This window comes from Lytechinus pictus, chromosome 15, assembly GCF_037042905.1.
Source record: "Lytechinus pictus isolate F3 Inbred chromosome 15, Lp3.0, whole genome shotgun sequence".
NCBI lineage: Eukaryota > Metazoa > Echinodermata > Echinoidea > Temnopleuroida > Toxopneustidae > Lytechinus > Lytechinus pictus.
Genome location: NC_087259.1, coordinates 24,949,597 through 25,021,685, shown reverse-complemented (window position 1 = coordinate 25,021,685; position 72,089 = coordinate 24,949,597). Strand labels below are relative to the sequence as shown.

The window sequence follows — 72,089 nt, the reverse complement described above, 5'->3', positions numbered from 1 at the left end:
CAGTAGAGGGCGTACTTTCATGTAGCATATGCAGTTCGGCTGCTTCTTCTTTCACATTATAGTTTTTGTTTTGTTGTTTTGTTTTTGTGTATGTTTTATATATAAAATCCTTATTTGGATTGCTTTATACTTTATTTTCTAAGAATAAACATAGAGATTTTTTTTTTCTGTAGTCATACCGTCTTACAAACATGACATATGAAGATATTTTTTTTACAATGGTATAACCTTCTCTCTACATCTCTCTCTATTAAAATAATTATTTCATATATTGATTTTTATTATCTGTTTGGAATTTTTTTTAATTCTTATGTTTTAGAATAGATTACATCATACGGTAAATACGAGTGAAAGTAATTGCTTTCTGTTTGTATTTAGGGGTTAGGATAATTTTTGTTCGAAAAATTATGTCGCGATGTATATTATTTTCCTTTGTTATATTGCTGTATACTTTATTTTGTATAAGTACTTTATTTACTATGTATGAGAAATTGTAATATTATTATATGAATTAAGGTTAAAAGTATTTTTTTTTAATTCTATGAGGATGGGAAGACAATCTTCTTTGTTCCTTTGAGAATGTCCACCCTGATTACCTTAGGAGCATTTCATGAAACAGTTAGTGATTTCACTGACTATTTGTAAAAAGCTACTGAAATCCTTCCATACGATTGGCTCAGATAAAAATTGATCAGATGATCAACTATTTGCTGCATATACTCCCTAGATCACACATTTTATTTAAAATGTCAATATTCCTAAATTATTCTTATGATTTGAGTAATCCATATTTACAATTTTTTAAACCTTTGTCTAAATGGCTTAACTATGGGTGGCCAAATTATGATGTCATCTATTCAGACTGCTGTTATATTACTGGAATTTAGATTCCATGCTATAGTTTTCAAAACTATTCTAGGATTACTTAAACTACATGTATGTTAGATTTTCTTATAATGATATGATAACAATTCATCTTTATTGTAAAGGGATTTTTTCCTGAATTCATTGCTCACTGCAACTTCTTGAAGTGGGCTTAAGCTTTGTGAAACTTTCCCTGGGGGTGTTTCACAAATAGTTTTGTCTGACTTAAAGTTACAATTCATGTTATTCAACAGGAAATCTCATTTATATACAGTAGAGCATGTCTCATGCACTTGGTCTGAGTAATGCAGTGATACATTATATACTACAATGGAATGGATATTTAAGTGTAATTTTCAGTCATTCCTTAATATTTGTGAAACACTCCTCAGGTCTTACTCACTGGAAGAAGTTGTGAAATTGATGGTGTATGGCTACTCACTGATGGGGGACGAAGCGGGGGCAAGCTTTGATGAAGAGCGCCAGCTACAGAAACATATCAGTCAACTCATAACACAAGCACCAACTGATTCACAAGTTGTGAGGTTATTGGGTAAGCTACATCATTACTATGAAATAATATCTGAGATTAGAGTAAACCGCATGCTTCCTCTGCATATTATAGGGCACCAACTTTTGTCCCCAATCAGCTCACATCAAGATGATATCAAGACAATCACTTTCCTCTCCCAATTGTAATAATAAATATTTGATGTATGCCTGCCCCCCCCCCCCCCCCACCTCACCTTGGAAACTTTCTGTATACTGCCGTGGCTTTACTAGAAGTTCATAGTTCATAATGTCTTAAGTGACTATTTGATCAATTTCTGGAGAATACTTTCTTACATCAAATATGGGCTTGTTACAGTCTAGGCTATCTGGCTACTAATCCCTTCTTGCAGAGCTGCACAAATTCGGCATAATACTTAAACATTTAAGTTATGCCTTCTGTCTTTTTACCTATCCAGAGGGACTGGAGTATAATTTGAAACATAACAAGAACAAATTTAATTGAAGGCTTGACTTGAATGAATCTGCAGACATTAATTTCAGTTAAAAAAAAAAAAGAATTGTCTTAATGGTATTTTGGCATAAAATATTGGCCATTCTTATTGTGTTTGACAGTAAAAGATGAGAGATCTGAAGCAACAGCACAGAATGTAGCCAAGGAGATAATGTCGAGAGTCAAGTCCATAGCAAGATCTAGGAATTCACTACAAAGGTTCATGTAAGTATCATATAGTGAGATTTCTTTAGAAGCAATGTCATGACTTGAAAAACGCTGCAATTGTCACTGGGCAGCTGAGGAGGAGGGGTCATGTATGATTTATACACTTTTTATTTTGGGGGCATCATGGTCTAGTGGTTTTGACTCTCCTCTTTTAATTTAGAGGGTCAAAGGTTCAAATCTTAGCCATGGCGTGTTTTCCTTCAGCAAGAAATTTGCCTACACTGTGCTGCACTCAACTCAGGTGAGGTGAATGGGTACCCAACAAGATTAATTTCTTGAATGCACAATGCTGAAAATGGCAGTTCGAGCCAAAGCTAGCCTGATAATAACAGTGCGCCTCTGATAGATAGTATTATAATTATTATTGTTGTTGTTGCTGTTGTCATTGTTGTTGTTATGGTTGTGTGGGCTCATGGCTGTATGATTGATGTGGCTTGTGCTTTTTCTCCTAAACTGGAAACAGATCAAAGTTCAAATGCATTTCAAAGCAGCTTTGCATTTATCTCTCATCCAAGCACATTTCCGGCTGAAGTGATTTTTGAACCACAAAATGTGCCCTGAAACGCAATTTGAAACTTTACTTCTACCCAGAAAAGAGATGATAAACTCACCCCACGTCCTTGATAGCACCTTTCACAAAGCAGGTGATTTTCACTAATTTGCTTTCAGCCAATCAGATGCAAGGATTTTCAATAGCTTGTAACAATTGTCAGTGATAATCACAGACAAATAATTTCATGAAACGTTGTCCAATGTCATGTTAGATCTAAAATGATAACCCTGCAATTTGATTTCTTTAAAAAAAATTTCTACAGGGATATATTCGCTCATGGTACTGCTACGCATCCATCGAGCTACTCGCCTCTCGTCAAACAAATCATGAAGAGTGTGTTTGATTCATCCAAACCTGACCTGGTTGATATTGAATACAAGTCAAGTGGATTCAGAGACCTCCTCAAATCAGGATTTAGGTAAAATTTTGGTGTCTAGATTACTCCATGTTGATAATATTATTGGGATGGTTCTGAATTATGTTAATTTAAGCCCCTTTCACAATTGGTGGTGCGACTGCTTACAACCGTTGCGATTCTGCGCAACATATATTGTGACCAAGTGGTCGCACAAGCTATTGTGAAAGCCCTCTTAGATAAAGGATATTTATCGTGGTTTGATTTGAAAAAAAAAATATGCTCAGGCTGATTGATTATGCATTGTTTTGTATTATACTTCTGATATCAAATAGTATAATTTCCAAAGGATGCTCATGTAAGATCAGTAACGTGGATGAAATATTGGACGAAGGTGTCATGTTTGCTGGATTGATGATGCTGTAGCTCTATAATTATGTTTTATTTCCAACCCGTCACACAATGAAACTTAAAAACATGTCTCAAGGTGTCGTGTAATCATTTGATTATTGTCATGTTTGGAGGGGTCGCGCATATCTCATATTTTGTATTATCATGTCTTCTTCTCTTGTTTCAGGTGATTCATAAATGTTGGTAAACCCCACCCTAACATTCTTCAATCATCCTCCCATCATCATCTTTGTGGTGGGGGGGTCTTATTTTAATGTTTTTGTATTTATCATGTTCAAATCTCTGTCTTGTTTTCAGATTATTTATGAATGTTGGTAAGCCCCGCCCTAGCGACCATCCTCTCTTCATCGTCTTCATGGTGGGAGGGGTCACATGTTCCGAGGTCAAACAAATCAAAGAGACGGTAGCATCCTTATCACCAAACACTCAGGTAAGAAATGATTATGATCGATGTCAAATTTCAAATGCTTGTTTATGAAAGCTTATCAAGGGCTTCCATATACACTGGTTTCATCTTTAGTCCACAGTGCCAATGTCAAGTATGGTATGTAGGGCATTGATATTATTCTCGCTTGAATGAAATTGCTCCCCCAAAGAGATGATGAAGATTGATAAGTTGAAGATTAGAGAGTTTTTTTTTTTCATACTGTAAAATATGAAAATTTTAATAGTTTATATTTATCCATATATTGTGTTTATATTTACGTGGTCTACAAGCAGTTGGTCTTCTCAAAATGTCTAATACCATATATATATATATGCTAACCCCATTTTGACTACTATCAATTAGGTCTAGTTGTTGTTAAATTGACACTTGGATACCCACTTATGGGGTGTTGCAAGAAACTTGCGATCAATTGCAAGTCTATTTTTCCTCCCTAAATCAATCATATGTCTTTTTAGTTAATTGCGAATTAGTGATTGATTGCTAATCTGCTCCTTGAAATAAGAAGTTTAATCTGATCTGCTAAAGCTAATGTTGATCTGTCAGTTGTAAAACTGTGGCACAATATTTGCAATTGATCGCAAATATTTTCTTGCAACACCCCCTTAGGGGGGATCTAATTTCTATTCAGTTTAATGCTCAGTTTGTATTGTTTCCACTGCATCGACTAATTATTTTGCAATTAAAAATGTGATTAATTTGCAATTTGTCTCATCAAATGGACTAATTGGTGTTAAGCAAGTGGATGTTAGGCGCATAGCATAGCAGGGGATCAGTGAAAATAACTTAAAATAAGACAACATGGTCAATGGGCTAAATGGCAATTAGACAAAATGGTTAGTAGACATACTGGTTATAGACAAACTAGACTAAATCACAGTAAAGCAGGGTTATTTGGACCCATTTCACAGCTGAATTCCACCCCCCCCCCCGGCATTTTAGTTTTAAATCATGTGGAATGAGTCTAATCAGAAAGAAAACAAACTGGGTGTAGACCAAGTGGCAGTTATCCAAATGGTTGATTGTAGACATACTAGGATTTGACTATGAGGGATGAGACAGGACAGAAAGACAAACCGGGTGTAGACCAAATGAGAACTTTCCATCTATCATACTAAATACCTGTATTTTCATCTCATTTTCAGGTGGTCGTCGGGTCGACAAGAATATTACGAGAATCTGATGTTTTGGACCATGTGTTTGGACAGAAGCCACTTTCGTACTGAAACAGCCAAAGATGCGGTGGGTTTGGATCAACTTAGAATCATAAAATCATTGCACATATATGAGGCTGCTCCATTTGATTAAAGTCACTGGTACCTGTGAACCATATCATTCTGTCTGTTCAGGAGCCCGTTGCAGGAAGATATGTATTTGTAGAGCATTGTGGCCCTGTGGATAACTGAATGATGAATCCCATTGCAGTGAAAAATTGATCAGAAGATCTACATTGAGATGCTAGGAGAACTGCAACGTTTAAATGAGATTTCTAATCACTTTGATTTCTCTTTGAAAAAATAACATGGTGATAAATGCATGGTGGTGCTCAAACTGTTGTCGACCAATATCTCAGTATTCAACATTGAGTGACTTCACAAAATAGGATGAATTGTTCTATGAAATGGATGAATTCCAAAGCTTTTTTATTTTGAGTGCCATAAGGCATATGGATCATAATGAATCTCCAGTGCTAGTAGATGAATTAACATTGATGGGTCATACCGTCAAATCAAAGAGTTTTGATGAGACGGAGTAACATAAAACAGTGAAAAATATGTCAGGCATATTCTTCATTGAATTTTTCTTGCCGATTGTAGAAAAAAGATTCCTACCTGGCTACAAACCTAGTGGCCAGTTACAAAGAGAAATATGCTTTTGTAATTATAATAATTTTTTCTACCTCTGATTGGAGAATGTGAGCAGACGCAATGGGTATTTTTACAGGGCAAGCAAAAATAAATGTTGCATTATTCCTTGAATTATGATTTTAAGTTTGATGATTATGATTTTGAAAATTTTCCATGTTTTTGTTTATTTTATATGTAGAGCATTGAGTAATGATTCATTAGAAAGTGCGCATTAGAAATACTTATTATTATTAAGTTATTAGACTCATGACATGTGGCCGCAACTGTGACACATTAATATATTCCAACAATCTTATCTTCAATTATGTATGCTGGAGCTCTGTGTAAGTTTGTAAAAATGTTGAATTCAAATTCTTAGGGTCTTTCATTACAACAAATCTGACCCAGGTTACCATGTCCCCATTCATATATGTTAAAATTGTTTTATCTAGCAGTTTGGTTGCCGGTTTCAACCAAGACATACGGGACACGTTTCGTGTTTAACAATCCTTTTACAATAGTTAAACAAACAATTTATTATACCTCTGCCAACCAAAGTTTGAAGGTGGTATACAGGAATGCATGGTTGAATGGATGGGTGGTTGGGCAGGCGGGCAGTAGGACTATTGGTTGCAAAATGCAAATATTTAAAATCGAACTACTTCCTCAAGTTTTGCCCAATGCTCTTGAGATGCGACCACATATTGGTCTAGGAGTAAAAACTTGCAAGACACATTATTGAATGTGTCAAAAACTGTGTTGAAATGGTAATGGTATGTTATGGCAATTAGGCTGTCTTCTTGGGGTGGGGTACTTACTAGTATATGAAAGTAATCACCTTCAGGCTTCAGTGTTATTTCTACCCTAGCTTCCTTCTTTTTTTTCTTCAATCATGTAAGGAAATTATCCTTTTCTGTGGTCCAGATCATGTTCAGTGTATATGTGGGGGCATCGTGGTCTAGTGGTTACAAATCTCGTCTTTCAATGAGAGGGGCATGGGTTCGAATCTCAGCCACAGCGTGTTTTCCTTCAGCAAGAAATTTATCCACATTGTACTGCACTCAACCCAGGTGAGGTGAATGGGTACCCGGCAGGATTAATTCCTTGAATGCACCAAGCGCCTTTAGCAGCTGGAGCTACAGCCGGGGTAATATATAGTGCGCCATTGAATAGGAAACTAGATAAATCGGCACCTCACAAATGCTATATATTATTATTATGGGCCTTGAGTGATCAGTATTGATTTATGCCATTGCTAAGGGCATTGTATGACTAGGATTGGTAACAACATATTGTGAATAAGTTTACAGAAATAATATATTATCTGCATATGATGTGAATAAATGACAAAATGAATATACACTAATGCTACTTGATCTTTTCTGGGTATTACGTATGTATCTAGGTTGGTATGCACAGTCAGTTTAGAATGATATATTGGAGTTGATGCAAATTTTGTGCTCTTGTGAAGCCAAACAAACTTCACAAAGTGTTGTTTTTGTCTTGCTTGCATTGCACAAGAGAGACATAGTCACTGCCTTTCGGATGACATAGCAATGATGGTGGCCGTGTCAATGTAAAATTTAATCAAGCTTAGGATTTTGAACTGTCTTAACTTTGAAATTATGAGAACCTATTTCATGGAACTTAAAGGGGAATGAAACCTTTGAAACAAGTAGGCTTATGTCGACTATACTTAGTATAGGGTCCCTGTTATGACAGATTGCTGCTTGACAGGCTGGTTCGAAAAAACAAGGGAAAAAGGCAAAGTAAACACTTTAAAGGGGAATGAAAACTTAGGAACAAGTAGGCTTGTGTCGAAACAGAAAAATCAGAGAATAAGAACAAAGAAAGTTTGAGAAAAATCGGACAAATAATGAGAAAGTTATGAGCATTTGAATATTGCAATCACTAATGCTATGGAGATCCTCCTATTGGCAATGCGACAAGGATGTGTGATGTCACATGTGAACAACTTTCCCATTGATGGACTATAAAATACCCCAAAAATGTATCTTTGCTTTTTCTTACGGTGATACAAACTATCCATGATGCATTCTTTGAAAATCTGTATTACATGCCCTCCTGTAGAAAGAACACATGATCTACTGATAGTAGATGTGATAAAAGAGGCATTTTAACTGAAATATATACTAAAGTAATTGGGAGAGTTGTTCACAAGTGACATCACACATCTTTATCGCAATATTCAAATGCTCATAACTTTCTCATTATTTGTCCGATTTTTCTCAAACTTTCGTTGATCTGTTTCTTTGATTTTTCTGTTTTCACACAAGCTATCTTGTTCCAAAGGTTTCATTCTCCTTTAAGCATAAGGGTATTCATGTTTCACTGGCCATGGATTTTAGGTCACATAACTATATAAGGTCAAGATCATTTTGGGGTCAATGATTTTTAAGCCAAACATTAAAAATTATATTTTTAAAGGTAATCTTGAAAGTAGAAATTCCTTTTTCGTAAAACTTAGGTATAAAGTAATTTCAGGTCAAAAGGCCAAGGTCATTAAGGGTTGATAATCTTTGACCTTGCTGTAGTATTAACAGAACTAACTAACATTTGTTTTGTAGGGGAGCAATGCATCTAAAGATCATTATGTCTAATTAATACTTCTCCCATCCCCCCTTGACACATATTCTAACATTATTTTATCAGTGACCTGTTGCAAAAGATACAACAAATTTGTTATATTAAAGGAAAGCAAAATACATGGAGAGAATCAATCTTATCAGAAAGAATAACATGAGAGGTTCAATCTAAAACTTGTTTCATCAAAATCAGTAATAAAATAAGTGAGTTATGAGAGTTTGAAAAGTCTTGTATTTCAAATTGGGATCCTCAAATGAGCAAACATGCTTCAAAATGGCTGAGACAACTCTCCATTTGTTTTGTACACAAATTTTCAGATTTTCTCCTTTATTTTATGTATTTCACATTATCTCCTCCTGAACATGGCATATGTGGTGTGAAGTATATTTTCCCATGATATATGTTCTGCTCAGAAGGAGGCAAGATGCAATTTGAAAGATAATGGGGAAAATATTAAATTTGTGTCCAAAACAAATGGAGAGTTGTCCACAAAATCTGCTATTCTGAAGCATGTTGGCAAATTTGAAATACCCCTTATAAAGTACAAGACTTTTTAAACGTCCATAACTTGTTTATTTCACAACCGATTTTGATGAAACTTGTTGTTCCTCTCATTTTACCCTTTCTTATAAGTCTCCATGGGTTTTGGTTCATTTAAGTGTATCTCTTTATGTTACTCCCTGCAGATTGCACAAAATAATATAGTCCAAATGGTCATCAGTTTGAATAGATAAACTCATTAGGCAGGGACGGATCCATTATAAAAAAAAAGGGGGGGGCACAATTTCCCGATAAAATTTGACAAGCAAAAAGAGAGTCCTCAATTTCAAGGGGGGGGGCACACTTGGGTAAAAACGGCATATCTGCATTGAAAATTTTTATCATGGCTCTCAAAAGGGGGGGGGGGTAAGGACCAGATGTGCCTCCCTGGATCCGCCACTGCATTAGGCGAAGTGGCCATTAGACATTGATCAATAATGACAAGTGGGTAATTGTCCAAGTAATGACGAGATTAAAACAGCAATTAAACCAAATGTCCTATATTCAGAAGTCTGGTTTAATTTAAGCCATGCTCTGAAACTCTGAGTGAGTCTGCGTAAGAAACCAGAATTTGTTTACATGTACCATGGAGCTATAGCTCTATGCATGTACATTAGGATTTCCTATTGTGCTTTGATGGGGGAAAATACATTTTAGTTAGATCTATTAGTCCCGAAAAGGGATAACTAGATCGTCAAATGTGCTGAAATTTGAATCTCCACCTTGACTGGGCTTTTTCAGACCAAGATTTTACTGTGGGTTTACCCCCGCCCGCCCACTTGGTTGCCGATCACGCGATTTTGGATTGACATGTCGTAACGATCTTTCCGATTTTCGCCAAAAAAAATGGTCTTAAACGATGCTGCAAGAATTGAAGATAAAACGTCTTCAAGTGGGCAGTTAAAAAAAAATTGCCGCGGCGGGGTCACAAAATTTGTCAGCAATGAGTTTAGGTTTATTGTAACCGGACTTTTTCAAACCACAGACCCCATTTAATTTAGGCTCCATTTATTAAAATATCGGCTAATTTGCAAAAGTGGTGTCAGACAATCTCTACTTAAACAATTATTAATTTCTAATACTTTTCATGATTCATCTCTATCTTTTGTGCCTTCCATCACCCCCCCCCCTTCCCCCCCCCCCCTCTCTCTCTCTCTCTTTCTCTCTCTCTCCTCTTTCTCTCTTTTATCATTTTTTCTCTTTTATCATTTTTATCTTTTATCTTTCTTTTTTATCTTTTTATCCTCATATCATCCTGCTTATCTCGTCTCATTAGGCCTATCTCTCCTCTATTTTTTCCATTTAGTTCTGTCACCTCAATTTTTTCTCGGCTCAATCAAAATAATAGATATTATGTTACGGTATCAATATATTTACGAGTGTATTACTCAATGGATATGTGGCACATGCTTTGGTTTCTGGGTGTCGTAGTTCCAAAGCATGCAATATTTCAAAGACAAATTACGAAAATATCATTTGCCCGATGTGAGCATGATTAATAATTGATAATGGATTCATTACGGTAGGCAATGTCAATAGATGTTGGACCTCTAGGAAAAACAGAGTCATTATATCAATGGCTCTGAATAAAGTGATCAATCCGAATATATTTTTAAGTATTTATATATTTACTCTCAATATTTTGTACAATGTACTTTGTTGAGATTTTTAAACGGTAAATATAACGAAACCAAACCAGACCAAAAATAAAATCATCCCTTGTCATTACTGGTATTCAGTTGTTGACATTGTGTCTGTCTAAAGTATTGTCATTTCAAGATAAAAAGAAAATAAATAAATAAACGGAGGGTCGAAGAAACCTCCTGCTTGTATGAATGCATTCGATCATGAAGTGGAAATACTACTTAAATTACTTTTTACGGGAATATTGTATTATTTCAATAAGACAGCAGAGTGTAAAGTGCACAATTAGCTTTTTGATGACACGATAAATTTGCTATTACCTTAAAAATATCAAATTCTTCACAAATTTTCAGAGACAAAATTCCATTATCAATTTTTCACCAAGTTTTGTATGCATTCTACATTCATTTTGACCATTGTTTCTGCCTTCTTTTTCTGGATGATGGGTTTGCTTGGTTGCCTTGATTTTCTTTTCCACGGAGCAGTTATATTCAAATCGATTCTATTGAAATTCACATCGAGTAATTTTCATTTTGTGTTAATTATCTCCTCTTTTCCATGGTGTTCTCTGTGTCTCTCTTTTTTTTTCATCTTCTCTTTTTTTTTCTTTGCCTTCTGTCCCGTAATTTTTTTTTACCGTTATTCTTCAAAAATTCACCCTCTTTCCAACATTCCTCTTTTCTTCTCGTACGTCTTCTTCTTTTCTTCCTCTTTTTTTTCTTCTTCTTCCTCTTCCTCTACCTCTTCTTCTTCTTTTTTTTCTTCTTCTCCATCTCCATCTTCCTCTTCTTCTTCTTCTTCTACTTCTTCTCTTTCCCTGGGAATTTGAAATTCCTAGAGAAATTTATGATTGTTATAAGATTTCCGCCAGTGAATTCAATATCTTCGTGGATTTTGTGTCATTTTGAAGTGTATTGTATCTAGAAAAAATGTATTAATATTTTATCAGCCTGTGCAGCATGCATTATTCAAATTGAATCTGAAGATTTAAAACAAATAAAGATCATATCAATATTATTTCAAGCGATTGCGAACTACAGTCCGGTCTATTTACTTATGACACTGCAGGATCACCTGGGAAAAACGAGAAGTAGGAGGGAAAATAGAAGAAGAAAGAGGAGGAGGAAGAAGAAGAAAGAAAAATAAGTACGAAGAAAGAAGGAAAAAAAAGATGTACCCGGTCCCTGGTCTAATCCTTTCTTTTCACTACAAGGGTCCTTTCTAAATCGTTGAAAAAGTATAGGGATTATTCAAGGCCACTCTTATCAATACTCTCCTTGTCTCGGGCCTCCCCTGATATAATTAACTCATGTAAAAACTCCATTTGTCCCCTTGAGAAATAAAAGGGGCGTTCGGCCACCCAACCCACCTCACCCCCCCCCCCCCTCCTCCCCCGTGGCGTGACTGTAGATCACGATCAATGATCATGCACCATCAAGAGCAGTGAACCTGCTCGAGCAAAGGTAACACGTAATGTTTTATCTTCCCGACCAGACAAACTATCAGGAGCTAGGCCAATGGCGTAACATTTGGAAATATTAAGGGGCGTCTATACCCTCCTTAAGATTTTTAGGGGTAGGGGTGAGGAAAGTCCATCTTGATGGCAATTATGTGGCTTTTCGGTTATTCACAACAATACTAGCTACTTGAATAATTGTTAGCTTGAAAATAATTCGTGTCTGGATGCACTACACATACCCTTCCATTTGTTGACTATGCCGCTTTTTTAATGAATGAATGAAATTCCATTTCTTTCAATATAAAATAATATTTGAAAACATTTTCATCACTTGGACTGATTCATGTATCTGCGTCATCCCTGTTAAATAGCAAATACTTCGTTTTCACACCATTATTATATTTAAAACCAAGCACATTTTATCAATTTTTAATTAGTCGATCTGAAAAGTAAATCTATATTGCCAGGCATGATATCTTAATATTCGTTCATAATAATAGAAAAGTCATAAGATACACAAATCATCACCCCCTGCCCCTATATCTGCAGGTCAGACCTTTCATCAAGGTGATTAAAGTTTTTCAGACAATCTAAAGGGGTACTCTGGGCTGAAAATAATTACATCTTCATAAATAGAGTAAAATTCACAGAGCAAAATGCTGAAAATTTCATCAAAATCGGATAACAAAGTTATTAAATTTCAAATTTTAGCAATATTTTGTGAAAACAGTTATAAACACGTCATCATGAATATCCATGGACTTAATGTCATGTCTCCACTTTTTCATATGTTATTTTGATCAAAGTTTCAAATTTTGTTCCGTTTGATTTTTCCTTATCTGATATGTCATTTTCAGCCTGGGGTACCCCTTCCTGGCGCGGACCCAGCTGATGGATTACACACAATATCACAGTGGCGTACGGATGGGGGGGGGGGGGCTTGGAAAAAAAATCACGACCAAGAAAAAAAAGCGCTAGAGAATATGAAAGAAAAGGAAATAGAGCAAGGGCGTGGGCTGGTTTGGGAATGGGGAGGTGCACATCGTGGGGAGGTGGAACTAAAGTGGTATGGAGCGGGGTGCACATTTTCAGCTGTTGAAAGCAGAAGAAGGGGTACAAATTTCGTTTTGCTTGCCCGTGTCGGAACTCCTCTGCCTCAGCGGGAGGGTACCGGTGCACCCCCTCCCAGCCTACGCCCTTGTAGAGAAGAGTGAAATGTGATATTACTTTCTGAATATTAAGTTAAATCTATAACGAAATTTGATTTTTGTAATAAAATATCGACATTTTTGCTCGCTCGCTCGCGATACGCCATATGTAGCACCCGCAAACTTTTTGGCTCATTACGCCACTGCAATACCATATTTCGCCCAGGGGCCATTTTGTGTTTTAACAACACCCGGCTGGATCCGCGCCTAACCCCTTAAGGTCCTCGATCCAACTTACCATTTCGATTTTCCCAATGAACAATAAACACGCAATTTTCTTTTAAATGTGTGTTCATATTCAAAGTCACGCATCGTAAGCCCGGTGAATTAATATTTGACAACTGTGTAAATGTTTGAAGATTTCGAACCAACTATTGTTCGCAACCCTCGATACATGCAGTTTAGTTTGTGTTGATTTTCGAACTGAAGCAAGGCACCTACTGAGTATATAGCCAAGTTCGCGCATTCCCATCAGGCAGTGAAGGGTTTCAATCCAAATTCATGTAGTGAAGTTAGTAGAAAGATTGTGCCATATGTGAATATTTTGTCTATCTGTATACCGTATAGCCTACAGTGTTCGAGGTACACTTCACATATGGCCCTGACCATAATAACACTACCAATATAGGCCCACATTTGGATGTATTATAACTTTTTAAGAAATGGCGCGAAATTTTCTCCTGGTTGTCGTCTGCTTGCTCGCTGTTGGCGATCTCCGTATAAATAACATTGGGATGATGTCGGAGGCTCGTCAGTTCGGCTGGAAGGAATGGTGGAAGAACACGATTATTTATCAGATCTACCCAAGATCTTTCATGGACTCCGATGGCGATGGTGTTGGTGACCTTAAAGGTTCGTTTCAATATTCGTATACCTATCATTCTGTGCTGTTTTGTAAAACCTATCTGTGTTTCCGTCATACACTGTAAAAACAGAAGATTTTACGAAAACAAAGTTTAAAAAAAAGAAGATATACATATAAAATAACAGAATCATTCTTTAAATTGTTATAATAGGACATTTTCTGCAATTTATCAGAAAGAAGGGAATTAAACGTTCTAGTTACATGAAAATTGTAAGGTGAATTCATTCGCTAAATACCACGTTTTTGTAATTTTTACCCAATGTATGTAAGATTTCACAGTACAAAAAGATTACAGGTGTTCTCGAGACTAGTAAGATACACACATGCATAACCTAAAGTGAATGTGCATTAACATACATGTAACTCGTATTACTCTAATCATAATAAATGTATTCATTTATCAACGACTGGTGTCATTGTAACCACAACCATACCATCGTCATCATTACATCATCTTAGTTATCATGGTCGTCATCGTCGTCGTCATCATCTTTATAGTCGTCGGTTTCCATCATAAACAGACTATGAACTCAAATACTTAGTTGCACGTGTTACAGAAGAGCTACACGTATATAGTATCACCCTTTATGCTTGTAGATCTTTGATCCCACTAAAACTTTATCACCATAATTGTTTTATTCAACGTTATTACAAAGTATTCTTAGATTAACTTATTGCAGCACTGCAAGGATCGTAGACTGTTTGTCAAATGTTTCTCAAATTCGACTTTTTAGCAACAATGAGTTAGACTTTGTACATCGAGCCACGTTGTGACCCAGTGGCGGGCGGATCAGGGAGATATGGGGGTTTAACTCCCCCCCCCCCCCGGGCTGCCAAGTAAAAAAAAAAGTAATGACCTACATTTTGGAGCCATGCAACCCCAGATTACCTTCATTTTATACTGAACCTTTTTTTTTTGGTTGTCAAAGTTCTCGGTCAAATCCCCTCCTTGGAAAAAAAAAAAGCTAGATCCGCCCCTGTGACCGAATGTTTTTTTATCAGGGGGGTGTTTCATCAACATTTTTGTCCGACGAGTTGTCAGATCTGACAACTTTCCTTGACTTTGATTGACTAAGAAGCACTGTTACTACGGCAACTGTCGGATAAAATGGGACTTGTCGGAAAAACCGTCTGACAAGTCCTTTCATGAAACGCTCCCCAGAACTACAAATTCGTCTACTACTATTTTGTCTAATAATCATTGGTCGAATTACCATTCAGCCCATTAAGCATTTTTTTCTAAATTCCAGTTGGGCTATATCCATTTCGTCTAATATCCACTTGGTCAAACATCCTGTATCACGTAGTTCCGAATGTTTTATGAATCAAATTTTCTGTTGACAAAGTACAACATAATGAGACGAAGTGCGAATGGCATTGGACTTAATTTCATACTGAGTGAATATTAGTGTAGCGTATATATATACCAAAATACAATTAGACCAAAATGATAGTAGATAGTAGACAAAATGGTTTGGCCTATGTGATATCAGACAGACTGTATTAGAAGTAGACCACTTCCTGTAGACCAAGTGAAATTAAACCGATATAACTCACCTATGTCATGAAAAAAGTATATTGCAAATCTAGAATACTCGATTTATATGTTTACGAATTATGAGATTCGCTCGGAAAAAATACCAATTAATGTGAATGAAGTCTACTCATTTATACAAATTATACTATATTGTCTCCCCGTCCCCCCTCTCTCCTCCCCCTCTCTCCTCCCCCCTCTTTCCTCCCCCTCCGTCTCTCCACCTCTAAATGTAGGAATAACAAGCCGCCTCCAATATTTCGTCGACATCGATGTAGGAGCGATATGGATCAGTCCATTCTTCCGGTCCCCTTTCGCCGACTTCGGATATGATATATCTGATTTCAAGGACATCGATCCGGTCTTTGGAACCCTCGATGACTACGACGAATTGATTAAGGAAGCACATCGATTAGGTGAATTCCCTATCACTAAATCTTTCCCTATCTCTATCTCTATTTGCGATTACTTTTATTGTTTTATCGGAATTAATTAAATGTATTTTCTCACCTTTTCAATGTCTATTTTTCATTCCCTTTCTCCGATTGTCGTTTTCCTTTTTTCTTTGCGCTCTTGTCTATTTTACATTTTCTCACATGGAAACTATTACATTTATAAGCACTAATACTACAAGTTAAGTTAGTCTGAAATTTTGTGTTGTCTCTGTCTTTTATAATATTTATTCGTCGCATTCGTGAGGCCTTTGTACTTGTTGTACTAAATTGAACCATTTGGGGTTATCAAGCCGTCTATTTATTGACGCCCATCTCCTTATAAAAAAAGTGATCATTTTTCTTTTGTCCTGATTTTAACACATATTTGCCTTTACAGGAATCAAAGTGATCTTGGATTTCGTACCAAACCACTCGAGCGACCAGCATCCTTGGTTTTTAGAAAGTAGAAAGAGTCGGGACTACCAGAACCCATATCGGGACTATTACATTTGGAAAGACCCGAAAGCTGGTTGTAGTTCGGATGACCCTCGGGAATGTTTGCCTAACAATTGGGTAAGTCAACCTGGGGGCCGTTTCATAAAGCTGTTCGTATAAGTTAAGAGTGACTTTAAAGGAGAATGAAACCCTTGAAACCAGCTGAATCCATATCAAAGAGAAAAATCAAAGGAACACATTGTTGAAAGTTTGAGGAAGATTGAATGAATAATAAGAAAGTTATGAGCATTTGAATATTGAGATCACTAGTGCCATGTAGATCCTCCCATCGGCAATGCGACCAAGATCTGTGATATCACACACGTACAACTCCCTCATTACTTTAGTACTTATTTCACTTATATTCTCACTTTTATAGAGTCTATCACAAGGTGAGGTGTTCTCTTTATGAGATGACAAGTACAGAGGTTTCACAACATTATATCATTGATGAATCGTTTGTCATATGATTAGAATGAGCAAAAAGAAATGTTTTGGGGTATATTTTCAGTGTCCAAATGGGAGAGTTGTACGTGTGTGACATCACAGATCTTGGTCGCATTGCCAATGGGAGGATCTCCATAGCATTAGTGATCTCGACATTCAAATGCTCATAACTCTTTTATTGCTAGTCCTATTTTACTCAAACTTTTGTTGGTCTTATTTTTTTATTTTTCTGCTTTCACAAAAGCTAACTTGCTCCAAGAGTTTCATTCTCCTTTAATAACGAGTGGTGAACCTTTCTTACGCGCTAAACCACCGCCAAATGGCCAATGAACATTTTGGTATATACCATTTACCACAAATGATCACCAGTCGTTCTTAACTTACGAACAGCTTTATGAAACACCCACTAGGTATCCATTTCTACTGGCATAGTGGGATGGAGGTTCCCCCCCCCCCCCCAAAAAAAAAAAAAAAAAAAAAAAAGACAGAGAGAGAGAGAGGGAGAGAGAGAGAAAAGGAAAGAAAGAAAGAAAGAAAGAAAGAAAGAAAGAAAGAAAGAAAGAAAGAAAGAAAGAAAGAAAGAAAGAAAGAAAGAAAGAAAGAAAGAAAGAAAGAAAGAAAGAAAGAAAGAAAGAAAGAAAGAAAGAAAGAAAGAAAGAAAGAAAGAAAGAAAGAAAGAAAGAAAGAAAGAAAGAAAGAAAGAAAGAAAGAAAAAAAGAAAGAAAAGAAAGAAGGAAAAGGGGAAAAACTTTTTCATTCCATTTTTTCTATTCAGTTTCCTTAAACAAGTTTCAATAGGCCTACTTTATCATTAAAATTTTTTTTCTTAAACTTGGACCCGCTATATATATATTTATATTCTATTTCTCTCGATGTGTTCCTAATAGTAGTTAGTTTACACTCTTGATACTCACAAGTAAGAGAGAGTGTATTGGAAGTGATTATCGTATATATTTTCATATACATATAGCTCAATGTTCTGTGTTTTTCCCCAATGAATTTAGATCAGTGTTTTCGGAGGCTCAGTATGGGAGTGGGGTGAGGAAAGACAGCAATTTTACATGCATGCTTTCCTGAAAGAACAACCTGATCTAAACTACATTGACGGTGTGGTCAGAGATGAAATGAAGGTAATTTGGTATGATGTTTGATTTGGAAAAAAGGTGTTATTAAAGGAAAACGAAACCCTTAGAACAAATCAGCTTGAATACGGAATATCAAAGAATAAGATCAATGAAAAGCTTGATAAAAATTGGGAAAACAATAAGATAGTTATGAGAATTTGAATGTCGAGATCATGCTGTGGAGGTCCTTCCCATGCAAGATGTGTGATGCAACGCATTTTTAACTCTCCTTTCTGACTTTGATGGGCACAAAATACCACTGAACATCTTACTTTCATCATTCTATTCAATTCTTTATTTCATTTCCATTTAAAACATAATACAAAGTAATATAAAGTAATACAAATCAAGTACAATTTTACAGAAGGGCATTCTTACTTCGTAAAAAAAAAACAGAAAAAAAACAGTATAATATAGAGCATAAATGATAGTACATATCTTCGTCAATGTTCGTTCACGATATATTTCGTACAACCCGTATTATCTAAAGCATATTGCTCGTTTACTTATAACAGCAGATTACTTAGTGTTTTTGTCCTTTCATTGAAAAAAGAACGCCTATAGCTAATCTACCGATAAATTTGATAAATGAAACAGTACGTTCAAAGCGCCCCAGGTATTTCATAATGAGAATATCTCTAGATAAACTCTGCCCCTTTATAGCAGCATTAGCAGCAGTAAAAGAAGTAGCAGATATTATATAGCTCATTAGTGCCTCAAATCTAATTAAACCTGCATTATAATAGCACATTTATTTTGAATGTTAAAGGATGTAGTTCGTTTCTGGATGGAGAGAGGTGCAGACGGTCTCCGAGTGGATGCTGTAGCCCAACTCATTGAAGATCATTTTATGAGGGATGAACCTCCTGATCCAGCATATAAACCAACTGGCAAAGAAACCAGGGTAAGAATTAGCGTTGAAGTAATCGGTAATAAATACTCTCCCTGGCTATTTTCTCGACGTAATATACAGAGTAATGTATGACATTGGTTCTATATTCATTTAAAATCTTGCCTTACAGCGAAACTGAATTTTCACAAATTTATGAATCATGTAATTGACTGCCATGATAACACTGTTTCGTCACCCTGTCACATATCTGATTCACGCTCTTTAAGCCCATCATCCTAACAACAGTTGGTGAAACTTTTAATTGATTGTTTAAACTTTTTTAACAAGTTGTTGAAAACTTTTTAAACAGTTTAAAAGTTTAAACCAATTAGTGACGGGCTTAAATGTCGTGCTAACAACTGTAAACATCGTTTTTACGATGAGGAAGTGTACGATGGTAAAAACTTTTCAACAAAAACATATGCTTTACAAAATTATGCTAAGTTTTCAAACTGCTGCTTTAGGAAACGACTAGGCCTATGATAATTTTCAAAATACTTTATTAAATCTTAGTCTGCATAATGTTCAATAATGTGATGCAGTTTTCAAGAAAATCATGCCAAAATGTGTTATTTACATTTCCGCAGTCGAATTTCTCCTAGAAGATTTCTCTATGTGGTCACAAGAGGTAGACTCACCTATACTTTATTATTTCATTTTTATCATTCTAATGTTTTCTGCAACATGTAAAAAGATTATCATGTATCCAAATGGTATAGCTGTGTTAAACAACAGAAAATCGCATATTCTCAGCATTCTCGTTTTAGGCGTAGGCCCCCGCCTCCCTATAATGGACCTGCAATCACCAATGTTTTGCAGGGCCCATAGAAGTTAAACGTAACAGTTGATACAAATCGCTTTGTTCTTTATACAATTTTTGTGCCCTTAAATCATAGCTCCAAAAACAAAGTACTTTTAGAAAATAATAATATTAAGTAAACAATTTGAATGGATCTTTTTCTTAAATTCTCAATTTATAATCGTTTATTTTCCGGTATTTAGCCCCAGTGGTTTAGTCTCCTTCACAACTACACGTTCAATCACCCCGAGCACCACATTTCTATTAAATCCTGGAGATCTGATGTCATGGATAAATACAGCATTGAGCCTAATTACAGGTATATATGAAATCACCAACAGGACAGGTGTAGAGCGCTTATATGCTACACACTAAGAAATAAAGGTTCAAAATTGAACCCCGAAAGGTTGATGCAAAATCAGCACCCTATGGGTTCAAAAATTGAACCCCTGATTGGGGTTCAAAAATTGAACCCCTGGTTGGGGTTCATTTTTGCACCCTGCGGGTTCAAAACTGCACCCCTAGGGGTTCAATTTAAAATTTAGGGGTGCAGTTTTGAACCCCAATCAGGGGTTCAATTTTTGAACCCCTAGGGTTGCTGATTTTGCATCAACCTTTCGGGGTTCAATTTTGAACCTTTATTTCTTAGTGTGTACAGTCACACCGACGAAACTGAATCCAAACCGATCGATAGTATGTCATTGGTAATAACGTAATAGCTTTGATCGGTCTGGGGTCAGTTTAGACGGTGTGACTGTGACCGTTGATCAATTGGGAGTTTTAGCACTGCGGCGCAGAACGGAATAAAAAACATAGAAAATCTATTGTCAAATGTCCGTCATGACAATGAACAACCAAGAAGTCTTTGTCGAAAACTGGTGAATCAAATTAAAAGAGCAGTTTCGCCCCGGATGGGCAAACGACATTATTTGCATTTTTCGTCAGCTCCGATACTCTGGAAGAAACTGCTGTTTCGGTTCCTAGCTGTTCTTTATAATTTGACGGGTTTATTTTCAATATATCCACTGCGTTATTGAATCCGTTCTGTGTTGCGGTACCAAAGCTCCCTAATGTCTCCAAACAATAATACTTGTTGGTTAAAATAGTAATATACATCTATACATATCATTTCACTGTCGTCTTACAAAGAGTTACGATTGATCCGATCAACCTCAAGTATATGGAAATCCATCGAAGTCTTAATTTTTTCTTCAGGAAATTTGCACAATGTCTTTGTAAACAAAAATAAGTACACTGAATTCTCAAGAAAAAAATGAATATAGACCATACCTAGAACATATTTTAAATAAACATGTATTTCAGATGTTGACGTTGCTGGCTTTCCATAGTTGTGGTCAGTGGCGTACCTAGGATTTTCCACAGGGGGGGCAAAATTGGCCGCCCAAAAATTTGACAAGCAAAAAAAAAAAAAAAAGGGTCATCAATACAAAATAAAGATTTTCGTACCAGAAAAAAAATTGACAAAAAAAAAGGGTCATCAATACAAAATAAAGATTTTCGTAACAGAAAAAATTTGACAAGCAAAAAAAAAAAAAAAAAAAAAAAAAAAAAAAAAAAAAAAAAAAAAAAAAAAAAGGTCTTCAAAATCTCGTCAGGGGGGGGGGGGGGGGCAGAGTGCCCCCCTGCCCCCCCCGTAGGTACGCTAGTGGTTGTGGTTAATTGGTTCACTCGTAACTCTTTGTAAGACGGGACCCTGATGTTATCTCATGCCAATATTGGGATTCCTCCACGATTACACACCAATGATAGAAGTAACCAGTGAGATTATGCTGATTAACAATCTACCAACTGATTGTTAGAACTATACAGTGGCGTACTTAGGATTTTCCACAGGGGGGGGGGCAAATTCGTCCGCCAAACAATTTGACAAGCCAAAAAAAAGGGTCTTCAACCACAAATAAAGGATTTCGTACCAGAACAAAATTTGACAAGCAAAAAAAAAAAAGGTCTTCAAGACTCGTCAGGGGGGCAGGGATATGTCCCTTGCATGGGTTGTGACTCGTCAGGGGGGGGCAGTCTGCCCCCTCTGCCCCCCCCCCGTAGGTACGCTATTGGAACTATAGGTTGTATGTAAAACGTATCACTTTTTAATCACCTAACTGTTGACAAATTTGATGAAATTATTATTTTGGGCCATTTTCAATTGTTAGTCAGGCTATCGACATAATTATTAGGAAACACATTCATTTTATCCCTATGTTTGAAATACATATATCAAAATTATTAAGAACTAATACAAAGAGCAAGACAGGTCTGTTCGGTCGCACGTAAGGGGAATATATCAAAACAATCCGTAGGTCGCAGTTCGGCGTACTCAAAACAAACGGTTAAAGGAATTTGTGAGTTATGATTAATTTGAAAACAATCTTTTGTAATTAACACTATATATCTTTGTGTGATTTTTTTCAATAAGATTCATGATGACCGAAACTTACGATGACCCTGCTAACCTTCTCGACTATTACGGCACCGTGGACGAACCGGAGGCCGACTTCCCTTTCAACTTCCAGCTGATCAGTCTGAACGCAGACAACCTCTCAGGAACCAAGGTCTTTCAACTGGTAGATGACTGGATGAAGGTTACCACAGGGGACAAGTGGCCCAACTGGGTGGTATGTGTCCATGGCATTTTCATTTAAACTGGGGGGTCCATTGAGCAAGTGGAACAACTGGATGGTAGGTCCCATGGGATTTCTATTCAAACTGGGAAGTTCAGAGTAGACAAGCTAGTGCCGACAAGGGACAAGTGGCCAAACTGGGTCTTAGGTGTCCATGCAAACTGGGCAGTTCCCAGTGGACGATTAGGACGAAAGATAAGTGGCCCAACTGGGTAGTGTCTTTAAGTTTCAGATCTATGTGACACTCGACTTAAAAAAGTACCAACCCCGCACAGCGAGGGGAACATAGGTGAAATAAAGCCTTTGGGGGGGGGGGGGTGTTGCACGAACGGTGTCATTCTATGATATCCGCGTCCGTTTTGGGTTAATGTGATTACGTTATGTGAAGTTTTTTTTAAGCATTTGCAAAGGCATATCTACATTCTAACTCGACAAATCAATTAGTAACACATTTTCCTTAATGAATATTCTGAATATACCACCAGATCGGCAACCATGATAATTTCCGAGCTGGGCACAGACTGGGCAAACAGTTTGCCCGTGCTGCCAATGTACTGAACCTTCTTCTACCAGGTACACCAACCTCTTACTACGGTGAGGAGCTGGGCATGGAACACATCAGTGTCACCTTTGAAGAGACACAGGATCCTTGGGGCAAAAACAACCCGGTAAGACGCAAGATCCCGATGTAATTGGTTTTAATTTTTTGATGAATAAAAAAGAAAATCCGCTTGGACATTTTATGGCCAACCGCCGGGAACATGGGAAGCGTTTCATCGACATTTTGGTCTGACAAGTTGTCAGCTCTGACAAGTTTCCTTGAGTTTGGTTAGCTGAGAAGCACAACTCCTATGACAACCGTCGGATACGACGCATTAATATTTCCGACAGATAAAATCCCCGACAAGACGATCCTTTCATATAACGCGCCCCAGATTTCCAATCGTGAGTATACAAATTTAGCGGACGCCGTGTGCATGAAGGGAAGAGTGTATAAGACTGCTCCCCCCCCCCCCGGCCCCATTGAAGCGGAATGACGAAATCAGTAGAAGGGGTTGATCTTGAGAATGGGGGGGTCTCACGTCCCCGCGACTCTTTACACAGGTACGCCAATGGCGGACTTTTGTGGTGTAACTCCTCTATTTCTCAATGTTTCAGTACACAATTCTTGACAGGTATCCATTGACAGGATCGCATTTCTCAAGACGTTGTCGAGATCGAACCATCACTCTTCCTACTCATAAATGATAACAATGTTGAACTAAACCATTTTAGAAATTAGTATGGTTTCTTGCATGCAGAATGCAGGAGTAAAATGGTAAATAGAATAGCCGCTGTATCTTCTCCTTCGCTAAAATGTTCAGTTTTGGCAAGTATTTGTAGAACCCTAACAAAACACCAATGATCATTATTTACAGTGTTGCTGGGAGACCTACTCACGTGACCCTGAGCGTTCGCCTATGCAGTGGAATACGGAGAAAAATGCTGGTTTCAGTACTGCAAAGAAGACTTGGCTGCCGGTCCATCAAAATTACTTGACTGGAATGAACGTAGAGGTATTGGGCCGAAATACACTACTCAAAAAAAGTTAAGGACCACTTTTTAATGTGTGTATACAATTTTCAAACCGGGTGTTGTATTTCTAGAAATACCCGAATATGGCTGTCTTGAATCTCCTCAAACACCCTGTAACAATTTCACACATGGGTGGTTTCAGTTGTTGCATGATGTCTCTCGCATTATTGCATATCCTGAAAAGTGGGCCCATTGTGAAGTGGTACAAATGTGGATTCAAATGCATTTTCTGTCTTTAGTCTCTACAATCAACAAATTGCTGACAACAGCTGAATGCCAAGATACAGCTGTCCAGGATGCCATCAAACACAATGAAATCAATTTCACACATGCAGTTCTTTCATGTCTCTTGCATCATTGCAATGTGCCCGTACAAAAGTGGCTTCCAAAGCATTTTCTGTCTTTAGTCTCTACAATCAACAACTTGCTGACAATAGCAATGCCAAGATACAGCTGTCCAGAATGCCATCAAACACAATGACATCAATTTCACACATGCAGTTCTTTCATGATGTCTCTGGCATCATTGCAGTGGGCCATAAGACAAGTGTCTTCCAAAGCATTTTCCGTCTTTAGTCTGTACAATCAACAACTTGCCTACAACAGCAATGCCAAGACACCACCTAAGTGAAACAGATGTAGCCAGAGCCCTAGGGATGCTGGAAGCTGGCCTCAGTCAGCGAAGAGTAGCCAGAATGATGGGCGTGTCACACAGTGTCATTAGCAGAGCAAATCAAAGACACCGAGAGACAGGGCTATACTCCGAGAGACCCCGCAGTGGCCGACCAGTTTCAACAACCCCTAGAGATGATCGCTACTTGACGAATCTCAGCCTCCGCAACCGCTTTCACAGTGCACGCCGCCTCAACAATGACTTCGCTGCAGCAACTGGAGTGATTGTTTCCACTCAAACAATCCGTAACCGACTTCACAGAGCCAATATGCATGCCAGACGGCCAGCTCAGTGTGTCCCACTCACCCCTGCTCACAGAAGAATTCGTCTCAACTGGGCCCGGGAGCATGTCAGATGGACCAGACAGCAATGGCGTAGAGTTCTGTTCACAGATGAGAGCAGATTTTCCCTTGACCACAATGATGGACGTTCGAGAGTCTGGAGGCGACCAGGAGAGAGATTTGCAGACCCCTGTATTGCAGAACATGACCGTTATGGGGGAGGCAGCGTCATGGTGTGGGGAGGCATCACCTACGCCAACCGTACTCGTCTCTACGTGGTCCCAGGGGGAGCAATGACAGGAGTGAGGTACAGGGATGAGGTCCTTGAACCTATAGTGGTGCCATTTGCAGAAAATGTGGGACAAAACATCCTTTTTCATGGATGACAATGCCCGTGCCCACCGAGCTAGGGTGGTGACCGAGTTCCTTGAGGGCCAGGGGATTGAGCGTATGGAGTGGCCAGCGAGGTCCCCGGACTTAAACCCGATAGAGCACGTCTGGGACATGATGGGGAGGAGTCTCGAGCAGCTCGAAGCCCATCCACTTGGACTGCAGCAGCTGGGTGTGGCTCTGGAGGCTGCATGGGATGCACTGGACGTCAGAGACATCAATCGCCTCATCAGCTCCATGAGACAGCGCTGTGAAGCCGTTATTGCTGCAGGAGGTGGTCACACTCGTTACTGAACTGCCTGAAAGACACTCAGACATTCGTTTTTACCACTTCATGTCGGTAGCTGATACCCCTCGGGGCCCACTTTTCAGGATGTGCAGTGATGCGAGAGACATTGTGCAACAACTGAAACCACCCATGCGTGAAATTGATTACAGCGTGTTTAAGGACATTTAGGACAGTTGTACTGAGGTATTTCCAGAAATAAAACACCTTGTATAAAATCTTTATGTACGTTTTAAAAAGTGGTCCTTAACTTTTTTTGAGTAGTGTATTATTTGACTTAATTCTTAGTTGATAGGTTTGATGTTTTGTGTTTTCTTGGTTGTTGTTGTTTCGTAAATAATTTTGTGTTTTCCGTTTTGATTGATTGATTACTTGCTTGATTGATGGATGGATTCCTCTTTTGTTGCTTAGGTATAGGTGGGTAAAAAGTTGAATGTCGATATACTAGTAGTATGTATTTGCAAGGGCGTGTCCAGAGGGCGATGGGGTACGTGTCTGTGGTGCAACTTTTAGGGGGTGCAAAATGGAAAAAAAAATAAGAAGAGAAGGGAAAGGAAAGAAACAAAAGTATGAAATTCAATCTGATGAACTACTCAAATAACTAACTAAATAATTAAGCTCGACACTCCGCCGTTTGACGGCGGGGCTCATCTGAGTTAATGAACTACCAAAGAAGTCGATACCAAATATTGAGGCTGCGATTTCAGTAGGTCTACCCCTCCCTCACCCTCGTGTTAGATGTGACAACGGGCGAAATGTAACTGCACTTGCCCTTAGCGCCAATTGTCTGACTAGGATAGTGAGGTACAGTACTTTATTCATTGGTTGCATGATATTCTGTTATTGAACCGTATTTATCTCAAATTGCTTTTCAACAATAGTCGCAACTCAAGGACCCGAAATCGATGCTAAATCTCTACAAGTCCCTCACGAAAATCCGCAAGGTCCGCCCAGCCTTCCACACCAACACTCTCCAGTATTCCGTTGTCAACGAGAACATCTTCTCTTTCCTGCGGGCACCAGCCGCCGACGAATCGCAGTACCCGTCTTATCTGGTGGCCATAAACTTCGGCAAGAGCGGCCCCGTGATTGGTGATTACGCTGGAGCACTTCGGACCAATGGCGTGACGCTAGCGGCGAATGTGGGCGTGGTGGAAATAAGCTCGAACATGGATAGGAATGGAGAGAAAGTGATGCTGAACTCTATTGAGCTTCAGTCTGGTGAAGCACTGATTGTTCGTATTGGAGAAGACAGGGATGAATTATAAATACATGCCAGTTCTTATCAACTACTGTAAATGAAATTATAATGATAGCAAACTGAATGTGCCAAGTGCAAAAAGAAATAATATACATGTGTATATATTGGTTTTATGTAAATGAAGCATTGAGATTATATTCTGATTACGGATTCAGTTACATGTATATGAATTTTAACAGCGGACTGGGGCTGGTAAAGGTTTTAAGAAGAATGAAAACTTTGGGGGGATAGATTTCAATGAAAAGAGAGAATAGAGAAAATCAATATAGTGCCATCAAAATAAAGGTTGAAAGTATCAATTCATCGTCTGTGGCGACCTTAAAATTTGCAAATTTACTTCAAAGTGACAGGCTTAGTGTATGGTTTTTTTTACACAAATTCCTTATTTCCTCTATTATTAATCAAGGTGCAACTTGTCTCCTTCATAACTAAAAGATGTAGTGGACAATCTTTATAGAAAAGCATCTGATTTTATGTACACACCATCATTGCAAACTGTATCACTTGTTGGAACATTGCCAATTTGAGGGTCAGCATAGTATGACTGAAGATTTTTCATACTTCAATTTCTGTTCTCAAATGGTGATACTGAAAAAATTATCTTTTATTATCTTTTTTTTTACATATTTTTTTTTTTGGAGGGGAGAGAGTCGGGTTTTTCTCTCTCTTTTCATCAAAATCAATATTTTTCAAGTGCTATATTCTTATTTGAGGCACACATATGATTAGCGTAATTCTATTCTTGATTTACCATGGAGAAATCAGATGAAAAAAATATTAGGATAGTATACAGGTACTTCAAGATCAACTTTTTATCTAGCGCCATCTCGTGATCATAATGTACAAGGATATACACTGTAGTTTGATTCCATTTCAATTTCTGAAATATTTTTTTATTTTTAATTGATATATTGCACTAAACTATAGACCTATCTATGCAGGTGATCTTGAATATTAAACAATTAAGTTGTGCAATTTTCAGAAATCAATTTTGACTGTGAAATTTCTTCATTTCTTGTGTCCAGTCTTTGGGCCGTATGCATAAAAACAAGCAATTGCTTGTGCTAGCCTTTTGCTTGAAACGGTATACACACAAACAAGCAATTGCTTATAAGCAAAAGCTTTTGCTTACAAGCACAAACAATTGCTTACTACTCGTAAGCAAATGCTTACCAAACAAGCAATTGCTTAAAACCGTATGCATAAAACAAACCTTTTACTTGTCTTGATAAGCAATTGCTTGCGTTTTTTCAAGCACCTCCGGACCAGCTTGAGCTCTTGCTTACTCAGGGCATTCTCGTTTAAGGATTACATTTTCATACCGTTTCAAGCTCCATATTCCAGAGGTTATGTTGTGAATTCATATCTAATCAATTTCCTGTTATTTTAGACTTTTTACGGCAATTTTTGTCCATCGATCTACACAGAAACCCCCCTGATGCTCTGCGCTGTTTTTACTGCTGCCAGTTCGGGCACGAAGCGTCGTTGTCCTACTGTGCGATGTTCGCACAACCGTAACGATCCTTTGTCAAACACATAAGCAATTGCTTAGGCAGTGCAAGCAAAAGGTTTCAGCACAAGCAAAAGCTTGTGCATACGAATTTAAGCAATTGCTTGAACTTGCCCTTTTGCTTGACCAGCTCTTGCTTTTGCTTAAAGCATTTGCTTATAAGCAATTGCTTGTCTTTATGCATACGGCCCTTTGTCATAAATTTCGAAGATAATTTTTGATGACATTTTAGTGGATATGTTTCCATGGACGCTAGGACATTCCATTGTTTTTTTGCCGTGCATGTTCCTCTTTTTAAAGCATTAGGGAGGGGGAGGGAGGAAGCGGGGGCAGTGGCGTAACAGGCGGGGGGGGGGGGGCAGGGGGCCAGCTGCCTCCCCTGGCGGAGTTCACCGGGAAAATAAAATAAGAAACGGGAAAAAGAAAAAAAGGGGGAGAAAGAAAGGGAAAGGGAAAAAAAAGGAACGGGGGAAAAGGAAAGGGAAGGGAAAAGAAAACGAAGAAAAACATAAAAAGGGAAAACGGAAAGAAAACGGGAAAATAGAAGGAAAGAAGAACATGTGTGAAAGAACAATTCTCCCCGATATACAAATACAATAGTTTACAATGATTAGTAAGACAGGGAAATAAATTAAAGATGACCAAAAAAGGCAAACAAAAGCGGGAAATGGAGGTAGAATGGAATGAGCCAAAATCTAAATTGGAAAATATAGAAAAGGGACAAGATAAAACTACCGTGCTGCCGAGGATTGACGATAATTATCATCATAAACTTGCTAATTCTCCAAAGCTACCGGGGGCTCTGTCCAAGACCCCATGCATTGATTCCCCTTCATCTGTAACCTTTAAAGGGCTCTATAACGGCCCCTGTATGAACCCTTTCTGCATTGAACTTTGCGTTTAAGCACTGGCGTACCGGGGGGGGGGGGTGGTTCCACAGCCAAGGGGAAATAAAAGAAAATAAAGGAGGCAGCGAAATGAGATGAATGAAGAAATATATATATGACATGATATTTGCTATGATGTAAAAATCTATCACATAATTAGAATTTCATTTCAAAAGGCCATTTTTGTCTCGCCTGCATAGCAGAGCGAGACTATAGGCGCCGCTTTTCCGACGGCGGCGTCAACATCAAATCTTAACCTAAGGTTAAGTTTTTGAAATGACATCATAACTTAGAAAGTATATGGACCTAGTTCATGAAACTTGGACATAAGCTTAATCAAGTATTACTGAACATCCTGCCAGAGTTTCAAATCACATGACCAAGGTCAAAGGTCATTTAGGGTCAATGAACTTAGACCATGTTGGGAAAATTATTTTCAAAATCTTAACCGAAGGTTAAGTTTTTGAAATGACATCATAACTTAGACAGTATATGGACCTAGTTCATGAAACTTGGGCATAAGGTAAATCAAGTATTAGTGAACATCCTGCTCGAGATTCAGGTCAAGTGACCAAGGTCAAAGGTCATTTAGGGTCAATGAACTTTGGTCAAGTTGGGGGTATTTGTTGAATTACTATCATAACTTTGAAAGTTTATAAATCTAGTCCATGAAACTTGGCCATAAGGTTAATCAAGTATTAGTGAACATCCTGCCTGAGTTTCAGGTCACATGACCAAGGTCAAAGGTCATTTAGGGTCAATGAACTTTGGCCAAGTTGGGGGTATTTGTTGAATTGCCATCATAACTTTGAAAATTTATGGATTTAGTTCATGAAACTTGGACATTAGGTTAATCAAGTACCACTGAATATCCTGTGCGAGTTTCAGGTCACATGACCATGGTAAATGGTCATTTAAGGTCAATGAACTTTGGCCGTGTTGGGGGTATTTGTTGAATTACCATCCTAACTCTGAAAGTTTATGGATCTAGTTCATAAAACTTGGGATATAAGAGTAATCAAGCACCACTGAACATCCCCTGTGAGTTTCAGGTCACAAAACCAAGTCAAAGGTCAGTTAAGGTCAATAAACTTAGGCCATGTTGGGGTAATTGTTGAAGTGCCATCATAACTTTGAAAGTTTATGGATAGAGTGAATGAAATGTGGACATGGGTGTAGTTGACAGTCTTAAGTCTCCGTTCAAATGTCATTTATGGTCAATGAACGTGGTATTATGTCATTATATGAATGATGTTTTTGTTAATGATTATTTTATAGTAGTTTTCAAAGTTAGCACTGCTGCTATATTATATTGCGTAATGCAGGCGAGACTGCCAGAGGCGTTCCACTTGTTACTTTCTGGCTCGCTTCGCTGGCGACTGTTTACAAATTTTCCCACATTTGCTAAGGTGTACCCCCTCAAAATATGTGAATGATTATGGTACGCAACTGCATTGAATTTATGTGTTGTGTGAAAGCTATATAGATAAACATGAACTTTTGATTAAAATTAGTGGCCATCTGTAAGGTTTAAAATGGCTTTAATATCAAGAGGTTCCGGGGTTCCCCGGACCCCACCCACATAGCACTGTTGAACTGTTGTATGGATGAGTTTGGACCATGGCCCCAAAAAGCTCTACAACCAAACAAACAAAAAGTAGGAAAGACAGAAAAGCAAAGGAAAAGCGTATTATATATTTCTGAATATCAGGTCAAAATCTATTTTCATGTTAGATTATCATGAAAAGGTGATTTTTTTTCTCGCTCGCTTCGCTTCGGTACTTACATTAAGCTACTTCTTGCCACACGCGCCATACTGGCCCCCTCGAGCATATAGAGCTTCGCCCTGATGCGCACAATCGGCATTAAAAAAATCTTATTTACCGTGGCGTACAAAAAAAAAGAGAAGGGTGAAATATGATATCTTTTTTTAACATTATGTCAAAATCTATCACAAAATTGGATGTTTGTAATAAAAATGTCAAAAAATTTTGCTCGCTCGCTCGCATTTCCATTTTTTGCCCGATACACCATATCACCCCCTCAAAATTTTTGCCTCATGACGCGATTGCCTGTTCCATGATATGACCGGGAAATTTTTGGCTCTTGCCCCCCCCCCCCCCCCCCCTGGCCACCAACCCCTGTTACACTGCTGGGGGGGGTAGTGGTCACCGCTGACATTCTGTCTCAGAGTCTGGCTCTCTAAAACTACATCAACCAAGCATCTGAAACACTTAAGCAACGTCAGGAGCTCAAATATTCACTTAATCTTCTTCTCAGTACCACATTGGCTCCACCCATTTGATCTATCAACTTGGGTTAATTGCCAGGCACTGATCTGTATACAGATCAGTGTCTGCACTGCACTTTATCCAAATCAATTAACCCGATGCCCAGATAGCCGAATTTCCACTTCGTAAATTTTGCACTTTGCTGAATGAGGATTTTATTTGTAAACATTTCACCAAATCATTCACACTAAGTGGATACTAGATGAAATGGGTATAGTTAGCCTAACTGGAAATCACACAAAATGGACTTATGGCAATTACATTAAATGATTAGAAGACAAAAAAATTGTAGACAAATAACGATCCAACTATATTAGATGAGTCTCATGAGACCAAATGGAAAGTAGACAAAGTGGGTGAAGACCAAGTAGCAATTTCCTGCTCAATTTTTTTTCTCTCTCTCTCCCTCTTCCTGGGATCCGTTTCACAAATCTTGTCATGCTTAATAAATTGGCAATAACAGTTAAAAGCTACTGAAATTCTTCAAACTGATAGTAACTTTGTTATAACAAGTCCAAGTGTATATGAATCGGGACCAAGGTCTACAGCACTGCTAGATCAAATGCCAACTCTAATTGTCAAATTGCCGGGCTTGCAATACTTGATAAGCTTTTTCAATCTGTTTTCCCTCTGAAGCCAGCCTTCAAGGTCACATTGACGGCCTTGAACCTATGTCTTAATCCGAGTCAGGTGTCCATGAAGTAACCAGTGACCTGGGGCTCGTAACACACTGCTTAGTAGTCCACCTCCTGGACTGTTATTTGGTACGATACCACTACCAAACACATAACACACTACATCCCAGAACACGAATACACACACACCCCCTGAATAGTCACACGAAAGTGAATCAGTGAATCATTGGGTTAGGCCCATGGTTAAGCGAATCACTGGGTTAGGCCCATGGTTAGGCGAATCACTGGGGGTAAGTGAATCAGTGGAGGGCGGGTGTGTGTTGGTTATGTGTGCGCGCGGGGGTATCGGTACGGTCCGATAGGGTTTGCCTCTTTGGTTTGCCAAATCAATAAAAATCGTCCAGGACGTGGACTAACTGCTTAGCAATGATCGTACATTTTTCTACGATTGATTGCATTGAATACAATGTACAATCAATCATGAAAATCGAGCATACGATTAATCGTTAACCTTTGTGTTACGGGACCCTGGTGACTCGGAACTGTCTTTGATCCATCCTTACCATCTACCCCCTCCTCTTTCCTCTCTCGTCTTTTCTAAGTATCCTCTCTATCTTCTCTGTAGCATGCACTTGAGCCAGCGGTGACAAGACACTTGCTCTGGTGACAATTGCTCCGGGCTTTATTTCGTCTAAGATATAGGGTCAGGGTTAGGTTTGCAATAGGATTCATGTCAGGGTTAGGTTTAGGACAGAGTATGGTGTTAAATCCAGGGTTGAAGTTGGTCATTCCATTAGAGTGTTGAATTTAGAGCGGAGCAATTGTCGCCGGAGCAAATGTCATGGAACCGAGCCAGCACCCTTGTGCCAGAAAGACAAAGACGTCATCACTCGGATAATCTATACGGCTGAATACCAAAGTCCTAGTAAAAGTCCCCACCTTATTCAGTCATCCCTTCTGGAAAACATTTCATCACAGTATGAACAAATAGTCACAATGTAAAATACTCTAATTTAACAAAGCACCTGCGTTAAGTTCACACCATGTAACACTGTGTTCAATCCAGTAGGGAGATGAAAATTGTCCAATAAGTACGCAAAGAGACAAGAATAACAAACTACAATCAGTGAATAACCTGCATTGTTGGATGGAATCTAAGTGAAGTTTTAATTTTGAAACAATCAAGATTTGTGGGGGGTTAAATTGTCCAAAGTGAACTCTTCACATCTGTCTCCTTTCTAACCAAACATTACCCTTCTGACAAGATGTAGAGTAATGAACAAAATCATGTCGTTTTACAGAATTTTGTACACAATTTCTTCCCATTAAATAAGAAATATTATGTGCATGTGTGTTTTTGTCATTTTCACAGAAAAGCTGCAGTATTTTTAAATATGCAGAAGCGATAAAAACAAATTCAACGGGTAATCTAAAAAAAAAACAAAGTAGTAAATGTCGCAAGATGCTTACACTTTAGACAATTCAAAATTTTCCGGGCTAATCAACAAAAATTCATTTTCATTCCTATATTATCCGAACATAGGTTTTTCTTTTTTTCTGCTGATTGATTTATATATTTACAATCCTGTTCATTGTACAGCGCACAGCTACAAAGCAAGACAAGCTCAAAAAGCACACTTTAAGAAAGGCCAACAGCAAAGCTTGACCTTTCTCATAACATGCTTTCCTCTATAAAAAAAAATCTGAAATCGTGAATTTTCATACAAATACATGTACATTGAAAAAGTGATAGTTGAGACATGTAGTTCAAATATCTTGAAGTCTTGTAAATCCCAAAATTTTCATCTCTTATCCAACTACTTTTTACACATTTTGAGTCTGTACAATTTGTTTTCAGCTTTGAGGGAAAGAGATAAACTATGAATACCGAACCAACTATTTAACAAATATTATCACAATTTACTCAAGTGCATCTGAACAATAAATTTAATCTTACATGTGGTCCATTTGCAACAAATTCCGATTCATTTCAGGGTATTCTCATTTGTCTCTTCCGTAAGAGAAAATTGATTGAACAGAAATCATTAATATACAGGACTTATAATAGGTAGCGTATATGGAGATTAAAAAGCAACACAATTAAAATAACAGTACAAAAAAAACTATATTAATTAGGCTATCTGTACGCTCGTATTACTATCATACAAGAATTTCTTTTGTACTTCCACAGAAATTCTGAACAACACATTACGGTGCAAGATTTGTACAAATGTTTACTCTTTTTTCTTCTTTCTTACAGGACTGGAGAGAAAATGTCTTCAACATAACGGAAATGAGGAAATAAAAAATATTGGATATGCATAATCGATTCTTGGCACGGCAATACATGATGAGAAAGTATTTTATTCAAGTTAGGTTATTTTCAACACTTTTTGTCGAGGGACAAGCACCAAATTCATTCATTCCCTTTTTCAACACCCTTCAACAAATGTACATCTCCTCAAATTGGGTTTAAAATCTTGTAGCAGCCTTTGTTACCGCTACACTGAATCGGGATAAAAGTGTCCGAAGCTCCCAGAAAATCCCACTGCATCTTGTGATCCACTGATATTTCCAAACTACATATTGCATCCGTCCATTTTTTTGTTTGTTTTTCTAGAAAAAAAAATTGTCTCTCAGATTTACCAAATAAAAAAAAAACGTTCTGTTCTACCCATTGACAATTCTTCAAACGCAGCTACAAAAACAATCTATACAATGAAACATGTGGTACTCGAAATACTTAAATATCACATTATTTTGTCATAATAAAACAGTTTTCATGATGCCCCCCCCCCCCCCCCCCAAGCCCTAACATTGGTTAACCTAAATTTCAGAACACAACGATAGTTGAATTGATATGGTAGTCCTAATCCTTCGCTTACGCATCATGGTCCTGATCCACTCAAACTTATGCTACAGTTATACCAACCAATAGACTCTGAACTGACCAATGGTAAGTAATCTCAAATAACCTACTAGATTTGGTCGGTATCGAGTCGGCGTTGTTGGTGACTGTGGCATAATTGCAGGTGAGTATACTAACCATTATTTGAACAACGGATTAGTATAAAATCCTTGCAAAACAAATTGTTGTCGGTGCAAGAACTCCCTTAACACCACACCTTCGTGCACCACTTGCGCACAAAAACGCCCTTAGCTTATAGCAGCATGCAAAAGTGCAGTGCTCAAGGGAATTTCGCGAAAATGTTTTGCTGAGGGCGTTCTTGCACTAACACAACAAAATGTGCTATATATACCGCCATTAGCTCTGTGCAGCTCGAAAACTACATCAAAAACGCTACACGCTATATGCATATACATGTATAAGAACTGCATATGCTAGTGAAGGTAATTGCCTCAAAAGCGGCCTGGATCATGCGATAGTTGTTTGCAACTTCACATGTCCTGGAACTGAAGCAACTGGTCAACTGAAAAACAAAAATTTGTTGCAAACATCGCAAATTGCCAAGGTATACCAAAACATCGCACAATGCAAAAACACCATGAAGAATTCAATAAATTCACAAGAGATGGCAGACATCTAACTTCGGAAAGTCCCTTCTTGCAAAAAAATTTGGTTTTTCAATAGTCAGATACTCGCCACACTGAAAGTAAGACCAGACTTGAATAAAATGATGCTATTTTCCATTTACAGGGAATGATTGAATGGCAGCATATGACATGCTACATAAATCATTTTTTTTGTCTTCCTCATATCATATTCTAAGAACGCTGCACAAAGTCCAGACTTTGCCCACTGAATATATATATTAAAAAGAAAAAAAATAGGAAATAATAAACAGGACGCATGAAGACCAAATGCATGGAAACATGTAGAGAAAATCTTTATACAATACAGTTCTTGTGTAGCATGAACTATGAACAGTTTGTTTTTTGACAAAAGCATTAGTCCCCACCATCATCGCCTCCATCATCGTCGTCACCCTCTACCTCCTCAACGATGTCACCTTCGCCATCATCATCATCATCTTCATCCTGCAAAACAGATAGGATCAAATGCACAATTTAGCTTAAAAGTATTTGGCATCAAGGAAATCACTGTCTTCATATTGAAAACAACTTAAATAATATTGAAAATAAGTAGAAAATAATCATTAAAAATACTCTGTCAATTCAGTCAGGATTGTGGGTGTGTGGGTTTAAAAGAAGTCAACACCTTAACAAGCCAATCAATTCAAAAGGACTAATGTACAAAAAATTTAATATAACATAGCATAACACAGTCAAAAATATACTTCTTTCAATAGAAAATTATTCAAAATGTTTGATTTACCTTCTTTTCCCATTTGGTACATGTCACTTTCACACAATGCAAAAAGTATTTAGTACATGCCAATAGCATGAACGAATCATAGTTAAGGAGGGTTATGGATATCCATCAACATAAATATAAACGCAACTTACGTCCTCGTCATCATCCTCTCCTTCGATGTCATCGTCTTCACCCCCGCTACCATCTAAGTCATCTTCTCCATCAAGGTCATCATCATCGAGGTCATCGTCATCCTCTCCCTCGTCGTACTCGTCAAGGGCTTCCAGCTCTCCGCTGTCCATGATGTCACTCGTTCCCTCATCCTCAGCAGGAGGCACCTATGAGTTGGAGACGATCATTTCTTTAACACACGCATACCAATAAAGAACATAAGGCCCATGTTACACAATGGATATCAAATCTATTGACAGACCCCCCCCCCCCATCCTGACCACACTGACATTACCATTCCATGATCATCACAATACCACCACCATCACTCCCTAACTTCACTCTTAGCACATCTCCGTCACCAATATCCCCCCATCCTTTAGTACACCACACACCATTCACCATTACCATCACCATACACCATTACCATCACCATACACCATCACCATACACCATTACCATCACCACCACCACCACCACCACCTGTCATCTCCACTCCATGACCAACCCATTACCACATCCCGCTTCACGACCACCAAACTGCCACTATCCACGACTATCACCCTTACCCTACAATCACTGTTATCTCTACCATTACTACAGCTACATGTAATTCAGTTTGCTCACCAAGAAGAATTGTAATGGGTTGGGCCAGATGTCGTCTTTGAGCACCTCTCCGAGCTCGTCTGCCCCTGCTTCTGATTGCTCTGTGAACCAACAGAAGAAGCTTTCATTGTCCGTGTGTGTCCTCTTGCGACCATCCTTGAGGGTACCCAGATTTCTCTTTGTCAGATCCTGCAAAAAAGACAGACATTTTATATGATAATAAACAAGTAGGAACTCAGTGCAATCCAACCAGTAGTAATCTTTAGAATTGGGCAGAATTAGGATTTATTTGTTCCCAACTATAAATAACAATGTTGATTTCCAAACCATAATCAGAAATCTAAAGTGCCCTTGAGACCTGATGCACTGCAGCTAAAAAAAAAAATGTGCATCAAAATTGAGGACCACCACAACTCATCCTGTCAAAGAAATTCAGAAATATGACATGCAAACCATATTTACATGTCATTGATATAAAGTTTGAATTTGAATGTCAATATTGTGAAAAAACAAAATAAACTGAACACAAAATATTTTTTCTCTGATAGAATTATGAATAATGCTACTGTCACTTGTTTCATCAGGATACTGGAAAATGCGACATGAATGTGATCAGACGTCAGACAAATTCCAGTATTACTACAGAGTCCTGTGAATATCTTCATAAGGCCCAAGCCAACCAACCATCCAAGCACACCGGAATCTGTCTAATGCGATCAGACTCCAACCACACTTTTTCCCACTCTAGTGTTCCAACAAGTGCCAGCAGCACAATCAATCCATGTGATTTTCATCTGAGAAAAACAGTATTCTTTTTCATTTTAACCATTTCACAATGAATTAAAGGATTGGAAGCTGGATTGGAATGTCATATTTCTTTATTTTTCTTGTCTAGGTTCTATGGTTTTTGGCAATAACCAATTCGGCCCAGCAGGACCAAGCAATCTCCATGCATTTGATTGTGATGTGACATGCACATTTGAAACTGCAAACCGCCCAGAGGTGACAAGTAGTGCATGATATAGTAGAATCCTTTGCAGAAGACGTTGTAAACATCAGCAAGCGCACCGGAAGCAGACCTGGATATGGGGGAGGCAAAGATCCCAGGGACCAACCTTTTTTTTTTGGGGGGGGGAGGAGGCTCCGTCAAATTTTTCAATGGTTATTAGTTCCGTATTGGTAAATTTTCCAGATGGTGTAGGAAATGCACAAATTTGGTCAAAACAACCTTGAAAGCAAGAAAGCGACATGATCAAGCTTTTCACTGAGGGCACTTGCACATCTTTGATGGTGAAATTGAAAGATTTGGAACACAAGATTGGTGAAGTCAAAATTTCTACAAAAAAGTGTCATCATTTTTTTTTTTTTTTAGGTGGGGCTGGAAAGGGAAACTGCCGCCTGCCCCATCAATGCTGTGTACGGCCATAGAGGTGACCCCATATATAATATGCTTTTTTTTTTTACAAATACATACCCAATTTTCTAATTAAAAAAAATGTTGTAGAATTTCCCTGCCCCTCCCCAACTGAAATTCAGGTTTTTGTTTCTGAGGTAACTGCCCCTCCAATGGCAAGCGGCTATGCTATGAACTTACAAGCAAAACTATGGCTTAGGAGCTGCAACTCTGCCGAGCGCTGCATGCGGGATACCTATATACCAGTTTCTTTCCTCCTCCTCCTCTTTCTAATCCTCCTCTTCCCATCTTCCTCTTTATCCTTGTTGTCCTCCTCCTTGAAAAAATAGATAAATTAAGCCCTATATACCAGTTTCTTCCAAAATCTCAATTTTTTAAGAGAGAGAGAAGGGGTAGGCTTGGTAGCAGATGCAAAAGACTTTCTATCGATTTCAGATGCGAAAGACAGGATGCTAATTCAGATTCAGATTATGTTGATGGGGAATCAACATTGTTCAATACATGTGATACAAAGAAATCTAGCTGTTGGGAACCAAGTGTGACAACCCGACAAAATGAAGGGATGAAAGGGTGATTTTGGATGTAAAAATAGTATTTTTCAAATTTCTCTGATATGTGTATAATACAATTTTTAGAAAAAAAACCCTGCAGTACTTTCACGGCAAAAAAGGATAAAAAGCTGAAAAAGAGGAAGCATTTGCATCACTGATGCGCAAACACAAGTTTTTTAAATTATTATTTCAACGTCCCAACATCGTTCAACTGGAATGCCAAACTCAATTCGCTGGCATGACTCAGGCCTAAACTCCATCTTGTTTCCAATGGACTTACCTTGTTTGGTTTCCACCTGATGGGCGTTGCCTTTGATTTGGGATCTCCTGTCTCATTTAAGTGGAACTCTTTGCTTATTACATCATTCTCAAAGTAAGGGTTGGGTGTGAAGAACTATGGAAGAGGGTAGAAAAAAAAAGCAAATTGATAGAGGATACATACATTGTATGCCTTCAGATTTTAAAAATTCCCCAAAATGTTATCACTCTCAATTGCAGAAAAATATTTACCTTTTATGACCAATTGACCATGAGTAAAAGGGCTTAGACATTAACTTTACAGCTTAATCATAATCAACTTGATAAGGTGTCAAACATTATAGCAAAAATTCAATGACTTTTCAAGAAGATTTTAAAAACTTTTTGACATTCCTTGAGTTTCTGCCTCGGAAAGAATTTTTTTAAGTTCACTTTCCAGAATGGATAAAATAAGTAGTAACAAATGTCAGCATGTAGGACACTATTCAATCAAAATTGTAAATGTCATATCATTTGTGATACTCTCTATATAAATGAAGCAACTTAAATGGCCATACTTACAAAATTAATTCTGTAACCTGATTTAATGTCGTCAAATTCTTTGACCTCAACCTTTGAAAGGTACTGTAGTGCATCTTCGTCTCCTTCGTCTAACAACATTGATAATTGAGGGTGATGTGTGAACTGAAGTAAAATGATAGGTTAAGGAGAATTCACGGAAGATGCAAAAAAAAATTCAATTTTAATTTATATACAGCAACATTTCCGGTCTACACCAATAAAATATTATATCTAATCAGAAATCTTGTTAGAAGTTCATATACATAAAAGCTCAGTGAAAGAACTCCTTGTGGCAAAGAGGCACAAAATATGCAAAACTGTCATTGCGTTCTTGATATTGCACTTAAAGGGATGGTCCGGGCTGAAAGTATTTATAGCTTAATAAATAGAGTAGAATTCACTGAGCAAAATGCCGAAAATTTCATCAAAATCGGATAACAAATAACAAAGTTATTGAATTTTAAAGTTTAGCAATATTTTGGGAAAACAGTCGTCATGAATATTCATTAGGTGGGCTGATGATGTCACATCTCCACTTGTTCTTTTGTATTTTATTATATGAAATTAGGTTTATTCAAATTTTTTCCTCCAAGAACTAGAAAAATTGGAATGACAACTGATTTAGTGCATTAGATATTTATTGCTGCAACTTATTTCATTATAAGGGAGACATATTATTCACACAAGTATGAAATAATGAAAAAAATATGATTTTATGTAATAACATAAGAAAACGGAAAGTGGAGATGTGACATCATCAGCCCACCTCATGAATATTCATGACGACTGTTTTCACAAAATATTGCTAAACTTTAAACTTCAATAACTTTATTATTTGTTATCCGATTTTGATGAAATTTTCGGCATTTTGGTCAGTGAATTCTACTCTATGTATTAAGATATAAATATTTTCAGCCCGGACCATCCCTTTAAGTTTTTCATAACCAAGACATACCAGATCAGGGGGTTATGAATGAGCTAATAATAAAATTTTGTCAAATTATGTTGCCTTATTCATCTAACCAGTAGCCACCATAAGTTTTCAATTATGGTAATATTGATTATCAACTATTATATAACATTGACTTTCATTGGGCCCTATAACCATTGTAGTTACCATAATGGGAACGTCACCTTTAAGGAAACAGGCATCGAAAGAAAACATTCTCAGGACATGTGTTTGAGTGGCAAAAGCAGCAGTAATTTGGTGTGTATATCCTCTTATCGAGGTATAAAAAAAAACCTGTAAAAATAACCTAACATGAAGCAAGACAATCTCTGTGCTGCAAACAAGTTAAAATGCCACCGACCCTGTTGTACCTCTGGAGCATAATTGTTGCTAAAAGATTTTTGATGGCACCAAAAGCTATTTGCGTGCAGTGCATGAAGAGCGTTATATAGAAAGATGACACCCAAGGTATAACAAAATATCTAACACAAGTTACATGTACATGCAATTATAGCACTTTTCAGAATACCTATAAATTAAAACAGCTATACAGCTAAGATAAAACGCACTCAGAATACCACCCCAGATGAATTTACCCCTGGCCGCCAAACACTAATGTTTGTCTGTTTACTAATTTTTACTCATTATCATGTCTCAAAAGTATGGAATATATTTACGATTTGAACTTCATTGTTTATTCCTATCATGCTCAGATATCAGAAAGGATACAGTGGTGGCCCAGAAGTGAGGTATCTTGTCGATAAGTTTTGCTCTGTTCTCGAAGTATGGTTGCCTCAGTGCATTGTACTTCTGTTCCACCTTCAAGATCTCCTCACTCGCCATCTCATTCAGGTTATCAATTTCATTCTGGACATTGTCGATCTCTTCGATCGCCTGCTGGTGCTCTTTGTCTGGATATAAATCACCTGAACAGGAAATCAAGTTATGAATGTATGGTCATCAAATGAACTTGTTTCTATTACATGCATTGTAGAAATGCCTTATATTAGTTCACCATGTAGTTAGTCCTGAATACAGGCATGATATTCTGGAGAAAAAAATCTGGAAAATAGCCAAGGGTCGCTAAGTCACCTCCGAAGTCCAAGGCGCCCCTGTAGGGGTTATCAGCTCTTGCAAATTAAAGAAATCGAAAGTGATTTATCAAGGTGAGTCTGCATGATAGTTTTATCATTTGAATTAAAAAAGCAGTAAAAAACAGCATGAGATCGCCGGATTCACACCGCAGTGAGATAGCGCGGTCTATCGTAGCACCCCCTTTTTTGAGAGGTCCTGTTGCCATGACGCGTGACGTCATGAGGTCAGAGCGGTCAAAGATTTCGCGCGCTATTACGAACCCGTACTAGTTAGTTGAGAGCTCGATATCGCTGTGCCTATTATGCTAGCCGGCCTACGTTTATTTCATGGCGTTGTATACATTGTGCATGTATTTCTAATTTGATTAATCTAGATTCTAGACTCTTGTATTTTAACTGTGTTTGTGGACGTGATCACAGCAGGATCGCAGCAGGATTATGGATGTACCTGTAACTTTAGATATACAACAATGGATAGAAGCGAACTCCCAGAAGAGACGACGAAAGTTTAAAAGGTTGCTTTTTGAGCGTCGTCGTCGGGTAATTCAGAGCCTGATGGTTTTGATAATGGGGACAGTGATCGATCGTGGGTTATGGTCGAAGCCTCGGAGTGATGGCTTCTGGAATGTAGTACTGAATAGCTTCACCGACCTGGACTGGAAGGAGAATTTCAGAATGAGTAAAGCAACATTTAAGTTTATATGTCGCAAACTTCGCCGAAGCCTGGAGAGACAAAACACTGTGCTTCGAGGAGCCGTGTCAGTCGAGAAGCGTGTTGCCATAACAATTTGATGACTTCCGGCGTGCTATCGTAGCTCGGGTTCACACCGGCAGAGATAGCGCGCGCTAGACCGCGCTATCTCTCGTGGACCACCCCCAAGAGGTGCTCCAGTGGCACGCCGTTTTGGCTCGCCGTGGCTCGCTGTTGGGCGGACCGAAACGACGTTGTACCTTCCACACCGCAGAGATAGCGCGATCTAGCGCGCTAGATCGCGCTATCTCTGCCGGTCTGAACAGGCTCACAGACACTCTATCTAATCTTTATCTTTCTTGACTTTAAATTTCCATCTCTCCCATTACACCATCCATCTATCATTTTAACTTTAAGAGCTAAAAATATGGTGAACAGTATGCCTCTTATTTGTTCCACTATGCAAAATTTAAAAAGATAAAGTTTCTATTGGTATAGACACAGGCAATATGCCTCAGGTTCCATTGCAGGACAGAATGCTCAGGTCAAGGTTCTTCTTGGCAAGGAATGTCTCTGATCATGCAATGTGCCTCCTTTTCAGTTATTTTGACTTCAATCTTGATTTCATTATTCAATTTCAAATAAGTCCCAGTCTGCCGTACACTCGTTTTGATATGGGCTGGAATTAGCTGAAATTCGAAGTCAATCAAGTCATTGAACGTGTTGCTGCCCTCTGCGTTCGTTTAGCGATATATGACTAAGAAATTCGAAAGAAGACGCCACGATCGAAGCCAGAATATGGTCATTTCCGATGCTCGAAGTGGCTAAAATTCATGGTAAGGATCAATTAAGTTAGATTATTCAGGAATAAATAAGAGCTCAGTTCATGAATGGATGTAAATGGTTCACATTATCTTGCTGTTTACTGGTATCTTTTCCAGCCTGGCTCAGCTCAGCTTCCCACATTAGCATATAACTGTTTACAAACTAATGTTTAACTTTAAAGTCGATAACTTCTTTATTTGTTATCAGATTTTGATCAAATTTTCAGTGATTTGCTTGGTGAATTTACTCTATTTTATCAGACAAAATTATTTTCAGCCCGGTACACCCCTTGCATGAATGGGGCAAAACAGAACGCAACCCTGACCTCTCTTTTTGATTATTTTCTTAATTTCTTCTTTCAGTCTTTCAATTTTATTTGAATAGTTCTCTCATGATGGGCCTAGTTGAAACATCATGGGCACCTGCCCTGAGCACACCCCCTGTATACTGGTACATCTATTCAAAAAAAAAAATTCACACATGAAATTGTTAAATATAAGAATTGTAAGAGAAATTACATGTATAATTATTGGCAAATGTCTGATACAAAAGAAAATATCCCAAATGCGATACAGTTTGCCCAAGTTTGTTGTGGTCCACTGTTGATGACATTCAGTAAGGTTGGATATTATTAAAGGACAAGTCTGCCCCAACAAAAAGTTGATTTGAAAAAAAAAAGAAAAATCCAACAAGACACTGAAAATTTCATCAAAATCGGATGTAAAATAAGAAAGTTATGACATTTTAAAGTTTCGCTTAATTTCACAAAACGGTTATATGCACATATTGGTCAGTATGCAAATTGGCAGACTGATGACATCACCCACTCACTATTTCTTTTGTATTTTATTATATGGAATATGAAATATTCTCATTTTCTCCTCCTTGTCAAGTGAAACAAAGTTTTATTTCTCCCTGAACATGTGGAATTACAATTATTTTAATAGTTTATGGTTAAGTTAAGTTCGTCCGTATTGTCAAATCTGTAAAAATTGAAATATTGTATTATTCAAACAATAAAAAACAAATGAAATAGTGAGTGATGGACATCATCAACTCTCTCATTTGCATATCGCTGAGTTGTGCATTTAATTGTTTTGTGAAAAATAAGCGAAACTTTAAAATGTCATAACTTTCTTATTTTACATCCGATTTTGATGAAATTTGCAGGTTATGTTTGTTTGATTTTTCTCTATCGATTCAAATAAACAATTTTCTGGGGTGGACTTGACCTTTAACCTCACAATTAGCACTAGAGGCTTAAAGTGGATTCGGGAAGGATACCTTAATCCATTATTAGCATCCATATGACTTTCCAAAAATAGAACTATAATTCAGGTGAGAACAACTACATTTCAGCAGCATCATTTAACTCACTCTCTAGAAAACAATTTAGATTCAGCTCAGGACAGTAAACCAAGACTACTGTTCTCTGACTTTATGGTTATAGTATAGTGAGTAAATAAAGAATGCTGAAGGGGTTCTGTAAATAGTCTGTTTTCATTAAATTGGGCATAACTTAGCTAACATCTACTGACTTGTCAAACTACAGTGTCTGAGTGTAGAATGCCGTTTGAAGTTAGAACTAGCAGTGTTTGAATTGTTGAAAAGTTTATTCATGTTTATAGGCGTATGAAGGTGTATAGATAAATAAAATACAACAAATTTACGCGATTTCTAGGTCTCAAGATGGATTTCCAAGGGAAATTCATCCGTGTTTACATGTTTCGCTTTCGCACGTACTGTATGGGGACCGTGTCAATGCTTGGTGATGTAAAAGTATGTAAAAATATTTTTTTAATCATCACGGAGTCCTCAAGGCTAGGTGAAATCCATGATTTTGACTTCCAAAGATTCTTATGACCCTCGCTAATTATGGACTCCAAAAAATCGATGACCAAAAAAATCTTGTAAGGGGGAAGTGATTTCCGCCAGAAATATCACTGTCGATATCGCACATGTTCGATCTATCACAAGAAAATCTGCAATGGCCGCTGCGGGTGTTCCCCACGGCAGGAAATTTGACACCCTTCCAAATATGGCACTCTCCCAAACATCGGACATATTGGCCGATTGAATCAGAAATGCATGCTGTTGACAAGCACGCTCATTTTCAGAACGAAGTCGCACGCAGCTGAGTGAAGACATCCGATGTTGCGAGTTGAAAGAGTGCCGATTGGTAAGTAATAATTATTATTTACCGTTTTCTATATCAAAATTATTGATAGTAATAATAAAAATCGGCATTAGCACAGCTAAGTTATTTTCTCAACAATCAAGCAATTATTTTGGTGTTTAGAAATTAGAGCGCAATTTAAACCACTGAAATTGATCGCCGCGCACAACTTTGCATGCCCAATAATTTGGCAAAAAACAAGCTTCTGGTAGTAAGTAAATAATTTCTGTTTACCATATTCAGTAGAGGCGCACGGCCAATATGGGAGACTCTCTCCAATAAGGGAGACAATCTCCCACATTGGAGACTTGCTTTGCAAAAGGACAAAAGAAACAACACCAACAAAAGCATGATTTTTTCCACCCAAAATTTTGTCTCACTGAGGTCAGAAGCCCATTTGTTTAGTGTGTGATTGACAAGAAAAATCCTTATCAAAACAAAAGTAGACAGTGAATTTTTAAAGTAGACGGTGAAAAGGGGTAATTTTTCATGAGGAATCTGCTTATCACATTTTTATTTGCCGCCAAGTTAATCCTTTTGCAGCAAATGTAAACAAAGGAAATTGGACTCCAAAACTGGAGACTGTCTCTGAAATTGGATACCCAGATTCTTTACAAAAGTCTCTGATATTGGAGATAATCTCCCACATTGGAGACAGTCTCCAATATTGGCCGTGCACCTCTACTGATATTTTTTCAATTCTAGTCAATTTTTTTATATGACATTAATATTCAACATTTGTACTGGATACACACATGAGTTTCATTTGATCCAATGACTGTATTTTTGTTTTGGTCCAATTATGCTTAGAAAATTAGAATGTAGGCCTAAGGCTAAGTGTCTGATATTTGGATTTTGGGCACTTTCTCCTCATTTGCTATCAAAATTATTTTGTTATTCATTAGACTTTAAAGTCGGTCTCAGTCTGAATCTGTTTGGTCTTTGCCTTTGGAGAAAATAATGGTTCTAATTACTAAACAGAGTGTTTTCAATCATAGCTTAAAATACTCATTCAGAAACGTTATTCACAGCACAGGCGACCCGTTCTGCACAGCCACAACCATCGACACTACAGTACACGCACATAACTCCATACAGACTCAGTGCAATAGACACCCGCCATAGACCCACGTACACATCATACGTACAAACGCCATAACACATGCACCAGTGTACACAACAATAGGGAACCACGCTTCGAGGACGACATGAGAACGGATCAAGGTGTCCCCTAACTTATCAAGATGGCCAAAACATTTTTCAACGGTCACAGTGATTGATAGAAGTGTAAAGAATCATGTGGTTATACTCACTTTCTGATTCCTGGGCATTTTGCCCATTTTTCGTGACTTCTTCTTTCCTAACTTTAGCTGGTGGAGACGACATTTTGTCTTCACGAGGTTACGCTCAAGGGTGAATGCGCATGCGTAATGGGCTCGGAAGACGGCAAAATTATTTGCTGGCACAAGGGATGTTAAATTTCGACTTCGAAGTTGATGGGTTGAAAACTGAATGGAGAGGCAGCGAAAACGCTGAACTACATTTTGCATGCACCGCGTGCAAATGATGATATACTGACAAAGACATCTCATTGAACATACGCGGGAATTATAGCGTTGTTTCAGTCATTTTCATTTAATTATTAGATTTATTTGCAAAAATTCAGTACATAATTGATTAAGTGCCATAAACAGCGTATTTAAATTTATAGTGAAACAATTTAAATTCCCAAAAGTACTCAGGTACTTCATTATGCTTTTTTAAGAAACATTTATCACAAGCAAAAAATATTTTGAAGACTAACTGCCAGGGTTCACAATTTTCGCAGTCCTGCGTTAGTCCTCAGGGTGGGGTTCAAAATGTAACCAAGAAAAACCGCATTTTGCCTCCACGAATCATTCAAATATTAATTCAAATGCTCCTGATTCATTCAAGTACATATGATTTTCTAATGAATCAATGCCGAGTTACATCAAGTGAGGGGGAGGAGCCTGGTGCCTCCCCCCACCCTCCCCGTTTGCCGCAGGGTAGGGGTATAAAAGGTCATTATGAAGCTCGATTAATTGTCGCAAAAACATTTGCCGGTCGGTGATTATGTTAGGGTTAACTGTTTCCATATTTATTTTCATTATAGCGGCCCAATATCTACCACCCCAGAAAATGTTGATTTTTATAATCAATAGAGAATAATCGAATTAGCATAACGCTGAAAATTTCATCAAAATCGGAAGTAAAATAGAATTAAAGTTACATGACATTTAAAAATTTTGCTTAATTTCGCACAACTCAATGATATGGGAATGAGAGTTGATGACGTCGAGTCACTATTTCTTTTGTTTTTGTTGTTTTTTATTATACAATTTTATATTCTACAGATTTGACAATCGTGACTTGACTGAAGAACAGAACCACAAAACGTTAAAACAATGGCCGGTAATATGCCTACGTTCAGGGAGGAATAAATCTTTGTTTCACATGAAAATGAGCCGCGAAAATTCATATGAAATATAAAAGAAATAGTGAGTGCGTGACGTCATCACTCCCATCAGGGGCCGCGGAACCGGGGGGCTGGGGGCTTCAGCCCCCCCCCCCCACTTTTTTCAAAAAACCGTGTACAAAAACGTAAAATGACCATAATGACTGTTATTTTTAGCATGGTCAGCCCCCCCCCCCCCCCCACTTTGAAAACCGTTCTGCGGCCCCTGCCCATCATTTGCATACCAACCAAGATATGCATATATCTGTTTTGTGAAATTAACGAAACTTTCAAATGTCATAACTTTCTTATTTTACATCTGATTTTGATGAAATTTTCAGTTTTATACTTGTTGGATGTTTCTCTTGTTATTTAAATCAATATTTTCCGGGGTGGACTTGCCCTTTTTAGGGAATTTATTTGCAATTATTGTTAATATATTATAGCCCCTAAAATGTTGTAACTCAGAGGCGGGTTCGGAATTTTCCAAAGGGGGGGGGGGCACATTTTGCCGAGGAAAATTCGACAAGCCAGAAAAAAAAAGGTTTTTCACCAAAAGTGTTTCACCAAAGGTCATTTCATCCACGTAAAATTTGACAAGCAAAAAAGAAAAAGAAAAGTTTTCAACTGAGTATAAACGACATATTTCCATTACAGATATATGCTGTGACTTTCACATTAAAAAATTTGATTATGGCTCTCAAGGGGGGGGGGGGCACACTCAGGCAGGCCGGACGTACTGTGCCCCCTGGCAGATATTAGTAAAGCTAATTCTAATTCTAATGATACCTCCTACCCCCCCCCCCCCTCCTCTCTCTCTCTCTAAACTCATGGTGGATTTTTTTTTTTGAATTTTTCGTAAAAATCACCAAATGTTAATTAAAAAATAATTTTATATTCTGTCTTTCTTCATTTTCTTCGCATTCTCGTCCTTCCCCCCTTTTTTTATACATATTTACTGTAGATTGTGTTTTGGGCAGCTCTTCCTGAGTTAGAGTGGGACTCCTCTTGAAATAATTGTGTCTGCAATAATGGGGGCGAACAGGACACAGAAAAATATAGCGATTTGCTTTTAATACCGTCGAATCTGTGTTATCCCCCCGGCCCCCCCTCTCTCTCTCTCTCTCTCTCTCTTTCTGCCAAGTGCAAAGATATTGTGAAAACGGGAACCCATAATTATTTGTGGGATTTTTTTATTTCTTTTACTGCAATGCCGCTACTCTCTAAAACAACAATAACATGGGGTGCATTCATTTTTCATCAAAAATTTCTATGGATATCACGTCCTACTGAAAAAAAAAGGTTGCGCAAAGAGTGCCCTCACTTGGTAGAAATCAGGTAGCTTCAAGCAGTTTTCTCTGTCAATTGCAATTTTGCAAGCAATGGCAGAAAAATTCTTACATCGTCCCCTTTTAGAGTTTGGCTTGTCTTGGAGTCTGTTTGTGAAGGACCCCCCCCCCCCCTTCCACTCAACAATGCTACAAATGGAGAATATGTCCCTTATAATATTTATGAGAGCAAATATATTACGTCCACATTGGCTGCATGGGTTAATAGGGCACATAAGATTAAGGATAAGGATTATGACACCCCCCCTTCCCACCCACCATACACAAAAAATACATGACCCCCCCCCCCCACACACACACACACACATACCTTTTGCTCCAAAAGCTGACATTGGATGTCTTCATCACATTGCTGCCACAGGAGGGGTGCATGAAGGGGCAACATGTCACCCCTATGATTTTTTTTCAAGAAGTGAAAAAAGGGAAAGAGGGAAAAAAAGAGGGAGAAAGGGAAGAAAAAGTAATTGAGTACAAAAGGGATATACAGTTAGGGTATAGGTCTGGGCAATGTAATATCTTTATAATTCAACTGAGAAACAATATAACATAGGCCTACCTTTAGGTTGTCTTGCCTGCTTACTCCCCCCCCCCCCCCACAAAAAAAACAAAAAAAAAACAGAATATCCTGTCCCTGCCCCCTGCATGTATTTTTATCATAAACTGTGATCACACAAAACGAAATGAAAGTCCTGTTGCAATGGTACAAGCACTCGTATAGTCATTATACCTATTACAATGTAAAAAAATAAAGTTATTTTAAGTATTAATTATGATTGACCATGATTTAGTATGGACTGATCAAAGATAAAGTTGGTTGGGTCTGGTCATTTCTATACTCACTTCTGAGGATACTCATGACTATATCTATATTTTGTAGAATTTTCAATTGCTTAGCACATGATCTTTTTATAGACCATCATCTTTTTATAGACTTTTTATAGATTCATCTCTTTAACCTATTTAAGGCAAGCGTGATATCCGTGTTATTATAAGAATATTTGAAGTAAATTTTCCGTATTAGTATTTTAATTAATCATTAAGTCATTTTTCCTTTGATTTAATCATCACCAAATACTTCACCATGATGATCATCATCATCTCCATGGCATTAATTCATGTTCACTATTGTCATCACCATTACCATCATTATTATTAAAATTTTGAACAGATATTACCATTCTGCTTTGTAAATGTATCAAATAATTTAGTGAGTTTTAATCCGGGGTTGTTATTTTTCCAAGCGACCAGCATATGATGACAATCCTATTCCTGCAAGTTGTAAATTTTAAATTATTTGGTAGTTTTCTCTTTGACTCATGCCCCCCCCCCCCCAAAAAAAAAAAAAACTTTAACCAATATATATGCTTGTTATGTAATGAAAAATGTATTATACAGTTTGCTATGAATCAAAAGATATCTAATCTAATGATTGATATAACTTTTCCATTCAATTAGTCCGGTATGTGTCTCTTTCACAGTCATATATATTGATAAGGAATTGCAATCAGTTGTTACGATTGAACGACTACAACGATGCTCTTGGAATAAATTCTGCATTATTGATCCTGGTAAGCACTCAAATTGACACTGCACTAAATTATACAATGTCTGGAGTCCATGAAGGCATTGTATAATTTAGTCTCTAGAGTGAAGTCTTGACTCTAAATCCTCTGTCAGTGAAACAGCCACCGTACATGGATGAATCTAGTCTCCTATTTCAGACACTGTATTATGCAGTAAGTGAAAACCAAGGGTATGTGCCTGTAGACTAGGTAAGCATTGTGAAAGGTTGTTGCTTGAGAACAATATCTGGTTTAAAGAGAGTTTTAGTCACATATTCTCAACTCCAGATTGGAGGGTCTGAAGTTGTGGTATGGATATATGCCAATAGCAAAGCCACTTTATAAACAGCGCCATCTCAAGACCAAACTACCTCAGAACAAACCTATATCCTTATTCAGGGTCCAACAGTGTTTCCACAGATCCATAACAAATTTCCCGAAATTAATAGACATTTCCTGTAATTTTCAAGCTTGATTTTTAAAAAAAATCTGGCAATAATACAGCAAGCCTTAATTTGGTCCAAGTGACCAAAATCAAGGAATTTAACATTTTTTTGTTCACACCATTTTAAAAATTAGAACTTAATAGACACAAAATTACGAAATGCCAGCGCGAACAGAAAATTGTTAGCTTCTTATCGAGATAAACAATTCTTTAAATTTAACATGAATATTAAAAGTTGCTACTTTACTTATGTATAATCGTAATTTTCTGATTTCCTGGATTTTTGTCATTATCCGAAAATTACCTGTAAATGATCAGGATTTCCCAGAATTCGGGTAATTTCCTTCAAAGTAGAAACATTGGGATCCAAGCTTACGATATGCATGCATGCAGTCTTTACTCACTTCAACAGTGAATAATAGTAGGCTTCCTGTTAGATAATCTTTTGAAACAAAAATGTTGCTATAGATTTCCGTTTGTTTGATGAAAGAGTATGTATCAATACTTTCATAATGTACATCCAGGTTGGGGTGGGGGTGGAGGGACCAAACTATATTGCTGTACATATGTGGCGACCAGGAAAAAAAAAACCATGTAAAGAGTACTTTATGCTGATCATGGCAAGTCACACACATGACGGGTTTAGGGTGTCAAAAAGGGAAAAATCAGGAAAAAGGGTGTGTTTGTGGAGTAATACACATATATTTTTGAAGGGTTATGCTTGTTTAGGAGTAAAGGGTTATGCTTGTTTAGGAAGTAAAATTGTAAAAAAAATATATATATATATACTTGAATAGGGTATTATTTGAACAATGGAAAAAAATGGTTTAGGGTGGATTTGTAGAACCTGGTGCCTTGCAATAAAGTTGAGTGGCCCCTCTGGGATGTACATATATATATGTCCCTATATATGCGAATAGCCCTGTGTTCAGAGTATGATGGTGTCTATTCAGAACATGAGGAAAATGCTCAGTTTTCATTAAAACATCAAAAAACATTGACTGTTTTTCAGCAATACATGAAGGAGTACGAATGACAAAGATCTGTTCTGTTAAGCAATACTTTATTGAAATTTACATCCAGCATTATTGTACACTATAAAACCAGCAAATATACATCAAATTCATTTCTATGATTTAAGCTTTAATCCCACCACCACAATACCATCATAAAATTGTGATTTGCAACAAAAGTGAATACAAATAAAAATCTATATTTATCTATGTACAAAATGTAACTGAAAAACTGATATTGTGCAAAAATAGCTTTCTCTTTCTCTCTCTTTCCATGATATTTGGTCAACAAAAAATACCAACTTTCCTTACAATAGAGCAAAATAACCAGGTATACCATAAAACTAGTAATTTTCGAATACATTTCTCATTATTTCGCATTTTATCAACCATTATGATATCAATAGGGGGGATTCATTCTGCTTGGGGTGTTTCGCAAATATTCAAGTCTGAGAAAGGGTCACGCTTGAATTCCTTGTTGGTATATATAATGCACTGCATATGGTAGATCACATCCAATATCATGTGAGCATTCGCACTTAAGCATGACTTTAAGTGAGACTTTACTTTACGAGGAACGTCGTTAGGTTCTAAACAATCTTCACCCTTTTCATCCCTTCCGCACTTTAACCAAGTAGTATTATGAAGATGAACAATCACTTCAAAATCCTATGTAGAATACATTCCATATAGAACTAATATACTGTATGACTTTTACCACTGGCTGATCAAGGGGGGGAGTGCCCTTCCTTTTGAGAGGCATAATCAAAATTTGTAATGTAAATATGGCGTTCTAATACAAGTGTGTCCCCCCTTTTGAAAGTGATGACTCTTTTTTCTTCTTCTTTTTATATTTTTGCTTGTCAAATTTTCCTTTGGAAAATGTGCCCCCCCCCTGTTGGACAATCCTGGATCCCGCCACTGACTTTTATCTACCAGGCACTCAAATGCCAAAATCCACAAATTGACCTGTTAAATACAGAATTCTCTCATTCCAATACATGTATCCTCTGGAAAAGGAACATACTGTATATATGCTTCCTGCAGTCAACAGGTTAATCTGATTATCTTCTAGACTATTCTATAGCATGTAGTTATAGTATAATAATTTTAGTATCTGACCATGCCCTTTTTTTAATAGCTTACATTTTTATGGTTTTATATTTGATTTGAAAGAAATGCATAAACACATGACTGACGAGTGTATTTGCTACACTGCAAATTCAATTTTAAAACAACAAACTGAATATGTGTATACACACCCTGTAAATATAAAATGACAACAATATATAGCAAATATTGTAAGTCATTGAGCATTCGTCATCGTGAAAGTAAGGAACTGAGGAACTTACAGAAAAAAATCACAAATCCAAATTATAAAAAAATGTTGTACTGAAATTGATATATTGATGTGTGTTACACTAAATCGAAAGACTGCACAACAAAGCAAATCATTATAATTACATGAGTGAGAGATTATCAAGTCAACGGTGAATAGGAAGTAATTGAATACATTTGAAAGAGGCATGTTCGGAGCTTACTATAATTTAATTCTAAATTTACATAACATAATAATTCTTTCCTGGATAATACCAAGAATATTGATGCAAATATATACATGCAAATGAATATTATATAAATAAACCCAATACGGGTAGCTCTATGTAATATGTCTATCAATTCATATAAATAAGTGGTGATATCAAAATATATTGTTATTAATTATTTTACATAAGTTTGTCTCCAAACAAGATAAATACATAAATTTATTTTGGTACACTCAAACTGTACACAGCAAATTGTACATTTGTCCATATACAGATTAAACAAAAACAGAGTAAGCTCAATAAAAAAACAAGTAAATAACTCTGACATTCCCTTTCTTTCAATCATCTTTAAAAAACAATTTTATGATAAATTATACAGTTCCAATAAATGAATTTTATTTAAACATAAACATAAAACACAATTTCTTGTTTGGAAGTTCATTTGCTTTAAGTACATACAGTGACCAATACAACATACTAATTTCAGCTTTGCTGTGGAAAATGAATACATTTACAATATTAAACACTCAAATACACGTTGAAAAAAGCTAAACACAAATATAAAATTTAACATTGTCAAATACACATCTAGACAGTCAGGTGCTTAGCCTGTAAAGATTATTTTTGTATTTTCGATGCAATTTTATCTCAATTATGACTGACAATAGCAGATTCAAACTCTTTATTTCATATACAAAGAATTGGTATTGCTGAATCAAAAATATGAGCAAAGTTTGAAGTAAAAATATGTGCAAAGTTTTAGGTAAAAATATGTCAAAAATATAAAAATCAATCTGCCACACATTAATGCACATTTGCAGTATTCAATACCATCTTCTTAATTCTTTCAATCAAATATAACATATTTCAAATTATTGACCAAATATTCAGTCATAATTACAATTCTTTCTTGTTCATGCCTATTAATTTCGAAAATCAAAATTCACTCCATACATTCCATCCTCTATAAAATAATTCATCCCTTTTTATTGGAAGTACATGTAAAACAGTGAAGATTGCTTTTGATGTATATCACACACAAAGATAATACATGTATAACATACACAGAACATTGTGCTTCTAAATATTGATATCACAAATGTAATACAACATGTATTTCTTCCAAATATAACCATGATACAAGGGGGTGATATCATGAGATCACATAGTGATCAGAACAAAATGTGTAATATAAGAATTGCCAAAAATGAAAAGTTTTTATCATATATTTGCCCCTGAAGTAAGTGGCCGAGACTTAAAACAAAGCCCATGAATTATACTATAATAATAAGTTACATTACGAAAGTGGCATGATGGAATATCAACAGAGTATAACAATTAAAACATAAAAAGATAAAAATACAAGTATATACAAGGAAGGCTGTACTTTTACAGATAACTTTTACAATAACTTCTCCAAATGCAAACGTAATATCTCAAAAATATATATAAAAAGAAGAGCTTGCGCTGCCTATATTTACAGATCATATTACTCTAGTACTTTTATTGTTTTATTGTAATTTTAAGAAGTAGAAAATAACAAGGCACAAATACAAGAAACACTGATTGAAATTTACTGAATGATTTGGGGTAAATGATTTGTGAATTTTGCTACAAGCGGACACAACAAAGAGCCACACTATGGCTGTTATATTCACATATTTGGACCCATTGTATTTAAGTGTTGCCAATTTGAAGAACATGACCTTCACAAGAATAAGGAAAACAATGGTATCTGAATCACTGATACACAATGAATGTGAGAGTTTCAAGTGGGCAAATGCGTTAACTCTCATATTGGATTATCTATCAAGCTTATAAGTGCTGCAGATCTGAGTGATGTGGGCCAATTTTTGCAGAGTAAAAAAATAAATGTAGACACTGCTTCACTTTTATAATCATTGCCATAGAATATGATTTGAATATGGAAAAAATTCTTTACAGTCTACAGATTATCATTAATAATCTATGTGAAAAGGGAAATGGATCGGGTGAAGCTCCTCTCGAATATTAAATCTTATGACTCATATCTTGCAAACCTATAGATTTGTGGGAATACTCAACAGAAATTTGAATCTGGTGTTTGCATTCTTAATAGTCAAGAAGTACTTTATTAGAAAATGATACATCTGCCCCCCCCCAAAAAAAAAAAAATAATAAAAAAATAAATACACACACACAGGAAAATATAAGCATGTTCACGCAAAAAGGAACTACAAATGCTATATTCTTTTTAATAAAATTAGTCTGGATTTATTTTTATTACACAAGAGACTCCACCATAAATTTCCCAAATTAATATTGATTTCGCAAAAAGGACTTTGCAAGGATCATGATATTTTTATGAAGAAACTACCCATCTATTTTGTGACGTTCAACATCCACATGACTCACATAAAGCATTGGAACAAAAAATGAAAGAATTTTAATTGTCTGGGACAATTGAAGCGATCTGGAACGTGCACAGAAAGGCCCCTCCAAGTGTATATAACCTTCGACCGCGTGAACTTTTGTGTTGTCAGAAACAGGCAAAATCAATACCATCCTGGTTATTTTTCCAAAATGCTCTCACACTTTGCGAGAATTTAAATCTCAATTTGCCCTTCGTAATTTCTATTCTGTTGATGTAGCAAGCCAGTTTTGTACATAAAAGAATCTGTGATACAGTTCCACTCTGACCACAGACCAAACACATACATGTCAGGGCATCTCGAATGAGGTACACACATGCTGTGATGCAAATAGTGAGAAACAAATAGTAAAACCGGCACATATGCAATAAGGCGAGGCGTAAGAAACAAACTGCTTTCTGTTGAACTTGCTTTTAATTACAAGCCCCACCTCTTCACCTAAGGCTAAGGCAGGGTTCGACAGCAAAGTAGTTTATGCAGATTCCATCACAAGAAAACGGGTGCCAGTCCATTAAATGGAAAAAAATTGTAATTTCAAACAAATTACATGAATAATCATGATCCAGTATCTTTGTATATTGACAGACAACATTAAAATGCAACAGTATGTTATAGAAAGAGAGGGAGAGTATGAAGATGAGAACGCTAGCAAAGCGATCTTCTAAACTGGTTTCCTAAACTGGTTTGAGGGAAACCAGTTTAAATCAGTATATGAGAACGGGGTCTAGGTGAAATTAATTCATAATACATTGATGAATGTATTTCATGCCTTGATACCAATTAACCAATGCCCTGTGGATTATGATAGCCTATTAGGATACCAGGCAATTATGCAATTATAATTGAAAGTGGTACATGAACTGCTCACATGAAGGCCACTGATGATGATAGCAGCTTTTCCCTGCACATAATGTACATATCCATCATTATATGTTACATACATGCATGCAAAAAGAGATAACACGATCTGTGGCCCAGAATGAGTTACGTTTAAATGCAAATAAAAATATAAAGTGCACGTTCCAAATAAACACTTGATTGGTTGAAAATGCAGTTGATAGTGAGTTTTAGAGATGCATTTGATTGCAGTTCTATGGCTGGTGTTCAGAACTCAATAACTAAAGCTAATGTCTAAATATTTGGTTGAACTATGGAAAGCCAAACGTGAGACCATTAAATCCCATACAATTAATATTCAATTCATTTTTACTTTTGATACTCAATCAATTGAAAAATGTCTAGTGAAGTGTAATATACATTTCTTCACCTTAGAAGCATGAAAGTGGAATGCAGCAGTTACAGAATAAGGGGTAAGGGTAAAAAAAGATTTTGAAACAATTTGGCTCCCTGTTTTTTAGCACATTTTTTCTCATCAACTATAAAATGTCCTCCCGAAGCAAAGTGCCTTGTAAAAACGATGCGATAGTATCATTTGATTCAGTTTATATTACTATCAATTTGAAAACACATCTATTTGGTTTTTCTACGGCAATAAAGAAGAAATGCATTCTTCATCCAATCCTTGTTTATGAGTAATGCAATATGGAGCAACATTACCTCATTGAATTCATCACTAACTATCAAGTATCCATGGCAACGGACAGACTGATGAATTCCTGCATGTCAGGACAAAGGACAGAATGTCTTTGCTCGGCACTTAGTAATACCTGAGTCATACCATCTTCTTATTGGGTTTCCCTGGGAAAAATGCATCTCCATTCAAGAGTCGGAGGGGGGGCATCGAGGGGGCATTTTGAGGGACACAAAACAGATGACACACCAAAGCAACGAAAGAGCAATTCAAATTACTGGTATAGAAGGGGAGGGCTAACAAGGCTGAGTGTTACATACGTATCTACATCATGGCCCCATATACATTTCAATTAAGATTAAGAGTATAGTTGTCTTGATCTTTGAATGTATGTATATTATTTGCCTTGAAGTTGGCTTTAATACTAGTATATTCTGTGGGTGTTTTGTGAATTTTAAAGGTAAGTGAATAGATGTCCAGTAAGCAACTGCAGGAGTGGACGGAGGGAATTGAATATAACAAAAAGCGAGAAATTACCATCATGATAATATCAGTTTTGAAGACTGTAGGGCCGTCTGCACCAACACTAGTTTTCATATTAGCACGCTATTTCCGATCCGGCAAATTATCCTGATCTGAACAATCTCAAGATTATTAGTAATGGAAACGCAACTATCGCACTAGTTCGCTGGATTAATCTTGAGATTGCAATCCCAAGTCAACTTGGGATTATTTGCAAATAGCGTGATATTTTACGGATTATTATTATTTGTCCGAGAATTTTGTTTTGGAAGTACAATCATGGCTATAATCTGAAATGATCCAGATATGAGCCATCTTTCTGTTGCCATATGTTGCATAATCGTGTCCCTTGAAAATTTCTGCACGGAAGCAGCAAATTAATCATTCCAAACCCAAATTTCGCTTTACATCAATTATGCACTGTTTTGTCTGGACATTGTTTAAACGTGCCTTTCTTCACCATTCCTAACAATTTTACAATTTCTTCAAGTGCCCAACAAATGAAATTTTCACTAATGTTGTCACTCAAAATTCTCTAAAATGCAATAAAGTTGCAGAAACATCTGAAGCAATCACTAGATACTGACATCAATTTTCAAGCTAGAAGAGCATCCAGTCGTATCATTCTACAAAGAAAATGTCCTTTTTTTCTAATATTGATTACAATAACAACCATTCTCTTTATGTCTTTTAATGTTGATGATACACTTCTTTCAAAATCATAAACAAAAACAGAGTCTGGTAACATAAGCTTCTTTGTCATCATTTTGCTCTCTGCTGAAACATTATGATTATTGCAGTAGTCGAAGCTGAAAAGAAAACAATAGTGATGACATTAATTATTAAAGCCGGAGAGAGATTTTGATCAGGCAGTGAATGATAATTATAATGAAGAAAAAGATTCAGGTCAATGTCGGCCAGCGATGGGCAGAGCGTGCGAGCTGTTCAAATAGAGACTTCAAACAATGCAAATAAGAGACGACCCAGTCTATTATCATATCACTGGTTTTGATAATTAGAAATAGGTATAGGCATAGCCAGGGGGACAAGGGGGACGCAACCTCCGTCCCCCAATAAGAATATTCTTTCACTGGTATAGACAGACATTATGTCAAGTGAGACAGTGTTCACTATAGTACAGCAACAACAGGACTGGGGCAGACAGGGCATATGTCCAACCCTCTAACGGCCCCACTGAACAACTACCAGAAAGCTATCCACATCAGTAGAGTGACTGTGTATATTTTTATTTTATAAATGTACTTTATAAACCATAATATGGAATTCCTTGTGCAGAATAAAGATCACATTGCTGCCTTTTTTTACCACTTCATCTAAATATATTCCATGTTTTTTGCTTTATTGTCTAATTTGTCTTACTTGGTCACTTGTAGATGTGAAACTGTGGCACAGCTAATACAGACACCCCCCTTTTGCAAGATCTCTACCTACACCCCCAGGTGTACATATAATTGTATAGACACTACATGCTACTACAATACATGCTATTATCATTATACACATGTACCTTTCCAACATACAAAAGAGTGTACATGTCGCTTTTCACCACTGATAGATACATGTATTTATATAATTCCCTCACATAATGATTCATGTCTTGTAGAGGATTAGGTGACAAAAAGGGGAGGAGTGGTTGAGATTAAACATATAACCTCCTATAAATAAGCAGAATTTGTAATAGCTTTAAAGATAAGAATTCATCGATTCAATAATATCTTTATACAGTGTTATAATATGCTATCCAATCTGTTTTCCTGTCTATCATCTTAGAATCCATCTGTTCTCATTTTAGGCATGCATTTTAAACTTTCAATCATCATCAAGGTCCTGTTTTAAAAGCGATCTCTGCAACATCATCTTGACTCGAAGCTTAGTTGTTACATAAGTTGCCATTTGTATATGTTGAGTAGACTGTAATCTTTGGGGATCTTTGGAGATCTTTCAAACAATGGAAACTATAGGCCTATGAAAAGAATTATACAGGGTTTTGAATCTGATAACAATGTAGTATTCTATAATCAAGTGAATCTGATTCCATTACCCATATCTTTTTAACAAAGGCCTACCATTACACATTTTCAAAATTGCTCAAATTACTTTCACTCACTTTCAGAGCAGAAAAATATGAACTTCAAAACCCATTAATTAATCAAATGTCAGGTATACATGTATGATATATGGCCGACCTGAGAAAAAAAAACTTCTAAAATAACATCCAGTTTCCTTTATATGAATAAGATGCATTTAAGTATTAAAAGAATGATTTTTCATGACTTTCCAGCAGAAATAACAATTACATGTACCTGCATGATTATTTGCTTAGTCTTAGACCTGGCAGATCATTTCAAACTCCACCTTTATCATGAGTTTCCACACAAAAGCATAACTCACTACAAGTTGTCACTGTATCCATTCCATAGAAAGCAGGAGGAAGAGAATGGTAGCAGATATAAAAGGTTCATTATTTTTTTTTTTACTTTGATGTTTGTCAATAAAAAGTAAATAAAAATAAAGTAATAAAAACCACTCCATTCATAGAGGGGTACACCCCTGAGATGACATAATCATCGGCTGTTTTGGTTGACAGACATTATGGAATGCATATGAAGTACCTTTTTGTTTACATAGGGAGGTAATTATGGTATTATTTACATAAGGTAGACATGGTTTGAATACTAATTACAGTGTTACAGCATGTCAATCAGCCAATTAACCATTCTATCACTTTGGGGTGCCTCAATTATGTTGATCTGTTTTCTCAAAATGAAAGTATAAAACTGGTTATTTTCTTAATGATTTCATTACATAATCATACCATCTCGGGAATTTCTTGCATGGGCATTTAGTGCCCTTCTCCAATGTATTTCAGTAGTCACTTAGTTACAGGAAGTCTGTGATAATGTATTATCATTTGCAAGCATCTCTGCCACTAGATATAACACTGCATTGATCCCCTGTATTCCTCAAAAAGAAAACTCCTACCGGTATATTCCATTGCATACCGCCGGCTTTCAACACACATCAAGATATGAACATTCATTAGTGATCAAACTCCATGTTTGATGAGTAGGTTCATGGTACAATCTATGGCATTATCATGATCAACTGAGGGTGTGTCTATACATAATTTCTTAACGTAGAATCAGTGCAGCTTAAAAACACATACTGTATGAAAATCACATTGAAAGTACATTTCATGTGAGTACTATTCATACTAAACTTCGAAGAACTGAAAAATATCAGTTAAGAAAGCAAGGAGTTTGGAGAGCCTAGCTGTTTTTTACTATCATGTTATATTCACTCATCAATGTTATTCACTATAAAAGTGTAAATGCAACGTCTTCTTATAAATGCATTTTCATGCATTTATACCTTATTAAATGTAATGCTAACAAATCAAAATTCCTTTGCAGACCAATAAATGTATCATTACCTGAATGCAAGCGATAAAAATATTGCATAAAATTTATCCTTTCCCCAATACCAACTTTTTGTGGATTTACAATAAGCATCCATATGTAAAGAAGACATACATGTAAACATGTTTCAAACGATGAGAAACGCTTTTCAAAAATCTGAAGAAGCAAATATGAACACACTCTTTGACTAGGAAAACTAATGGGTTAAGTATAGGAGTACAACGTAATCCATAGTGTGCACTCCTCATTAAATTTACATTACAAGGTATTGGTGAATCTATGTTGTATTGGGGCAAAATTGAGTATTACTTCCTTATTGCTAAATGAGAACCAAGACACACTTTCCAATATTATGAATAAAGATTTTTTAAAGCCTTCAAATAGTATACCCTATATATAATAATTTAATATAATGTCAGTTTTATTATTTCATCAATTGACTATTCACTATTTTTCTGGGGGGGGGGTTTGTACTTAGGGCAATATCAAGAGTCATTGAAGGGCAAAAGAAAAACAAGTTTTGGGGATTTTACAACCTGTGATTTCTTCTCAAAATGCAAGCATGTACCTTTTTTTATAGAGTGTACACCTATTCAACAAGGTAGCTGAGATTACTAATGCAGGTGGGCTTTTCAAAAACTACTCTAAAACATTCAAGTGTAATTAATCACTCTTGAACTATGATAAAGCACCAGTGGGTATTTATGCATGCACTACTGATCAAATTTGTTTGCTCATGTCTCATATGACAGACAGCCGAAACCACTCCATGCTGAAGAATTTCAATGCGTGGTAGTATTTCACGAAGAGCTTTGTCAGTGATTAAAACCAAACTAATTTGTTCTCAGCCAATCAGATACAAGAATTTCAGTAGCTTATAACAAATAGTCAGTGAAAATCAATGACCATTTGTTTCATGGAATGGTCCACAGGTGTACTTATATATATTGACAATTGTCTCCTGATATGATTTAGAGGAGGGGGTGGTATTGTTTGAAATGTCTCTTCCAAAATCTCCTTACATTAAGTTTAGTTTTTATTTCATAGAAACTTAGAGGACATTGGTTTCTATTATAGAGGAGAACCATTTATCAAAATTGATACATTCAATTTAAAACACTATGTTAAAGGTCAAGTTCACCCCAGAATACAGGTGATTTAAATAAATAAAGAAAAATCAAACATGAACAACGCTGAAAACTTCATTAAAATCGGATGTAAAATAAGAAAATTATGACATTTTAAAGTTTCACTTATTTTTCACAAAACATTTCTATGCTCAACTCAGTGATATGCAAATGAGAGAGTCTATGATGTCACTCACTCACTCACTATTTCTTTTGTTTTTTATTGTTTGAATTACACAATATTTCAATTTTACGAATTTGACAATTACTATTAGGACCTCCTTGCCTGAACCACAAAATGTTAAAATAATGGAATTCCATGTGTTCAGGGAAGAATGAAACTTTGTTTCACATGACAATCTCGAGAAATAAAAATATTTCATATAATAAAATACAAAAGAAATAGTGAGTGGGTGAAGTCATCGGTCCCCTCATTTGCATACCGAACAGGATGTGCATGTAACTGTTTTTGTGTAAATCAAACTTTAAAATATTATAACTTTCTTATTTTACATCCGATTATGATGACATTTTCAGATACTTTGTTATGCTTGTTTGAATTTTCTCTTTCTATTTAAATAAGCTTTTTGTTGGGGTGGACTTGTCCTTTAAACAAAAGCACCTTGTGGGAATAACCAGAGGGAGCAGCAGTGACGAGAGTGAGACATAAAAAAAACTTATTAAAGAGGAATATTAATCAAACATGTCTCTCAGTGAAACTGCGAAAACTTTTTCACTGTTCCTCAGGATGTTCACAAACACCACTTCAAATGCTTTATTGTATTCCATACAAAGACCTTGATGAAAATAACAAAGGAAAGTGTATTTTCTTCAGTTGCAACATTGATCAAACGAACGCTGCTCTCGGACCTGGCACCAAGAACTGAAGTCTCATGTACGCTACATCAATAAAATGGTGAGACTATGAGCACGCTCAAATGGAGAGGAATTTGTGCGTTTTCTTGCACCAAAAGATTTAAAACTTGATAATGTCAAATTTCTTTAGCTTCAAGGGGGTGCCTTTTGTTGATTCCATTTCTTTGAGAAAGACAAACACAATGCAATCTATTGGACATTTTCTCTGCTTATTTCAATGTTTGTGAAATGGTTGAAATAAATAAAAATCTCATGGGGAGATTACATTCTTCTCTTATTTCATATCTTGGGGTGTTATTGTGTTGATATTTTTGCCTTGTGGACACATTAGCGACTCAAATGATGTGGAGAGGTAATTAAATATCACATGATGTTTTTTTCAAAATGTGCTGCTTTTATAGAGGAAACAGAGAAGGTAGATGAATTTTTCTTCAAATATCTGGAATCTACTGAACCAATTCAACCAAGTTGAAAAAACATATTGTTTCGTGCGTAGAAGAAAAGCAATAACAAGGAAATATGTGAGCAAATTAATTGCCTGTTTGTGACAGAAGGACATTAAGTAGGTGTATATATAACAATTAAGAAGGGTAAGAAAATGCAATGGAGGGGCTATTAACAGGCAGATGAATAGTAACGTCAATGACAGAGTGAAATATAACCTTCCAGAAATTTCAACGGAGAGCAAAAACTTACTTCCTTCAGAGTATCTGCATGTGATGTTTGATAATGATGCTGAACCTAGTTGACTATTCATGCACTGATTATCACCTTATGGTCTATTGTTTTCAACTATAGTCTAGAATGAAGTAATTGAATGTAATTTCATGTTATGGAAAACATTAATTCTCCAAGGTTTTTTTGCTTCATGTGGTTGTTTTTTATTTTCTAATGGGGACAGTTGATATTCTATGCATTCTAAATTTTCATTAACTTTTTTTCAGAGAGGAGCTTCACTTACACTCAACAAGGTATTTTCGACAAAAATGTTGTAAAGCTTTGACATATCACAAACTTGAAAGCTTAAGACTTTGATTAAAGGTCAAATATACAGTGAATTCACGATTTATTTCACTTTCTACCTATTATGATCCATATTCTTTTCAGTCTATACTTATTTCCCTTACGTTGTATAGACATCCCAATTGGCCCTGATTATTTCAGATGGTCGGGAAATTGACTCAATTTCACCCCAAAAATGAAAGTGTTTTGTTATATGTCTTCAAGCCTGACATGAATGAGTGATAAACATTGATCTCAAGCTTTGGGGAGTAGCCCATCGAGTTATGATTCTCAAACATTATATGCCGTTGGATCCATGATTTAACTAAAAGACTGGTACCAAATCTCATAAGGCACCTCAGGTAAAAGATACTTGCCTTGCCCAATTCAATATGAACAAAAAGAAAGCACTTCCTTGGAACTTAATTAAGAAACCCACATTCTACACATTACCCTGCAAGAGACTGGTAACCTATCCTGTCTACAATATCCCTCCATCAAAAGAGCAATGCTGCAGTGCCTTGGCCAGCCGATGAGAAGAGATCACCATCCATGGGGGTGAGAGACGTGTCCTCTGACTCTGGTTCAGGGGGCGGGACAGGCTTGGGCTCTTCCTTGGGTTCAGCTGGGCGGGGACCACGCCCTAATAACATGTCCATGGCTGATAAGTTGGCAGCAGCAAGGTTTTGGAAACCACCTGATTTATAAAAAAAAAGACGATTGGAGCAAATCGAAATCTATAATTAAAAAAATAATATAGACAAAATTCTGAGAATTTTTTTCCTTTCCTACAAAAATATGAATGACTGCAACAAATAGAAGTTTACCACGTATGTATGCTATGAAAAATTATTCAAAAATTATAAGAACTAGCTTTTCAAAATTTTACTCTACAGCAAAATAAAATAAAACAGTGTTACATTCAATGGACATATAGGAACAGACAAAATTTCAATGAAGCCTAAATTGTTTTCAATTTGCTCTCAATTCTGAGATTTGAGCCTAATAGTGCCAAAAATATGTTCGTATTACACAGTAACAAAAGAACAAAATTTCCTTAAAACATTAGAAAATCTTGTAAATATTTATCTAGTAAATAAATGCTTGTGACCAATACATGAGTACATGCACATAAATGCAAATTATGAATTGTCTTTTTATTGTTATACTTCAGATAAGGATAAAGTAATGTAATTAAAAATCAGCTTCCACGTCCGGAAGTCAACATAGAGCACATTTTATCAAAATTTATTTCCAAAAAACTTTTTGTCAACCATTTTAAAGAATTTAAGTATTCTCTCAAGCACATCCACAATACATATTTTTGTTTCTATTGTCGGTAAATTTCTGTGGTTTTACAGCTGAATTTGATAAAAGGATTGCATGTTATTCTTACATTTTAATGATGTCATTCAGTATTTTTAGAATAGAGGGAACAAATTGTTTTCATGATGCGGAACTTTAACCATGTCTAATGCTTAAAGTCCTTACAATTTAACATGTAACTCTTGCGGGCTTGCCATTGTCATGATTGTCAAATATTTTTATGTCAATTGAACATGAAGGCCGCATTCAAATTAAATGACTTTTAATAGTAGAAAATGTCTGTAAAGTTTCCTTTTTAAGTCATCAGAGAATAAAAAGTAATCATTTTTAAGTTTTACTTTTATGATGCACTGCCGTTTTCATATGTATCATAAATTCAACCAGCTATACTCAATACTTTACCAATAAAGACATTATGAAAAAAAATTACCATTTAACAATTAGTAGTTAATATACATGTACATCACAATCAATCAACTTTGAAAATTAAACGTTAACATCTAGCATGACTTCTCAAAGAATTAATCAGAGGGGGGGGGGGGGACTTTCATTGACGAGTGGATACCAGGCGCAACCATGGGAATTCGAAAAAGCACCCTAACAACTATTTTCCATATTTTGAAAATGCACCCCTTAACAAGTATTGGCGTGTGAAGCCCTACCCTTAACAAGTATTGGAAACAAAATAGTACACTTGACTTAATATTCCCTGAATCAACCCCCTAAACAAGTACAGCGATATTTTAATTGTTATGTCACAGACGTGATCACGGACATCGGCTTTTCCTTTATTTACATTAGGTTTAGTATTGCCCCACCGCCCAAACCCCGCTCAAATCGGACTCTAATCATGTAATGTTGGTGATCCTTTATAAAGCATTTTAGTCTTTTTTATACCCTTGCAAATTTGACTGTAAACACGTTGACATCCTTATTACGTTACGTAGGTAACATGCCCAATCTTGAAAAAGAGATCCTTTTTACGCGTTTCTTTGGTCACGCCTGGTATCCACTTGTCAATGGAAGTGCCCCCCCCCCCCTCAGGAATTTATACAAATTATGCTGACCTGATGATCTGATAGGTGCATTGCCCTTCAGTGACGTTTCCTCCTCATCATCACTGCCAGCGTGGCTGTTGTTCAGAGTGCCATTCTTCATACCGTTCTCCACCTTGGCCTTCCGGGGTGACCTCTTGCCTTTACCCCCATCTTCCTCCTCCACACCTTGGTGTGTCTCGTCATAGTATCTGATGCTGGAGTCTTCAGACATGTACTCAAATATGTCCTCATCTTTGGTAGAAAAGGAAACGTTCAGTCCCTGGAGGCAAAGAGAAAAAACAGATCATAACAGTGTGGAGGTGATGGATTGACAGGTGACACATCTCCACTCTAAGAAATAAAAGGGTATTGCAAATATGGAACGGGGTAAGGCCCTGTGTCCCATATGGTGTGTAAATCAGGAACCGAGCGACTAGTAAAAAGAGACTAGTCTCTCAAAGTCAGGTGAACGCACCAAACACAGAGAAACCTGGCTCAGACTAAATTCATGGCAAAGAGTTATGAAAACGGCTATGAATGGTCACACAATTCGTTATGTACAGTGGAAATGACCTTACATCGATGGAACATGTATTCAATCCAGAGCCACAACAATCATGGCCTACCAAGGTAGGTAACCAAGGTCATTATATCTTCAATGATCTCTTAATTGACTGGTATCATAAAGGTGTGACCTGGGGGCCTGTTTCATTAGAACTTTACAAGTTGTAACTTTGTCAATGTGGCAATTACTGTGGTAACAGGGCTCAACAGCCAATCAAAATCAAGTTTTTCATTGAAATTACAAGTAATGTCAGTTTAATAGTTGCAATTCATTATGAAATAGAACCCCGTAGTCACCAGGCCAATGATACCTCTTCTTACATGTAAGTATGCTTACTTAGGGAATGCATGGTTTTGAATACAGAAGACAAAGATGATATCATTCTACATAATGAGATACATGTAGGCCTATATATCCTGGATCATTTTGCTAAATTTCAGCATCTCTTTCAGAATCTTTCATTTGAGCATGGACCTACTATGATTGTTGTAGTAGGTCCATGCTCCTCCGGCATTTTGTATACAGTCCTTAGTTGAAGTTATATCAAGTGTACATTACATTGACTACATGTACATGTACACTGGCATGCTTGGGACAACTATGATTATACAGATTTCAATATTGTGTATACCATGTCATATTTAATGCCTTATATGATTAACAGATAACCCGATATGACTGCACTGGACATTGTGTGAATATTACAACCAGCTGGTGTACAAAGAATTGTGGCCTTCACAGGACAAAACAATACTTTATGTATTGATTAGACCTTTAGTAACTTGCAGGGCTCAATATTGATTAATGTCTGAACACATCTTAACTGTGTTCTTGAAAATAAGAAGCAACAATGACAACAAACAAGGTTTATACTGATAGAAAGTGACAAAGAAAGGCTAACAAATAGAGAAAGGAGAAATACATGTAAACATGCAAAGACAAGAAAATGAGAAAGGGAAAGAAAAGAGGAATAGAAGATGAAGAAGAGACAAAGAAGATTGAGAAAATAAAAGTTAAACAGAAGGAGAAAAAGACAAGGAATGGGGAGGATGGTGAAAAGAGTGAGAGAAGAAAATGATGAAGGGATATAAACAAAAAGGAAAATAATCTAGCACAAACTAGTTTTATAACTCAGAATAGAGCTGAATCCTTTTGGACAATATTTTATGTCTAATTTAAAAGATTCCTGTTTATTCCACAACCTTTGTAATATGTTTTAGTTATGTTGTCTTACCAGAGTACCTTAATACTTTTCATTTCTTTTCAATGACAAAATGAATGTTGAATACTTATCATTAAAATATAAATTTGTATCCATCATTGTGAAAAGGCACAATTTAGTGTATAACAGAAATATGATGAATGATAAGGATAGCCACACCAATCAATAAATGCTAAGTTTACCAATTGCAATTGAAAATGAAAGCATTCAGAATTGAGATGACCAAATATTTTCTCTGTTTACTTGTTACTTAGACTGGATGTACAGTAGGGACATACATGTACATATACATGTACTGTACATGAACATACTGTATTATAGCCTAAACAGTACATCTGCTTGCAGAGCATTCACCATCGTTAAAGGGGAATCCAACCCAAATAAAAACTTTTTTTATAAGGAAAAGAAAAATCAGACAAGTTGATAGGTAAAAGTTTGAACAATATTGGACAAACAACAAGAAAGTTATGAATTTTTAAAAGTTGTAAATGTTGGTAATTGGAGACTTCAAGTTGGCCGCATATGGGATGTCATAGTGATGTAAGGCAAGGACTACTCTTCCATGTACCCCAATACATATTATGGCTAAAATGTCATTTTCCCCAAAAGTTTTATTTCAAATTATATTTTTCTTTCATGAGGACATAAAACAATATACTACCCGGGTTATATTTCGATTACAGCCCCAGGGGAATGGGTACTTGGGAAAAAACCACAAATCCCTGATAATAAAGTACATGGCCTATGGGAAAGTTGTCCTTGCCCCTTGTCATAATTTACTTACCCAGTTGCCAATTTGAAATCTACATAGTATTAGTGATCTCAATTTTAAAGCAGCTATAACTTTCTTATTGCTTGACCGATTTCTTTCAAACTTTCACTATTCTGTTTAATGTATTTTTCTCCTTCCCAACACAACATTTTATGGCCAAGGCTGGATTCCCCTTTAAAGATCAATGTTATTTTCTACTCCATCATTATAATGCCAGTAGAATGCCAGTAGAGATCAAATAAACCTCCACGACAAATCCCCCAATTCAAGAACTATTTATTCAATAATTCATACTTCAAACAACGTTCCAGCAGTGACCTTTGTGGCACTTCACACCCATTCCAGATATTAGGTTGCCCAATTAGTACAACCTACAATGTAACCATACTTCTACATGTACATGACAGACTGCCCTTTCACACGGAAAAAAATTGTAATTTTAATGATAAATCCAGTGGAAAAATAAGGCTAATAACAAATATTTAGAATGTGTGAAACCAAACTATAACATGATTAAAATCATGAATGCTAATCACAGTCAAGATTACAATCGCAATCATTATTTCAATGATGATTCAAGATTCACATGTGTGAAAAGGCTCAGAGACATATGGAGCATATAGCCCATGGGTAGCCAATGATTAGCATGTTGCAATGTGTTCAATTTCAGACAAATAGTAATACCATGTACTCGATAAAAAAAACATTATAACATGAAATCCTGTGCCTTCTACCATGCTTTGCAAATTCATTACAAATTTACAATGGAGCCTAGCTGTCTATAAAGACCACTCAATGGAGACAAGAAAAACAGTCCTTTATAATCAGGTGGTCTTTATGATCACATGTTTTTTATAGACAGGTTCTTTAGTAATACATTGTAATCCAATAATCTTAAAGTTCAGACAAGAAACATGTTCTTTATGAGCAGGTTGTCCTAAGAATAAGGAGGTGGTTATTAAGCCTGAAGCCATATTCATCTGCCTTTGGTCAAACATTTGAATTATATTAAGCTTTTGCTACAAAATCATGTAGAGCCGAGTCTGCTTTGGATACCAATTAGCACTCATAAATCGCTAATTTGCCTAAAATGTAAAGGATACAGTAAAAGTTACATGTTTATAATGTCTTCTTTATACACATGTCTGACATCTTCACTTGTATCTAGGCCAAGGGCCAAGGCATGGCAGCATTTTCCATCCTTATTATAAATGCGGTCACTCCTCGGCTCTTTCAAAGGGTGATTTACCACTTTCCACCTTTCCATTTTTTAGAGTGTACATATACATACATACTTTTTATTCCGGGGGGGGGGGGGGGGGGGGCAGTCAAATATATTGCTGTACACACACATGACCAAAAAAAAACGCGTTTAAAGGGGTGTTTTTTCAGTTTTGGACGCGGGCCACGCATGCACTCGTTAAGAGTATCAAAAACACAGATTTTCAAAAAAAAGGGGTAGTTTTGAAAGACTGGTCAATGGTCAATCGTAGGGTCAAACGCATTTAGGGTATTTTTTTCCAAAGCTTTTTTTTAAGACTAGCCAAACGTGTTTAGGGTATGTTTTTTTTCCCCAAGCTTTTTTCCCGGGTCATATTCTGGCGACAACTTGTTTAGGGGCCAAAATGTTTACTAATAAAGCCCGCAAAAAACTTGTTTAGGGGGTTATTTTGCACACAGAGAAAAACTCGTTTAGGGGATGTTTGGAAATAATTTGGCCATGCGTGTGAACAGCAATACATTTGACTGCCCCCCCCCCCTGGGTTTTTATTCTAGGTTTGAAAATATTACACTTTTACAGAGCAATATACATGTACATGTAGGCCTATAGCTTTTCAACTTGATTTACAGACATCTCCTCACAAATACAGTAGTTCATAAACAAATATTTATATGGACTGAAATACAAAGTAATTTGTACTGAATTAACAATAATGGATACAATGTAATTGGTCTTGGCGAATTAATTATGTGATGCGCTTCAATGACAGCATTACCCCCCACAAAGTAAATCTGCAATATACATAGATTCTACGAGAGCTAAGTGTGTTGATCACGAAACTTGGTATAGTGACCTTGACAAATGAATGCTCTTCACCATAGAATCTTTCT

The 72,089-nt window shown here is 36.8% G+C and overlaps 4 protein-coding genes across 4 annotated transcripts in view; 2 read left to right on the top strand and 2 right to left on the bottom strand.

Annotated features, from left to right (window-relative positions):
* LOC129277973 (sec1 family domain-containing protein 2-like) overlaps positions 1-7,072 on the top strand; it is a 15,031-nt gene extending 7,959 nt beyond the window's left edge. The window contains exons 10-14 of the mRNA XM_054914163.2: positions 1,257-1,417; positions 1,990-2,092; positions 2,911-3,066; positions 3,712-3,844; positions 5,005-7,072. Coding sequence (XP_054770138.2) covers positions 1,257-1,417; positions 1,990-2,092; positions 2,911-3,066; positions 3,712-3,844; positions 5,005-5,085 — 634 coding nt within the window. The 3' untranslated portion in view covers positions 5,086-7,072. The remainder of the gene's footprint in view (positions 1-1,256; positions 1,418-1,989; positions 2,093-2,910; positions 3,067-3,711; positions 3,845-5,004) is intronic.
* Positions 7,073-12,882: 5,810 nt separating this feature from the next.
* Positions 12,883-27,848, top strand: LOC129277597 (probable maltase). Its single transcript, XM_064110125.1, has 10 exons — positions 12,883-14,016; positions 15,800-15,979; positions 16,395-16,570; positions 17,944-18,069; positions 18,833-18,967; positions 19,958-20,073; positions 22,189-22,387; positions 22,879-23,061; positions 23,812-23,949; positions 26,480-27,848. Exons 1-10 carry the CDS (start codon positions 13,827-13,829, stop codon positions 26,864-26,866), a joined length of 1,830 nt encoding a protein of 609 aa, XP_063966195.1. The 5' UTR covers positions 12,883-13,826; the 3' UTR covers positions 26,867-27,848.
* A 5,474-nt stretch (positions 27,849-33,322) lies between these two features.
* Positions 33,323-47,339, bottom strand: LOC129277972 (protein SET-like). Its single transcript, XM_054914162.2, has 7 exons — positions 47,068-47,339; positions 41,698-41,894; positions 40,020-40,142; positions 39,481-39,594; positions 37,257-37,424; positions 36,611-36,796; positions 33,323-36,181 (listed from the first exon to the last, which is right to left on the bottom strand). Exons 1-7 carry the CDS (start codon positions 47,138-47,140, stop codon positions 36,092-36,094), a joined length of 951 nt encoding a protein of 316 aa, XP_054770137.1. The 5' UTR covers positions 47,141-47,339; the 3' UTR covers positions 33,323-36,091.
* A 12,964-nt stretch (positions 47,340-60,303) lies between these two features.
* On the bottom strand, positions 60,304-67,719 carry LOC129277970 (uncharacterized). Its single transcript, XM_054914161.2, has 2 exons — positions 67,449-67,719; positions 60,304-65,752 (listed from the first exon to the last, which is right to left on the bottom strand). Exons 1-2 carry the CDS (start codon positions 67,648-67,650, stop codon positions 65,553-65,555), a joined length of 402 nt encoding a protein of 133 aa, XP_054770136.2. The 5' UTR covers positions 67,651-67,719; the 3' UTR covers positions 60,304-65,552.
* Positions 67,720-72,089: the final 4,370 nt, after the last annotated feature.

Bases quoted from the DNA above. Each gene is read 5' to 3' on its own strand.
- LOC129277970 (XM_054914161.2), bottom strand. From the start codon at position 67,650: ATGTCTGAAGACTCCAGCATCAGATACTATGACGAGACACACCAAGGT. The intron at 65,753-67,448 runs GTCAGCATAATT...TTTATAAATCAG, and splicing joins TGCACCTATCAGATCATCAG to GTGGTTTCCAAAACCTTGCT.
- LOC129277972 (XM_054914162.2), bottom strand. From the start codon at position 47,140: ATGTCGTCTCCACCAGCTAAAGTTAGGAAAGAAGAAGTCACGAAAAAT. The intron at 37,425-39,480 runs GTAAGTCCATTG...TCTTTTTTGCAG, and splicing joins TCAGGTGGAAACCAAACAAG to GATCTGACAAAGAGAAATCT. The intron at 36,797-37,256 runs GTGAGCAAACTG...TCCAACTCATAG, and splicing joins ACCCATTACAATTCTTCTTG to GTGCCTCCTGCTGAGGATGA.
- LOC129277597 (XM_064110125.1), top strand. From the start codon at position 13,827: ATGGCGCGAAATTTTCTCCTGGTTGTCGTCTGCTTGCTCGCTGTTGGC. The intron at 18,968-19,957 runs GTAAGAATTAGC...TCCGGTATTTAG, and splicing joins CAACTGGCAAAGAAACCAGG to CCCCAGTGGTTTAGTCTCCT. The intron at 23,950-26,479 runs GTATTGGGCCGA...TTTCAACAATAG, and splicing joins TGACTGGAATGAACGTAGAG to TCGCAACTCAAGGACCCGAA.